Here is a 72,089-nt window from a genome sequence, read left to right as displayed (position 1 = left end):
TAACACTCTGCGAATTAAAATCACGCGCGCTTTTTTCCAGCGAGCCTTAGATAAAAAGTAAACTAAGGTCAACCAGAAAAATAGCTTTGACAGAATGATCAATTTATATTCACAAGTATTATATTTCATATCTTTGTTTGCATTGTGGTTGACAGATAATATAGATTTATTTCTGCAATGCATTAATGCAGATTGAAACGATTTTATTTGGTAACAAAATGTCTACCCTTTTTGTGAATAAAATAATAAGTACATTAAAACTAAAGTAATATATTTTGATGAGCCCCTGTAACTATTTTGACCATTTATACACAACTCCCATTTAAACAAACTTATAGTATATTTTTAATATTAAGAGCCATAGTACACAAGGGAGAGTAAGAAGTTGAAGGAAGAATATTTTAGAAAAGCGTGGAAAGGGTCATATGAGCAAGCTTAGAGTTTACCGGAGACTTAACTCTTTGTCTGCTACCGCAGGAGTCAGGATCTTTTAGCATAAGAAATGCAAATCTCCTGAGTCTACGGCATGCCAGGAAGACCGTAAAGTAACTTGTTACTTCATACTGTCGGTTCCGACATGTAACAAGTTACATTACTATCGTCCGGTGTTAAAATATTTCATTGAATCTTTGCTTAGAGTATCTATGGAGCTAATTTGTAATAAGTTAAAATTCTGATTCAATTTATAAACCGTGAGTTGTCATTTATGTGGATCTATCCAATTAAAAAAATTAATTTTCTTCCGTTGTTCACTTTCTTTGATGTGAGATACGACAGATATAAGGGCAAAAATTCGAGATAATATGTTATTGATTTATATTAAAGAATTAAATGGTCCCACTTATTCTCATAGCGATATGCAAAAGAAAATAACCAAAACAATTCTTATTGCAGTTTTGTTTCTAATTCGCAATTGTAGGGGAGAGATGCAGCACGACGACATTTTCCTCTGAATTTATAGATGAAATACCTTCTAAAAGATCCAATATGTCCTACAATAAAAAACAACAAGCCGAGAAAAACACTCTTCATGACATACTTTTTTATTGAGCCTTATGAATTAGACAACCTTGTTTTAGAATTTTTCAAAAAAGTAGTTTTAATTGTGTTCCGAAGTGCAAAGGCTTGTCCGTCAGAAACGCGAATGGTACTGTTATATTTAATGGTCAGGTCAGTCCATCCATCTTTAATGAGATATCCATTTCCAATATACTGAGGACTTTTTTGTTTAGCAAGGTTTTAACCATACGGTCATTCGCCTCACTGTAGAACTATTTTCCGCTGCTTTTTCTGTCATTCCACAACAAATTGCTTCAATACTCATAGTTTAAATACTTCTAGAAACGATAGCGTTTTTATATGTTTGCGCAATTGCAATTACACTACTCAACTTGCCAATTATTGATTACTGTTATTTTTCAAAACAGTCAAACTAGTATGCTGATAAAAATCTGCTTTGAATTAGAATCAAATCCCAAAATAAAAGTAAATTTTAGATGAAATATACAGATTGTGCAATAAAAGCTTAAGTAAAGCTTGACCCAAAGTAGCCCTTATTTTAGATAAAATGGGCACCAATTACCAAACAAACAAAAATACGGCTAAAAAGTACAAACACAAATAATTGCATTTCATTGCCAGGCTAATTTCACGTAATCCATATCCTCTTATCTAATAATTTGACTAGTATATCTATAGTACTTTGCCAAGAGAATTTAAGTTACAATGCTTTTTGAGTATATTTTATATTTCAGTTCCATCGCCTACTACGATTACTTGCAAGCATTTTCTTAAACATATATCCATTTTTTATGTTTTTGTTGAACCAGCAAATAATACTATGTCTTGCTTTTTTTTTTAAATATAACGTTAAATTTGCACTAGAAGCTCATGTATCATTCTTTAATTTTGGCGTAAAGTAGCCCCGTGGCGTAAAGTAACCCCAGATAATTCCTTTGGAGTCGGGCATAGCGTAGTTGGTAAATCGATTGCCTTGTACCTAGCTCACCTAGGCTCGACTCCCAACCCCGCACATAGGGTTAGAGATTTTTCCAAAAGAGATTTCTCTAACCCGAAAAGAGTCGAATGACCCTATGTAACCTCTATTATGAAAATAAAAGAAAAAGATGAGTTGAATTTTTGTGTTGGTATACTGACTTAGCGGGTTGTGTCTGGATAAGAACCAGCGTTTCAAGCCGTGAAAATTCCTTTAGATTTAACCGTTTGTATCCAGACAGCTAGAATTCAGCTTTTGTCTGTACTTCGACACCTTTTTGTATGGTTATGTCTCAGTTAATTTGCTGACCTTTTGTACAGTGTGCGCAAAAACATTTTTTCTTATTATTATTTGAGATTCCCGTAAAATAAAAAAAAAACACATTCTGTATTCAATTCAATTAGAATGAGTTTTGTTATTTTATTCTTTGAATGGCTTTCAGTGTTTTTATAAGAGGACGAATTCATAATTTTGTCCGAACTGAACCTGTCTATATGTAGGGTTTCGCATTTGAAGCCCGCATTTTAGGATTCAAAAAATCGCAGTTTTTAACTCACCAACTTAATACCATGGGTTCCTAAGTAGACTTGTTACACTGTCTCGATTTCCAACCATGTGGTGTATTGCCGGAGAATGTTCTCTTTCGGTGTCCAAACTATGGACAGTATCTAAGTACAGTAGTTTCCAGAAACAACCGAACATGTGGTAAACACGGCTCTCATTACTCAGTCATCGTACAGGAGTGAATAATTCTCTAGTCTTAATATGACCATCCTTACAATTGTCCTGGATGCTTTGAATCGTTTGCAAAGTCAAACGAAACGGAAAATCAAAATAGCGCAAAAGGACAACAGGGTAGAAAATCCCTTACTCGGAAGACTAGCAAAACTAGCGTTAACAATTCAAAAACTTAAACGATGCGAAAATTCAAATCGAACGCTGCTCTTACCATTTGAGCTAATGCGATTAAACGAGTATGAATTCATCGTAGTGGCTGAGATGGAAAAAGGAACGTCTACGCTAGTACCACAGCATTGCTATTTGTATTGCCAGGGCTATTTCACTTTAAATTGCACTCCCCTGGATGGTTCGTAAATGCAGTCTGAAATTACCGCGTAGCTAATTAGCAAAAGCATAGCATTGGAGAGTCGGTCTGCAACCGGGAAACGACCGTTGACAGTACAGGAATCGGGTTGTGTCTCGTGGCAAAAGTTTTCATCACGCTATCTGCATATTGCCTCATCAGAAAAAGCGAACAATAGATGAGTCCTCTCTGTGAGATTAATTAGTAGAGTGGCTTCCAATGGCACAAACATAACAAATTAGTTGCTCCCTATAACCGACATCACAAGCGCAAGGATATTAAGTTTATTTCAATATTTTGTTTTTAATACCAGACTCTCCGGCTCAAAAATAAAACAAGATTCACGAAAAATGAGAAGTAACTTATATACCAACAACAACATATTGCGAAATGGATTTTCATCATTCAGATGTGGTTGCGTGAAGATTAAAACTTAAAAATTCAAAAATGAGTCTATTGGTTTATGTTATATGCACTGAAAAAATTCACATTAATCAAAGTTTGGAATTTGAAAATTTTAACTTGAGTCGCGTTTTTCCTTGAATTTGAAACGAAAATAATTTTGCAAATATAAGGCGACAATCAAACATGAATGTTTCTTCAAAAGTAGTAGTAATTCATTTTAAAACAGAAAATAAAAAGCACTCTTTAGCCACAACCACAACGAAGCTTGAAGCTTATAGGACTAACAGTACAAAAATCATCACTTTTCCAAAAAAAAAAAACAATCAGGAATCCTCTCACAGACCACCCTCTCTGTCATTCCCATCACCTTCACCCTCCAGGCGGCATACCAAAATAAGCACTGAGGTACCAAAATAAGTTTCCTCAAGTGAATTAGAATCGTGTTTGAATTTAACCCTTTCATGCCCAACTTTTTTCTAGTGAAAACTATTCAAAACTATTTTCCCTTGGAAATGGTGGATCAAGAAACACGAAAAGCCTTGTTTCATAAAGATAGGTTCTTACCTCGCAGTGCTAGAAGCTTCCCAATTTTTACCTTCCAATGCTCAATATAATTCTCCTATAATATTTACAATAGTCCACTTGCACCAGTCTATTCTCAACCCCCAAAGGCATCTGTCGCAATACCAGTGTGCTCTCTGCTGCTACCCAAGCCAGCCCACAGTGGCTGGAGGCTGGCCAAAACCTCAAAAATTTATTTTTGAAATATTGATATTTTATATTTTTCCTAAATTTCTCATATATTGAATAATGTATATTCAAAATTTTATGATCATTGGATAAGAGGACGATTTTTAACATGAGTTTGAACGTAGCAAAGTCCGGACTTTTTAATGATTTTCATTTCTGAAACCATCATTGCTCTGTACACTTCAAAGGCATGTTGCTCTTTCGATTTTGGTCTGATTTTAACACAACTAGTTTCATTGTGTAGAGAAACGAAAGAATTTGGTTAGTGAATAAAATACATTTGGTAAATTTACTTGGAACTATGACTTTTTAGTTTAAATATGTTTGAGGTGGTCAGATCAAAAATACTTTTTTCACTAATGTATTCTGTACAAATTTCGGAATCATTTCGGAACGGTCACATAGTATACATTCTATGGGAAATAACCTCTACTTTTCGAATATGATGGTCTCGTTCTGCGCCTAGGTGCGCAAAAAAATTTAAGAAGATTTTGAAGCTTTGTTGCTGATATGGAGGCGCATGGTGTTTTGTTTAAAATAGTTAGATAATCTACAGTAAACCAACACGTTATACAATGGATTTAAAGTAGTGATCTTCATTTTTTTATGATATTACTGACATTGGTGAACAGTAACGATAAATCTATCATGAAAACGGGATCATAGTTATTAGAAAGGTTCAATGATACTGTATGGAAAAATGCATTTAATATTTTACAACTTTTGACATCAAAAATGAGCTGAGCACCTCAAAATTAGCGAAAATTGTGATTTTCAGCCAAATTAGGTAACATTTGAGGTTTTGTCCGACTTTTGTTTGAAGACCCGCCACTGTGCAGCGCAAGCAGTTGCTTTTTTCTTGTGTGCTTTGTCTGAAGAACAAAGGGAACCGTTACTATTATTCTATCAAGATGACTGAGTCTCGACAACAAAATGTGATTCTTCGGGTTAACACGGTGGCCATTGACTTCCGGTCATTTCGCATAAGACCGAGTATTGGTGATGTGGAACATTTGCTGAAGGAGAAAATGCAGCTTCGGTTTTCAGACGTCAGTTTCATTCAGTTGGAGCACGTCAGACACGCGGTGCTTATAACGTTCAACAAATTCGCCCAGGCAAAAAGATTCATTTCGCAAAACAACTTGAAACACGTTCTGGATTGTGACACCGCAAAAATCAAGATCCCTGTGTATATGGATAACGGAAACGTGGAAGTTAAATTACATGATTTAGCAGCACGTACTTGCAAAGTGGCCATTAAAAGATTCATGTCGTATTTCGGAGAAGTGGAATCAATCACGGGGAACACGTGGAGGAACTACTTTCCAAGTATTTCAAATGGTGTTTTTGTGATGAGAATGCGGGTAGATCAACCCATTCCCTCCTACCTTACCCTGCAGTACACAACAGAAGGGGGTGATACCATTATACAGCGAACTCTACAACCCTGCCCAGAAACTGCTAAGAAAAGCTCATCTATAGAAAGAAATACCAACACTCAGTCTCCAATATCATTCCCTGAGCCACAAACGGTTGCCAAATTTGTGGCTGCTGTTCAAGCAATAATGACAACTGCGAAAGCCGCGTCAAGTACCACAAACTCAACAGATAATTCTAGCAATGACGGAGAGTTCACGGTCGTGACCCGAAAGGGAATGAAGATAGGAACAACACCTGATCGCGAACATCAAGGCAGTCACCCCGATGATGACCCGGACATGTGCGAAGACGACAAAGATACAAATGACCCCCTTGATATAGTTGACGTGAATGCAAGGATTTCCCCGACACGAAGACGGATCTCCGCGCGCAATGGCAAGTCGCGCGTACGGGATCGATATTAGCATTAATTGTTTGTTATTTTTATTGTTTACATCATGTAAATATATAAAAGACTCACGGCTCCGTGAAGCTAACGCCTTGAGCCGTGCCAAATAAACTAATTAAAAAAAATAGTCCACTTGCGTAGAAAACGTAGCCAAAGACAGTCTAAATTGATAAGTTTTGTCATTTTTCAATAATATTGCCACATAACGCAGATATATGAAAAATTCATTATCTGTCATCAGCGTACACTGTTCCAGACAGCACTACAGCGCAAATTCGTTAGTTGGGTCACGACTGCGCCCCAACTAGCGAATCGTATCCGTTAATTGGGGCAACTGACAGCTGACAAAAATTACCCAAGGGAAACGCTGATTTTTTGTTTTCTTTCATAAAAAACAAGCAAAAATATTTTACAATTCACAAAAGTTGGCTGTTTCATTCCAGTTTAAAGTTGTTTTTTTGTGACAAAGTATGTCATTAGTGTTCTTTTTGCCATCAATTATTTTTTGATAAATTCCTTCACATAAAACAGGAAATGGATACACCGTCGGGAAAAAGCCGATAAAGCACAAACATTCTACGTTGCCACTAGCTAAAAAAGATTGGATAATGTGATTGAATACATCAGAGATGACCCTCAAAAGTTACTAAACTAACGTCTCTGCGACACAAACTGCTGAATGGACGAAGCGAAATATTTAACGCATTTATTTCACTAAAATCATTCCGATATATGAATTCAAAAAATAAAATTCCATTGAATTTAAAAGTATGATTTTTTCTGGATCGCCACAGAAATCAACCAATGAACCCCTTGAAATCAATCACATTCAAACGTCAATCAGTTTTTGACTTTCAGTTTTGACATAAGAGTGTCTTTTAGTTGGGGCATGCCCCATTTAGTCTCTGAAAACATAATCTCTGAAAACATAACGAAAAACCTGATGCCATCACTCCCGCCATCAGTAATATTAAGCTTAGCTAGATTGAATCGTGGTTATGAAACCACAAATTCCAATCTAGAAAAAAATATAAGCAATTTGTTTGTTAATTCCTATGCCTATGTTGTCAACGACAAGCCGATCAACCGCGTAATTTATCCGAAGTCAGCGAAATGAATTAAATTCAAATTAATTACATCGCAATGAATGGGTGTGTATAGATTCGATTAGAAAATCTTTAAAATATTCATCAAACGCTTGATCGCTATTTTAGCACTTATACTTTTGTACGGTTTTATGAATGCAACAGCCATATCGCAAACGTGTAATTTGAAATAATTGATCATATATTGTTGTGTTACATATGTAATTTTTCCAACAGCACATAGCCAATTAATACTGCACCTGCTACTCTTCTAAATTAAAGCGACCTGTCAAGTGGCTCAGTGATTTTTGGTCTTCACAAAACTTTCAAAAGCTTCCTCGTTTGCGATGTGGTACTGAAGCAAAAGTATCGTATGCATAATAGAATATACTACAACCACTAGACCACGTCGGTATGATCTCCCTAGCGATAAACCTTCCAAACTATCACAATGGGAGCAATTAACTAACCCAAACCACTTCACCATGGTGAAACATTTTCCCGCTGGAAATGTATCGAACATGATACCCCGTAGCTTTTCTTTAGTGTAGAGAAGCCGACCAAAACGGCCAGGATTAATTTTCATACAAATGGGGCCCTGTCAGCTGCAGTTTTCCCAGTATGCAATAAGTGGCACTAATCTAAAATCTGTTCGCCGATGGATGCCTAGAGAGCAACGTAGAAAATTTGTGGTGAATTCAGAAATTTAATCTTTTTTTATGATGAGAAAAATTAGGCAACGTGATTAATGATAGAACACGGCAGTCTCATTGATAAGGTGAATTTATGGTGACTCAGTAACGGCCTTGATAATCCATTTTGCAAAAACAAATTTCAATCGGTGAACAAGAATATTAATTAGCAGACGCGGCAAAGGTGGAGGTGAAAACGGCAAGGACGACTTCACATTTTGCATTTTGCGGGACGGCCTTCCTATGATGAACCCTTGCATATTTTAGCGCTTCATTATGGTTGGGTGCGGTCTTATCGCTGCTCGCTTAAATCACGAGTTATGTTCGTGCATGGAATAATTTTTGGACGAGAAACGTTCGTCGTACATTCCAGCTGGTCAGTTTATAGGCACTGGTAGCGATATGCGATTGTGAAGCTAACGATCCCATGTGAAAATTTTTATGATATTTTTAATGAAATTTCCGTACTGCTCTTGTCATTATTGCATGCGCCCATAACTTAGTTTTATTGGGTTTCATTCTGTACAGAAAAAAACTAATTAAAAGTAGAGTATCATCAAGCCAGCCTTAACATTCGGAACCATTAGAAACATGAAAATGTGTTTGTCAGTTGTTAGTGTAGTGACTGATATCACAAAAAAACTACAAACAAGCAAGTACTCAATAAGTAACTACACACCAAAAAAATCTTAATTTTATCGTTGACGTAATTGTAAACATGACACGAATCAACAAACCGTAATTTACGAAATGACGGAACATTACCGTGTTCCATTTAATTTTACATGAAACTTATACTTTACATGCGCAATGACATAAAATTACACTTCCTACCATTCAGAACAAACGCTGTATGTGGAGTAAAATTACATGATTTACGAAATTAAGCGTCATGTAAAATTAAAATCAAACGTAAAACTAAGTTATTTTTGATGCTCGTATATGTCAGGGTCAGGAGACGTAAATTTACATTATTATTTCTAGGTGTGTACAGCACTCATAACTAACCATACGTCTCCCAACCTTTGAACGGAACGGATCGTTATATTTCACAGTGGTGCTCGGTGTGTAAATTTTAGTGAGTCAAGGTCATCCTTTGTTCGTTCGTTAGCAGCCGTTCTGCTGGTGCCGACAGTAAATCCAGTACATTGTTTTCGCTGGTGCGGAACAATCGACGTTGTTTGCAGATAAGTTTTGCTTTATTTTTTTTCCTCGTTTGCTTTCTTTCCTTTTCCCTACTTTTACTCTACCTTGTAATCAAATAATAAGACACATTCCCGTTTATATAACGCTCTGCCCTCGTGCTTAAATGGCCGAGGGCGAAATACCATCTGATGCAATCATGGAAGTCCCTGATCCCCCTAATACTCGCATTGCTCCCCGTATAAAGCAGTACCCAGAAGGTTCCTCTGGGCCATGGGTGGTATATTTTCGGACCGGAGAGAAACCGGTTAATATATTAAAACTTTCTCGAGATCTGACTGCTAATTACCCGGCCGTAACTCAGATAACACGTGTTCGGGCAAACAAGATACGTGTTCTAGTGAGTGATCTCGGCCAGGCAAACGCGATTGCTTGCTGTGAGCGCTTTACGCGGGAATTTAAAGCGTACGTGCCTTGTGTGGCCTGTGAAATCGATGGGGTAGTGTCCGAACCGGGCCTGAAATGCGAAGAACTGTTGGAGCACGGGGTTGGCTGCTTTAAGGACCCCTCTCTTGAACAGATTAAGATCTTAGAATGCAAACAATTGTATACCGCAAACACCGAGGGAGGTAAGACTACCTACTCTCTATCAGGCTCGCTTCGGGTGACATTCGCCGGGTCCTCTCTTCCCAACTACATCCTCCTTGACAGGGTTCGCCTACCAGTTCGCCTGTTTGTACCGCGGGTCATGAGCTGCAGCAATTGCAAGCAGTTGGGCCACACAGCCACATATTGTGGAAATAAGAAACGATGCGGCAAATGCGAAGGAGAGCATGAGGATGACTCTTGCGACAAAGAAACTGAAAAGTGTATTTGCTGCGGGGGCCCTTCACATGCTCTTAAATCATGCCCTGCGTACAAGCAGCGCGGGGATAAAATTAAGCGCTCCCTTAAGGAACGCTCAAGGCGTTCTTATGCAGAAATGCTAAAGAATGCTTCGCCATCTGTCCTGTCCGAAAATCCCTATGCTGGTTTGGCTAACGTTGAGCAAGAATCTGACGACCCACGAGAGGGAACATCTTTGGTTAACCCAGGGGAATCCAGGAAGAGGAGAAATCCAGCCTCCCCTACATTGCCTCGTAAGGGTGCCAAGGTGTCGTCCACTCAGAGTGCGCCATCTACAACCAATAAATCCAACGGAAGTGATGCACAAAAGCCGAAGCAATTTGCTCCAGGACTTGGAAATATTAATTCTAACAAGGAGTACCCACCACTTCCAGGGACATCCAAAACCCCAAGTGTCCCCTTTTTTCAAACAGATACTCAGTCCAGTAGCGGACTAATGAAATTTTCTGACATAGTGGACTTAATTTTCACAGCTTTCAATGTTACTGATCCTCTTAAAAGCCTTCTGATACGTTTTCTCCCTATAGTGCAAACATTTTTGAAGCAGTTGACTACTAAGTGGCCCCTCCTTGCAGCGATCGTATCCTTCGATGGCTAAGTCATCGAACGAGGTCACCGATTCGATCACTGTTCTACAGTGGAACAGCAGAAGTATCCTCCCGAAAATCGATTCCTTTAAATTTTTACTAAATAGTTTAAAATGTGATGCTTTCGCATTATGTGAAACTTGGTTAACTTCCGATATAAATCTCAACTTCCACGACTTTAATATAATTCGTCTGGATCGAGAAAACCCCTATGGAGGAGTACTTTTGGGGATCAAAAAGTGCTATTCTTTCAACCGAATTAACCTCCCTTCGACACCAGGCATTGAAATTGTCGCTTGTCAAGTTTTAATCAAAGGTAAAGACCTTTGCATTGCTTCCATCTACATTCCTCCTAGAGCCTCGGTAGGGGACCGAACGCTTTGTAATATCACGGAATCCTTACCGGCACCGCGGCTAGTTCTGGGAGACTTTAACTCGCACGGTACGGTATGGGGCTGTCTTCATGATGATAATAGATCAACATTAATCCAAGATCTTTGCGATAATTTCAACATGACCATCTTAAACACGGGAGAAATGACGCGGATTCCTACACCACCAGCACGCGCAAGCGCGTTGGATTTATCGCTTTGCTCGACATCGCTACAGTTAGATTGCATGTGGAAGGTGATCCCTGATCCCCACGGTAGCGATCATTTGCCTATCGTGATTTCAATTGCTAACGGTTCAAGACCATCGGAAACAATCAATGTATCGTATGACCTCACACGGAACATTGATTGGAAGAGTTACGCGACCGCGATATCCGTTAAAATCGAATCCACTCAAGAACTTCCTCCGGAGGAAGAGTACAGGTTTTTGGCTGGCTTGATTCTCGACAGTGCGAATGAAGCTCAGACTAAACCAGTACCCAGCGCGAATACCCATAGACGGTCTCCCACCCTGTGGTGGGATAAAGAGTGCTCAGAGCTGTACGCGGAAAAGTCCACTGCATATAAGGCCTTCCGGGAAGACGGGTTACCCGCTAGCTATCAACAGTACGCGTCGTTAGAAAGGCGAATGAAGAGTCTAATGAAAGCCAAAAAACGCAGTTATTGGCGCCGGTTCGTCGACGGGTTAACGAGAGAAACAGCGATGAGCACTCTTTGGGGTACGGCTCGACGTATGCGTAATCATAATAGTACCAACGAGAACGTGGAATATTCAAACCGTTGGATATTCGCTTTCGCCAAGAAGATCTGTCCGGACTCTGTCCCGGTACAGAAAACGTACCGCGCCGCGTCTTCTCACGATACCGCGAACGAAACACCGTTTTCGATGGTGGAGTTCTCACTTGCTCTCTTATCGTGCAACAATAACGCCCCAGGGTTAGACAGAATCAAATTCAACTTGCTGAAGAATCTGCCTGACACTGCAAAAAGGCGCCTGTTGAATTTATTTAACAAGTTTCTTGAGGGTAACATTGTCCCTTATGAATGGAGGCAAGTGAAGGTCATCGCCATCCAAAAACCAGGAAAACCAGCCTCCGACCACAACTCGTATCGGCCGATTGCAATGCTGTCCTGTATTCGGAAGTTGTTCGAGAAAATGATCATGTTTCGCCTCGACAATTGGGTTGAAGCAAATGGCTTACTGTCAGATACACAATTTGGCTTCCGCAAAGGCAAAGGGACGAACGATTGCCTTGCGTTGCTTTCTACAGAAATCCAAATGGCCTATGCTAACAAAGAGCAGATGGCATCAGTCTTCTTGGATATTAAGGGGGCTTTTGACTCAGTTTCTATCAACACTCTGTCAGAGAAGCTGCACCAGCATGGTCTTTCGCCAATTTTAAATAACTTTTTGCTAAACCTGTTGTCTGAAAAGCACATGCACTTTTCGCATGGCGATTTAACAACATCGCGATTTAGCTACATGGGTCTTCCCCAGGGCTCATGTCTAAGTCCCCTGCTCTACAATTTCTACGTGAATGACATTGACGATTGTCTTGCCAATTCATGCACGCTAAGGCAACTTGCAGACGACGGGGTGGTCTCTGTTACAGGGCCCAAAGCTGCCGACTTGCAAGGACCATTACAAAATACCTTGGACAATTTGTCTGCTTGGGCTCTTCAGCTGGGTATTGAGTTCTCCACGGAGAAAACGGAGTTGGTTGTTTTTTCTAGGAAACGTGAGCCGGCGCAACTCCAGCTTTTAATAATGGGTGCAACGATCAACCAGGTTTTCACATTTAAATATCTCGGGGTCTGGTTCGACTCTAAAGGTACCTGGGGATGTCACATTAGGTATCTGAAACAGAAATGCCAACAAAGGATCAATTTTCTCCGAACAATAACTGGAACATGGTGGGGTGCTCACCCAGGAGACCTGATCAGGTTGTACCAAACAACGATATTGTCGGTGATGGAGTACGGGTGTTTCTGTTTCCGCTCCGCTGCGAACATACACTTCATCAAACTAGAGAGAATCCAGTATCGTTGCTTGCGCATTGCCTTGGGTTGCATGCACTCGACCCATACGATGAGTCTCGAAGTGCTGGCGGGCGTTCTTCCGCTAAAAAATCGATTTTGGGAACTCTCATATCGATTGCTCATCCGATGCGACATTCTGAACCCGTTGGTAATTGAAAACTTCGAGAGGCTCGTCGAGCTTAATTCTCAAACCCGATTTATGGCCTTGTACTTCGACTACATGGCACAGAGCATTAATCCTTCTGCATATACTCCCAACCGTGTTCGTTTGCTAGATACTTCTGATTCTATTGTATTCTTCGACACATCCATGAAGGAAGAGATTCGTGGAATCCCGGACCATATACGCCCGCAGGTGATCCCCAATATATTTTATAATAAATTCCGAGAAGTCGACTGTGACAAAATGTTTTACACTGACGGATCAAATCTCGATGGGTCCACTGGCTTCGGTATCTTCAACAATACTATCACCGCTTCATTCAAGCTCAATGATCCCGCTTCAGTTTACGTCGCAGAGTTAGCTGCAATTCAGTACACCCTTGGGATCATCGACACTCTGCCCACAGATCACTACTTCATCGTTTCGGACAGCCTCAGCTCTATCGAGGCTCTTCGTGCGGTGAAGCCTAAAAAGCAATTACCGTATTTTCTGGGGAAGATACAGGAGTCCTTGTGTACGTTATCTGAAAAATCTTATAAGATTACCTTTGTTTGGGTCCCCTCTCATTGTTCTATCCCGGGCAATGAAAAGGCCGACTCATTAGCAAAGGTGGGCGCATTAAATGGTGACATATACGAAAGACCAATCTGCTTCAATGAATTTTTTAGTATTTGTCGTCAGAGGACGCTCAACAGTTGGCAAACCTCGTGGAGCAATGGGGAACTTGGACGATGGCTACATTCGATTATCCCAAAGGTATCAACGAAGCCTTGGTTCGGGGGATGGATGTGGGTCGGGATTTTATTCGTGTAATGTCCCGACTTATGTCCAATCACTACACCATGGATGCGCATTTGCGGCGTATTGGGCTTGCGGAGAGTAGTCTGTGCGCTTGTGACGAGGGCTATCACGACATCGAACACGTTGTCTGGGTGTGCGCCGGGTATTGTGACGCCAGGTCTCAGTTAAAGGAATCCCTTCGGGCCCGAGGTAGACCACCCAATGTACCAGTCCGAGATATGCTGGCAACTCGTGATTTCCCCTATATGTCCCTTATTTATACCTTCATAAAAACGATAAATATCCCAATTTAGCCCCTCTCTTTTATTTCTCGTTTTTAGAGTTTCCTCCTGCCTTGTGGAACCGATCAGCTCCAGAGTGCCACTATGTAACCGCCGTCGCCCTTACCACTACGCCTGCATAGAAGGAAACTGAAGCGAGAGCGACTCGAGGTCCGATGACTTTTGAAGGATTCCCCGCGGGTCCGAAGAATACCATCCGCCAATCCGGTACTCGACGACTTACTAGACTGAGGCGCAAATTTGATACGCTGATCTCCCTCCCCCCCCCCCCCGCCGTTCGAGCGAAAGTTGCAAGTTTTGCTCTTCTTTCCCTGTCTCTCCCCTGTCTTTGATACAACTGCTGCTACACTGATGCGGAAATAAGCCACCCTTTGAATATCTTGACCAAGCATAAGTTTTAGTTAAAAAATTCAAATTAGTATTCTGTATTCCTAGTTTTAAGATAGCTATAATTTTTACTCTTTATTGAAACTCTTGTCCTCCATCTTGTAAATAGAATTGAATCCCTAGTTTTAAGATTTCTGTGAAATTTCTCATAAATATTTGTTCCCCCTTTTGTGTACTAAACTATATTGTTAGTTTTAAGATAACCGTAAAATATTTCGTAAAATACTATTACTCCCCCTCTTGTATATCAAAGTGAATCCCTTGTTTTAATTTTTTTCATAAAAAAATCTTTTGGCCCTCTTTTGTATATTGAATCGTATTTCTAGTCTTAAGATAGCTGTAAACTTTCTTTTCCTTTGTAAAAAAAAATATTTCAACATTGTAACCTCCTAGTTTTAAGATATCCAAAATGTAAAAACAAAAGCATTTGGCACCGCCAAGCTAACGCATTTGTGCCTATCAAATAAACGAAATGAATAAAAAAAAAAAGCACTCATAACTACTCTATTCACATCTAAACAAACATGAAAACAAATATATTAATACAATTTGCAGGTTGAAATAACTAAACACGGTAACCGACCGCAAACTGTAAAACACCAGTGAAGATGACATTATGGATGAACACAACACCTCCGGATCAGATGCCCCATAGGTTCTTATATCCCTGAGTGACCAAGAATAAAATATTTGTTGGGATGGTAGAATCGATTAGTAAATATTCAATTCACATTTCCTACTTGAACCTACTCTGAAACTGGAAAACCTCTACATAAAACATGTCGCTTCATAAAACATTTCGATTGTATCATATGCTTTTTAACTGGAAGCACTTTGAACAATCCTGCAGAAACAAAAAATTAAAAGGTGCCTTCGCTTTAATCATTTCGAAAGCTATTTTTTATCTATTAGCTCCATTAGCCATTATTTTCGCTCTCATTCCGGTTCAAGCGAAACATTATTTCCGAAAGTACCTGAAAAGTGCAAATAAACAGCCCGTCCCGAACAAATGGCTAGTGGTGAAATGTTTTGCAATATGACTCTCCAGCTGTCGTATTAAATTTAACGAATGAAAAACGAAACCATTCAACTAGAAGCGGAAAGTTTTGAGATTTTTCATTGAAAAGTTTGAGTTTACATCACTCAGATTGTCAGTACAACAGCTACGGGCTCCCCTCTTGGAAAGGTCTGTTCACGCTAATGGATACAATAACATCTTTCATCCGAAGGTGTCGATGACACATTCATTGGTGAAATTCAGCCGTACTGCCACAAAGAAAACTTCAACATTGTTTAGATATCGAATCCCGATTGCGTTGCTAATACCATAACAGGTGGAATATCTCGTACATGAATTCTTGACTTGCCATATTTGGGGAGTCTACTTTCTACTTCTGCCGCAGTCAGACATACAATCGAGCCAAGTGAACAACAGGACTCTCGATCTAGTGTGCATTGTCTCGAGAACAAAGGAAATATCGGATTATTCTTGTCATCATGAGTAAAGTTGACGAAAAAGCTCTACTCCGACCCAACGCTGCGGTCGTTGACTTTAAATTTTGTTTAAAACGACCGAGTTTTAGTGAAGTGGAATACCTTCTGAAGCTAAACATGCAACTTAGGCTTGCGGAAGTCTTGCACCTTCAATATCATCATCTTCGCAATGTAGTGTTAATATCGTTCAACACGTTAGCACAAGCCGAGCGTTTCGTTTTGAAGAACAACTTAAAACACGTGGTTGAAAGTGACAATGTTGGAATTAAGATTCCCGTATATATTGAGAATGATTATATAGATGTAAGGATATAAATCCTATCACCTCGTACCCCTCCTGAGACAATTGCAAAATGCATGTCGCAATACGGAGAAGTAGAATCCGTTACACCTGATACTTGGAGAAACTTCTTCCCGGGTACTCCTAACGGCGTTTTTGTAGTGAGGATGCGGGTTGAAAGGCCTATTCCCTCCTACTTGGCAATTGAGCTTGAGCTTGAGCTTGTGCGACCACCCCTGGCTGCTACTCCGTTATCGATCGGGACTAGCTGAAGTTGCACAGGGAATCTTTAGAGATAATTATGCTTGGGATTAGCGAAACATCTTTCAATGTTCAACTCCTGGTAATCCTAAAGTGTTTCTGATCAATACCGGCGCCGGCCAGGCCCGAACGTAGATCGCGGAAGGAAAGGGAAGGAATTGTTAGCCCGATACTTGCTTTTACTAGAGGCCGTTATTACAACTGCGCACTCCACAAGTATCACGGGAGGAGGATATTTTTGTTGTAGAGTATAGAAGTTGGATATACTTCTTCTTTACCGACACCAGAGAGGTTATTCCACTACCTGGACTAGATATCGATCCACCAATTTCATGGACCGGGGACCAACGGCTTTACTTCCCTTCCGAAGGAAGACGTGACCACAGATTTTTTCACCTCAGAAAAATCTCAACGACTTCGGCTGGAATTGAACCCAGGCCAACTGGAATGAGTGACGGTCACGCTTACCACTCAACCACCGGCGCTGTCTATTCCCTCCTACTTGGCAATAAAACTCAAAACTCACGCAACTACAATTATGCAAACTACGCAATGCACCCATGAGGGGCAAACTTCTACGTGCAAGTATTGTAATCAGACAGCTCATCATGGACAACCTTGCGCGGAAGATGCAGAGGAAAATGCATCTCAATCGATTGCCAACTCATCTACGGCAAACCAACCTAAAACAGAGTTTTCAATACCAATGCCTGAAACAAACGGTGGCCAAATTTGTGGCAGCTGTTCAGACCATAATGACAACCGTAAAAGAATCATCCAGCACCCCAAAAGCAACTGTAAGCAACAACGGCAACGAATGCAGTAACAATGACGACGGATTTACACTGATCAGCAATTAGTGCAAGAAGCAAGGAAGAACATCTGATCCCGGACACCAAGCCAGCTTCGACCGGGACGTGAAAAACAAGATAGAATTAAATGACCCCCCTGACGCTGTTTGCCAACAGACCTCGCGAAAGAACGTCTCCGCTCGCAATAAAAAGTTGCGCGCACGGGATCCAAATAATTAATTCTAGTTTGCATTTTTATTTTTACATGTATTGTAAACGTATAAAAGATCCACGGCTCCGTTAAGCTACCGCTATGAGCCGTGTAAAATAAACGAATTAAAAAAACTTGCCATATTTGTGATGTCACAGCACAGTTGATGTTACTGTTGAAAACATAAATTAAAATTGCATTTATTGTTCGCTAAATTTGCATAATTCATCACCTTCTGATGATTTCAATCGCGTTGTATCATACTCAATTAGCAATTTTTGATGCCGCAACTAATTCATATCCAGTTTGCAACAAAAAATCCACACATTTCTTGTTACAAAGAGGCTATGAAGTGGTTGCCGAAACAAGAATTGCTACAACAGTGGGCTTCCACTACTGGTCTGCGGTGTTCTTCGAATCAAGTTGGAAAAGTTTTAACTGTCAAGTGGAAGGCACATTTGCGTTTTTTTACATTTGAAAGTTACAACAATAAAATTACAATAAGAAATTATTTCGACGCCATCTACCTCCACATCACGAACTGCGACTTGGACTATATAATCCGCCGTAAATCGACTGTCGCAGAGAATCGCGTTCGTTTGCTTTAGGCTAGCAACAACAACTTGCAAACAACTAGGCCATACCTTGCAGATATAGGTCATGAACGAATAATAAGCCATCAGATATCGAGCAATGCGAAGTATACTAAGAAACTTGTCGGTCTTGGATTGAAAAAAAACACCATCTATGGCCTACTTCAGTTCTCATGATATACCTTAGGACGTAGTAGACAAGTTTGAATCGCAGGAGAAGGCTCGAATCGGGACATTGGGTGATCTTCCTCGGGCCCAAAGGGGATCCAATAGTTAAGATCTGGCAGAACGGTACTCCGCGCATGCCCAGACAATATGTTCGATATTGTGATAACCGACGACATTCGTCGTCGTAATCTTCAAACCAATACTTTCTTTCGCTTTCCGGTAGTCAGTCAGTATTTGTCGTTATCTCAATCGCTTCTATTTGTCCCGTAATGCTGTCAAGAAGTCGTTTCTGTGCTCATTATCTTGTTAGCTGTAGTCTAGTGCTAGTTCCTAGTTATTAAAATTATGCTGTTAGTTTTGATTGTAAATTTGTTAGTTAGAAGTTTATTATCTGTTGATATAAAAGATGAGGAGGTTTTATGCCTGCTGGAGAGAGTTGAAACAAAACTCAGCTTCAGCGGGTTTTCCCCTGCTCCCAAATAAACAATAAGCAATGAATCAATCCATCCTGAAGTGATATTTCACTTTTCTCATTGTAGAACTCATATTTTAAGATATAATTATTAATTATATGGACGGCCGTGAAATGATATCCACCTGAAAGATATATGGTACTTTTCGTATTAATTGCAAGATAGATTAGCTTCTACAAAAATATCAAGGTTGCAAAGGAGTAAGTTTTCGACATGTTATGGTGTTAATTAAATTTCTTTTCGGATTTTTAGTACGCCAGATGGAACTTTTGGGACTTTCTTGATAAAACACGAAGCCGCAGCATTCCCACAAGTCCGTCATCGGTGTAAGCTCTTTTGAGTAGCAAAATTTAACTAATCAATAGCATTTCGAATTTCAATCAGAATATTTAAATCTCTGAGAAGGTTGACCAATTTTCTAGAGTGCTACCCATTTCTTCATGAAATTGGCTACCCATTTCTTCATGAAATCATTTACCAATGCATATGCTCTTGTTTCAATAGTCCCTTCTGGTCTGCAGGGCAACACAAAATGACCTTAAGTTTTTAATCTATTTATTTCAATTCAACCTCAATGCACCTCTCAAAACATTCCTCCATTAAGTCACAAAGATGCTTTCTAGTAACTATGGTATCAGTTCCGCCATAATCTAACAAATATGCAATTGGATAAAAATTGCATAAATATTTTGAAAATGATATGAAATGCGAAATCAGAAACATTCGGTAGTGCTTTTTAACTAGTATGATAAAAAAACAAATGGTCTTTCATTATGTATATTTCATTTAATTGGAAACTACTAGAAAATGTACTTTTTCAATGTTAAACGAATATGAAAATTTTCTTTCTCATATTCAATTCGTATGTTCCAATGATGCTCGGTAAATATTAGGGTAATTCATATGAATTAGAAATACACGATTCTTTTATAACCTAAATGGCTGATTTGAATAAAAATCACTCCAGATCATCTTGAACTTTCGAATTTAACTCACACTATTTGTGGATGAAATTCAATGAAACAAGTAGCTAAAATTGTTCGATTTATACGTCTTGTAACGTGGGTTAACACAACATGTAAAAGCCAGTAGTCCGTCTAACGATGCGGTAATAATCCAACTCAGTGATGTATCGCTAGGAAAAAAAAATTCTTCCCAGGTTTATATTTTTCGGGTTTTAGCTGAATGTCTTCCCTAATCTTTTTCACCCGGCCGAAACATGGGTTTTTAGTTTAATTGAATTTATGATGTTCATTTGACGTTTTTTTAAGAAATTTGAGAGATCGAAAATAAAAGTCGCAAGGATAGAGCATGCTTTGTGAAATCCATTCCAAACATCTTAGAATGTAACAATCGAATATATCAAGCGTAAAACTTCGGTAAGAATAAACACCTATAGGATAATTCGCTTACAGGAAAATCCAGATAATTTCAGGATTAAAGTTCGAATAAAGAAAAGTCTTTTGTACGAATCCATTTTTTACGGTATTTATACTGAAGGTTTTTTTTAATCGACTCTTACATCGAAGATCTCCTGTCTGATTTTTACGCTTGAAATTGATTTAAAACGAGTTTCACGAGGCTCTGTTTATTTTCAGTCACTCTTTTAGTACGTAGCCATATATTTCAGCTCGTTTTACATGATACAACGAACAATAGTCATAGGTACTCTAGCCAGTGAAAACCAGAATAATAGTGTGATGCCCAAGCTACTTTTATCCAGATTGTTACTAACTTTAGGGGTTGTTATACTTTTAACGAAATTAAGTATTCACTCAAACTTTAATAAATTTATTTTTATTTTTCACCGCATTAAGTAGTTAATGCGGTGAAAAATAAAAGTGAGTAATATGCAGAAGGAGAGTAGTGTTATTCGTTTGCAGCGCAATCAGAGCTCTCACAAATAGCAATCCGAATTCATTCGGCATCAACCTTATCAGCAACAGTAGAAAGATTTTTAGTACGTTTAGGTGAATCAGGACAGTAAGAAACGCAATCGACTTAGCTCAGAACCTGTTGGAAAGCTATCACATCACTTATTTAACTATACAAAACTAGCTAATACCCATCGCGCGTTGCTGCGACTTTCAACGAAATAGGAGGAAAATACAATTTGTTCAAAAACGCCTTCTGCACGCAGAAGAATCAGGCCTTTTTGAATCAACAAAACGTTCAGTTGAATTAAAAACGTGGAGAATGTTTCAAACTGAAATGGGCGTTTTTCGAAAGCATGTATTTGGTTTAGCTCAACAAATACTTCTGTTTACATATTAAATGGAAACATTGTTAAATCAAAATAAAATTTGTTAGATCTAACTGAACACTTTGTTAAAAACCAACAGAATCTTTGTTTAATTTCAACTAAATTTGAGTTGTTCTCTCCTTTGGTTAATACAAACGATTTGTTTTTGTTTCTTCAAACTTGTTTGTTCGGTTAAACTTATCATGATTTTGTTGTTTCAAACGAAATATTTGTTGAAACTACTGAAAAGCCAACCAATAAATTAGTTCGTAATTTCAACCAACAGTATTGATTGAAACAAACCCGAATCTTGTTTGTCACTATATCAAACGGGAAAATTGTTATTTAAAATCAAAATTTGTTTATTTTTACTATTTTTTTCTGCGTGTGGCGGGCAGATAATCCCCGATCAATAGCACACAAACACGCTCCATAACAAATGCCTACTGTGTATAATTTTTTACGGAAATCGGTTAAGTCTATAAATCATATACATACAAACTTTTCAGCTTCAAGCAAAACGTAATGATAATAATTCACAAAAATCAAAAAATGCGAAAGAACATCCCACAAAAAAACCGTTTAACAGAGAAAAGAATTTTTGTTTTTTCTTAAAAGTATTAAACCACTAGGGTGGGTGCTCCTATAGTTGAGGTGTACCAATAGTTGCAGTAGTGGGTTATACGCCTAACTAAGGTACCAACCATCAACAAATATTTTTTTATCGATTCATCGCACTAAAATTATGCGACAATAAAACTGTTATCCTTGAAATTTGCTCAAATAACTATTGAAAAAAATGATTTTCTTAGAATTTTGAACTCCCTTGCACCTATAGTTGATGTAGCGTACCTATAGTTGCATGTCCCATAAGAAAGCAATGGGATTTGCAACAATAGGAACCGAAATTAGCGATTGCACCACTATTGGTACATGTGTTCCTATAGTGGTACATGCGGTTTTGAATACATAAATTGGTTATTAAGCCATCTTTATATTTTTCCTATGAAGTAGGGACTGAAAGCTTTCGTTTAATGTATTAACATTGCCCATAGGTCTATTAATCGATTTTTTATCAAAAGTTTTCCTTAAGCATGCGACTATTGGTACATCCACCCTACACAATAAAACAGCCCATAACAATATAACATTAAGAAAACTCGAATACTATAACACCAGGAACCAAGCCCCTGTATATGAACAGTAGGCTACCCAGAAAAATAACGAATTTGTGAAAACTCAATCAGCCCACCCCTGAGTCGATTAAAAGTCTCACCAAGAGTATTTGCTCCAAATTTGAAACAAATGAGACAAGTGAGATTTGAGATTTTTCGACAATTTACATGGAGAAAACCCACTAGCTCGAATTTTAACCGCTAGATGGCACTATATGCATAGTATTATCAGAGATAATTTAGTTGCCTACACCTTTGTCGAAGAATGTTTGATGATCCTGTTTTGATAAAAAAAATATTAAACTTTTAACGAAGTGATGTCTGAGTCAATTTTGCATGGGGTTTAGCCGTGCATGGTTGTGTATCAGTACTCGATTCCCGCGCACTTTACATTTTTGTGAAATAATGATTAGATTTAGCTGAATAGAATGTTTAGAAGAATTGTAGTACATAGAACGAGTTATGTTTTGGTTGGAAAATTTTAGTTTTACCTGTGATCGCATAGAGGACGCCAACACTAACTTTTTATAGAAGAGAGATAAAATGTATTTGAAAGAAATACTACAAAATGCCTGTTCTACAACTTTGTAGAAGACACCTAATTTCTATCTCTCTCCGTTGAAAAGTTAGTATTGGCGCCTTCTATAACATGTGGAACTAAAATGTTCTAACCAAAACATGACTCTTATTATTTACTACAATTCTTTTAAACAATATCAGCTAAATCTAACCGTTAATTCACAAAAAATTTTAGTTGGTGAGAATCGAGTACTGAAACACAACCATGCACTGCTAGAACCCATGCAAAACTTTAAACTTCGTTTAAAGTATAATAAATCGCTTCCCCAACGGCATCTGTGTTGAGAGCATGCGAGTGACTGAACCTATTCCTTTTTATTTGATTAACGATGCACGTCACCGAAGGAAAGCAAAACCTTTCAGCAAACAATGCTGATCACATACCTCCGACAATTTTTCGGTGTACGAGTTTTGTTTTTATAGACAATTACGTATTCAAACTCAGCTTCCCATTCGAAAAATTGTACCTAATTCATAGTAATTCAGGCAGTTATATTATTTGATATGGTGTAATTTAACCCTCCGGCACTCGCGCGATTGGCTCCCCGAATGAGCAGCCGCTGATGCTGAAAAAAGATTTCGCTAGAGTTTCTGAAGGTGTTACACTAAATACAACGACGCGAGTGCCGAAGGGTTATCAACTGTGGGATCTCGGCTAAGAGATCGGTTATAAGATCCCACTTCCACAAAATTCCAAATTTCTTTGATGACAGCTCTAATGATTATGTAAATAAGTCAGAGTGACAATGAAAGTCCTACCACTACATGAATCCATTCACATCAACCCAATTTCAGATCTAAGACATGTTACGCATGTTTTCATCTTGACTGAGTTGAGCTTTTTCAAGCCCATAAATTGGATCTACAGCAGACGCATGAAATTACTTTGTTGAGTGTAATTGTAAATGTATATTGTTGAAAATACGAAGATCCAACATTGATTCACAGGAAATGGAGAAGATATACCTCCATAGGAAACCTTAAACACACACGTATCACTCCCGTTGACGCTAATGCGCTTCGAGTGCTTCATAAGGTTCTTCAAAACTCTTGACAGTTGAGGACGCCTTCGGTTTATTCCTAAGGGGATTTTTCTTCTCACGCCATGATATGTATGTTCCTAGCCTTACTTGTGTGTTACAACTCTACAGGGGGCAACTTCAACCAGTCACTATTTGTTCAATCTGAACTTCCGTCTGACATTTTCTAGAGTTGAGAAAAACATAACAAACATTTCTCAAACGTATTTTTCAGCTTGGAACAAATTCAGCAGGGATTTAATATCTTCTGGGGGAGTATTGAATCACCCGCTGCACCACTGGAGCACTTTAGCAATCAATATCGGTGGCTGTCACTCACACGCTGCTAGCAGAATCGACCGGAACAGCTCTAGTTAAATATTCATGAGAATTTATGTCACTAAGAAGGAGGCAGGAAAATGAAAAATAAAAATTGCTACCCTTGGGCAGCCTTTACAACAGGATAAAATGAATAAGCGAAGAAATCAATTGCGATGCAGACGTGATTCCGGTACGGTCGGGTAGATGAAAATTTTTTCTACATAAACCCCTCGAGGACACAATCTTGGTGCGGAAAACGAGCAAAGAAGATGCGACGATTGTACCACTGCTGGGACCAATATTATATGCCACCGTATGGTAAAAGGCGACAAAAACTTTGACTGTGGTAAAAACATGCGTTGACCGAGACAATACGTTGGAATTCCACAAGGGTTTTCCACATAATTTCTGACAGTGATAAACAAGAGAAATGGACGATATATGTCACCCTGTACAAAATAAAAGACCTTTCGGGTGATAGTTTAGAATGTCATCTTCACCATCCAAGTGATAACATCTTACGAAATGGTGTTCTTATGTCTACTGTACGACTCTTTACGAAAGATTTTGCTTAAATCGCCTGTATAAAAGGCAAAGCCTTGGTAGTACATTTCTTAACGGAGCTTGACCTGTTCGACAGACTTCGCAGCCGCTTCTTAATGTAGGGCTACTGCACCGGTCCTACTGACCAGTAAGAATCTTTCCTGGCTCGGGCTCAAACATACGACGATGATGTAAATTACAATTTCCTCTTATTTCTAGCTGGTCAAGGTCGAATGTTATGATCATTTGAAATATTATATGTTTATCGACACAAAAAAAGACCGAGTGAGTAAGTGAATCCCAGAATTTAGTGCACACTCGTGATGACAATTTTTAGTCGCTTATTTTGGGTGAAAATCGTTTGCATATAATACAATTTTTCATGTAAATTCACAGTAAAATTCTAACTTACAACAATGCTACAAAATAGTAACTCCACGTTCTCAATTAAATTTTATTCTTTCATACCGTGTATAATTGAGATACATATCAAAACTTTGTGCTCTATTATATGGGTTCGCTTCTATAAGCTGTTGAGAGCACTTTTCTTTTAATGCCTTCCATTAGTCTTTGCACAGTACCCTTTCCAACTTTCTTCGAAGCACTGAGGCACTAGAAACGTAATTCTAGGAACTTCTTCACCAAGCTTATTCTGGTTTTAAAATCGACCAGTATGTTTAGATGGGACGTAAACTAGGAAATCGTTTTCTTAGAAAATATTATAGAAAAGGTAATACTTGCTTTTTGAGAACCTTCTGCCCATAAGCTTCACCATTTGTGGTACCTGTTGTTACGCATGTCAGAGATTTCAACACACTAGAACAAATTGCTTACTGTAGATACTTTTCAGATTTTTTTTGTTTTTGCGTTTTAGTTGTTCAGGAGCATCTTTTCGACAATGTCCAGTGTTAAATTCAGGTTCACAAAGATACATGATTTTTTCGAAGCAAAATATTTCGTCGAAAAATTGCGATTTTTAATTGATCAACACAAGCATACTATCTATTATCACCGTTCACTTCTTCGTACCGGTGGAGGCAGCTGCATGCATGAGGTCGTTTTGTCACACGACAATGCTTTGTCTCTACTGCTACACTGACCTGTTGAAATGTTGCAGACAAAACCTTAAAAGTTGCATGAATTTGATGAAAACTTTACTCCAACTCAATATTTTGGCACTTGGGTTGCTCAAAAATTCAACATTTCTATATCAACATTTCCAAATCCGAATTTTTTTTACAGAAACGTAGTAATGTGATTTTTTAACAGAATACATCATTTTTCAATTGTTGAAAACTCTATGAGAGATCCATAAATTGCATTACGAACCTCAGAGTAATCAAACGTAATCTCCGTCGTCCTTACCATGAAAAATCTTATGCTTCAAACCTCGGGGCAAAAAGGAGCAGAACAACAATGTTCAAATCGACATGTATTAAACTAATACACTCAAAAGTGACGAATGTTCCCATTTTTTCCCTTCATCTTGGTTTTCGAGTGCTTGAGGTAACGAAGTGACGCAATATTAGGGTGGGACAAAAATTACATTCCAGCTCCGAGCAAACTTTTTGGGTGCCATTTGGGTCCTAAAACAACAGTGCAAATTCTTAGCTCGATCCCTGAAACTATATTTCTGCGCCCACTGTTTAAAGTGTACATGGGATTTTGTATGGGAAAATGAACTTTCACAAAACAATTCCTCCAGGAGTCGCCCACTGCTTCCTAAAAATAAACCGTTATATGGCTTTTATAGGAAAATTAAGAAATAAACAAAATCTCGAAAACCACGAAACAATCTGACTTTTGAGAAAAAATTTATTAAGCTGAAACTGATTGATGTTCTGACGATTGATAAAACATTCATTTTTTCTAGCACCACTGCTGTTATATATAAAATTTTGTTTTGATCTTCTCCAAATGTGTCTAAATCAAGAAAGTTAAAAATTTTGCATATAATTTGATCGTCAGTAGCAGTGATGCTATGCAAAGAGTAATTTTGATCGATCTTCAGGACATCAATCGGTTTTTGCTTAATAACTTTTTCCACAAGCATCAGATCGTTTCGCAGTCTTCTAGACTTTGTTTCCCTAACAAATTTCCTATAAAAATCAGACATCTATTTATTTTTAGGAGGTTTGCAAAAGACGATTTCTTCATGCGAAATCCCATGTAAACTTTAAACAGTGGGCGCAAAAATAAAGTTCCACCGATCGAGCTTAAAATTTGCAGAGTTGTTCTGGGAGCTAAATGGGACCCAAAAAGTTACTTGGAGCAAAATTTTATTTTTTTTTTTTCATGCAGCCGTGTCCCACTCTAATGGCTATGTTTCAAAATCGCTTCACAAGCACGCTCGGTGAGGTAGCGCATTTTTTATAATTTAAATCGACCGTTTTTTTCTGTGGGCGATGAAAATTCATCTCGTGTTACGTCTGTTTATCTGTGCTTCATGTTTTCTTTCCGAACTGTATAAAAAAGTACAACCTATTTGAACATTATGACAGTTTAATGCACGCTTTGACCAAATTGACCGGAAAGAATAAGTCCAAAAAATAACCTTTCAAATTAAATTGGTTGGACCATAATCGGAATCATAACTAAAAAGATATATCGATTTTAATTACGGTGGTTTCTTTCTATACAGTTTTGTATAGATTTTATCATTTCTTTCACCATCAAAGTACTGCGAAAAATCGAATTTTTGTCCACAATATTTAATATTGAGCACGGGCATGAGCATGATGATCGTACAACTCGTAGTTGCCACTCCGTTGTTGACCAGAACTAGCGAAAATGTTCAAAGAATCAATTGCGAACCGTGAATCTAATATTATATTTTTGGTGTACGAGTTAAATGCTAGAGGAATGTGAGTTCTTCCATCATTAAAGCTCCCGGTCATGTCGCCATGAAACGTGTTGTCTAAAGAATGAGCTTTATTTTTAGATTGGTCCAACTGAATGTATGGATCTAAGTTGCAAGGACGGAGGGTAAAGATTTCCGGACGGGACCGATTTATGATCGTGCGAACACGAACGTTTGTGAGTTCGCGTTTGAGACCGCGTTTGTAACTTCGTAAGCATTAAAACGTTCACCATTTTATCGAGGTGTTATCAAGCATGCGCGATCGCGGGCGTAGGTGTGCGGGGGTGATCGCGAAAGGATTAAACGTTCGTATGTTAACGTGTTTGTCGTATATGTTCGCATGTATGTGACTTCGCGTGCATAAATTCGATTTTGAAACCCTGTGGCCGTTCACATATTCGCGTGTGTTAGGATAGGTCATTCGGATGTTTAGTTTTCGGTGCACGGTTCAGATTTTGACGGGGAGTGAGTTACCCTAAGTCTCTAAAATTCCCGGTAATGTTGCCATGGAACGCGTTGTCTAGTGGATATGAGAACTTTCTTTTTAACCTTCCGGCAGTCGCGCTAGTGCACTAAGTGTACGCTGCTTTGAAAATCTAGCGAAATCGTCTTAGGGCACCAGCAGGTGCCCGTTCAGTGAGCCATTTGCGCGACTTCCAGAGGGTTAATCGGTCCAATTAAAGGCATGGACCTAAACTGCTGTAATCGTGGGTAAAATTTATAAGTGCTGGGACGTTCACCTTATCACCGGGATGTTATTTTAAGAAACCGCGGGTGCAGGTTGCGTGGATAATCGCGAAAAGTTCAAGCATTTGTATGTTAACGTGTTTGTCGCGTGTATAAATTCGTTTTTTGTCGCCATAGAACGTGTTGTTAATTTAGCTGATCCATCTAGTAAAAACCTGTTTTAATCCACCTAGCGGTGCAATTGTGCCTTTCTCAATCATGTACACGAGAATGTTTGCGTTGTTTATATTCATTAAAAGCTTTCAAATGCATATATTATATTTTATTATTATATATTAAATGACGAATATACAAGAAAAGAAATGATTATTCGAGTTCTAAAATTTTGCAAAAAAAACAGCGACGGTAATATTGAACTGAAAAAAGATGCGAAATCTTGCCGAAGTCCCAAACAGTAGATTTAAAAAAAACAATTCGTGATAACATCAAATCTCAACGTTTCATACATTTTAAAGATGTTTGGCATCAAAAATACGAATTCGATTTTTGAAATTTCATGGGGTCCCCCCTCGAAAAAAAAATTTGAGTTCCGGCTTATATGGGAATTTCATATGTGACCATATAAGCGATCCGTACAAAATTTTAAAGACATCTGTGGGGATATTATAGCTATCATTCGGGACTAAGTTTGTAAAAATCGGCCCATTCTTTTCCGAGAGACTGATATGAGTTTGCTAGTTTTGAAAGATGGCCGCTTTTCCCGGGCACTTCCAGAACCGTCTATGGTGGTCAATGTAGTCAACGAAAGTTTGTTTGGCCGTCGGTGACCTAGAACAGCAAATTTAAGTTGTTTGAGAGACATTTTAGCGAAATTTTTACCTTTTTTGCTTTCATCGGAGTATCGATTCGAATCGCAATTTGCAATGTGATCGCACGCCACAACTCGTAACTCCAGAACCGGAAGTCGGATCAGGATGAAATTTAATAGCCATTTAAAGAGGCGCAATTCCTTTCATTTGAGACTAAGTTTGGTTGAATCGGTCTAGCCATCTCCGAGAAACCGATGTGACTGTTATTCTGAATTCAGATACTTCGGCCGGGGCTTCCGGAACCGATGATGGTGGCCAATTTGGCCAAAGTGACTTTGAATGGATGTTAGTGACATAATACTACAAATCGAAGCAGTTGTGGCCATATTTTGGAAAAATTTTCACCTTTATACATTCATTGCAGAATTTATTAAAATCGACATTTTCTGCGTGATCGTGCTCACCACCCTGTAATTGCGGAACCGGAATCAGAAATTCAATAGCAGCCTATGGGAACGTTGTATCTTTCATTTAAGACTAAGTTTGTCAAAATCGGTTCAGCCATCTTTGAGAAAAATGAGTGACATTTTTGGTCACATACACACACAGACGCACATACACACACACATACATACACACACGCACAGACATTTGCCGAGCTCGACGAACTGAATCGAATGGTATATGTCACTCGGCCCTCCGGACCTCCGTTAATAAGTCGGTTTTCAGAGCAATTGCAATACCTTTCTATTGAGAAAGGCAAAATAGACTGGTCTGTTCAGAAAATATATTCAAAACGAATAGCTCCATATTGAGGGCTACGATGAGGAAGTACACAAGCGCCAAAGCAAATATTCAGTTCTTCCACAAAATATGAAATTACATTTTCCAATGAAATTTTCAATAGTGTACTAATGAACTTAGGTAGACAATCTTTAGGTTAAGTATTTATTTATTTCATAAATTACGTAACGCGAAAATTGCCCAAAATTGTTTTCCCCCTCCCTCCACGTAACAAATTGTCACAAATTTCTCTATCCCCCTCCCCTATTACGTAAAAAATTCTTTAAAAAAATTGTTTCCTTCAGTAAAAATATGTTACGTAACGTTGTAGCTTACTACCCCTCCCCTATATGTCACAACTTGTCACAATTTGTCGCGCCCCTCCCCCCTTAAAAGCGTTACGTAATTTATGAATGATCCCTTTCTTAATCGATTAAGGGCCAAACAAATAAAATTGTTTAATGAATTACAGTTTTACTAAACCGGTTCCAGTTTGAAACTAAAACAATGAACTAAATGCATTTTCTGTAGGTGTTTCAATGTTTTATAATTTAAATAAGTTTTGTTTCAAAATTAAAATTGGTACTCATCATCGTTCTATTTGTTGCCTTATTTAAAACACGTTTAAAACTGTGATTTAAATACATAGATCAGGACAGATTCTCAGACTAGATAAACTGGAGAAACATAATTTTAAATCCAGGGACGCTTTAGACATTGCATGAATTTTAAACATAAATATTACACTAAAAAGAACACCCACTCAAACCGCTACTGAGAGAGTAAGGCCGAGTTTTAAAATTTTCAACATTATATTATATACCTGTCAAAATTATGAAGCAAAGATCATTACTTGACTTCCAATCTATCGAACCTGAGTGTATGTGCTAAATATTCTTTATATATTCAATACAGTTTCTAGCGTATTTCAAATAAACCGAGAACGAAAGCGTACACCAGTATTAAATTCGAAGCATAACGGTGCGAAAAAGTAAATCAACAGGCTCTGCTGGTAATGTGATTGTTTCCATTCCAATTCCACTTTGAAACTCCCATATAGAATACTACGCTGCTGAACTTGCCCGAATGAATTCGATCGATATTAAATAATAATGCGATGTGATAAAAATTAATTCTTTCTCTTGCTCTCATGGGTTGACTACTAAGAATCTCTATTTTTTTTCATTTTCTTGGTTCATCGAGTAACTACAAGTGTAAGCTTTACAAATCTTATTGAATTTCCCATATCAGACAATTTTATCAAGAGTTATTGTGATCGCCGGGGCGCTCCTCGACGTGGAAATGGTTGGACGTCTACTCTTGGAACGTTTGTATGTTTGGCTCTGCGTGACTAAAAATATTTTTATTTCGTACACAATGAATGTATAAATTGATCTTAACATAACACAAAAGATCCATTGTTGCCTTGCCTTCAAAATCACAAAAACAAAATATATTTCGGTTTGAGCACTTTACACCAGACGCCCCCTGTAATATACTTCACCCGTAAGATGAAGGTGCGCATTTCATGGCATAGACCATATTTGTATCCTCAGTTATCACAGTATGAGGGATTGAAAAATGTACTATTTTCAAACGTGGAAATCCCACACAAAAAACCTTGAAAATTCCGCCTACTATATTGAAATACATAATACGTGCCGAGTATTTTTGACTGCTGAACCGAAAAAAATCCACCTGTGAAAAAATTGGTGGTAAATTTTACGGGGAACTTACAAGTTGTTTGTATCATAAGAATACACAAATTTTCTAAAAACAATTCTGATTGGTCTCATTGTATCAATTCTACTCTGCAAAATCAGAAATAAGATTCAATTTTAATTTCAATTTGAACGGTACTTTTCCACAATTTGTCAAAAATTACACAAAAGGATGCATGTCCAAAACAGACTCAGCAATTAAAATGTTTCGAAAATGTCAATTATGGCAACAGACCTGTGCCTATAATTCAAAATTCAATACAAATGTATGTAATCAGGCCAATCTCCTGGTTATCAGTTTCATTTATACGATGATAAGTACAATGAATCATTCAGAAGCTTGAATTCTATGTAAAACTAATAGGATAGGATACATAGTACCTAGTGCTTGGATTTATTAAGTTTGATTCATCAAAAGCCTCTCAAAAACCCCTCGACTGATATGGTTTCTGTTCCTGGTATTGAACAATTTTCTCTTCTGTCAAGATTTCCCATTCACTTCAAAGATGAGAAGAAATCTTCAATGGCTCACATCATTCCATTTCGATGGACGAAGAATCATTGCATTTCAAAAGCATTCAATTGCTCTATCTCTGGGAGTGTGCTGCAAACTCATTTTCAAACATCATTCACCAAAGGTTGACCGAAGTAGGTTCCTTTCAATGGACTAACTAAAGAGGCTAAACAGATTAGAGGCGAATTCGACTTCTAGTAAATCGATAAAATAAATTTGAGCCACGTTGCAGAGTTTATCGATATGTGTCGGCAGGGATGTCCTTCTATATAGCACTAGCCATAGCCGAACCATTCACACTAATAGAATGTACCACTCGCTCTGTCTCTCTCTCTCTTTCTGTTGTGCAGTTTACCGGGTGTTTTATTACCACACCAGAGCTGTAAAACAAATTGGATTGCAAATTCATGCTGACTTGGCCACGCTACGGTGGGTTGGAATAGGATACATGGAACCAGAAACTAATTGCATTGATCGAACCGAGCAGTAAAAGCGCAGCAACCATAGCGGTACTGCATATGGTATATCCTGAACCCGCGACATGACATGCTTAGAAAAGAGCACGAGAAACTATTGCACTAGGAGGCAGGGTTCACCGTACATAGAATGCATTTCAAACTGCCAATACACTGACAGTGTCAGATATGCCGGTTTGCTATCCGCAAAGTATCTTGCGTCCAACTAACAGCATGAATCCTGGCTGCAGCTCACTATATACACTGTACATTCAAGTGTTGTTGGCGGGGATGCAATCAAAAGTGGAAATTTGTGTAACTTGGTAACTACAGACATGAACCCGACGCTGACATCAATACAATAGGTTTCGAGTGCATCAGAGATGCAGTGAGATAGATACACCACATCAGCCTAATGGTAATCCCCGCAACCGTGTGGCTAGACGATGCAACAATAGAGACTACCAACAGAGCAAATTGATTCAGTAAGCAGCTGAATTTATCCCTGAGTATTGCGGGCGACATTCAGGGACTGCATTTATGGAATTAAATTCTGATTCGGATGATGGAACGTGGTGCGGTACAAATCTGACAAGTCTTTTCATCAATATCACATGAAATATTCGTCTCTTGACTTGAACTTCCAGTTGATCTGTTATTGTTTTGTTCAAGCTTTAACGGAATCAATTGCAAATTTTCAGCTTCTGCTACTTTCTAATTTCATACAAGTTACCCGACAACATACATCCGCCAATTTGCGAAGTCAACTTCGGTTTCCAGGCGATGATGATAGTTTACTTTAAACTGGTATGGCATGTAGTATGAACATGTGTGCAACCGCAAAAACAACTTGATGGGTTTGCTTCCCATGAACTTATACGGAAAATCAGTGATAATTTACTGAAATAATTAATTTGAAAGGAATATGACATTCTGGGGCAGCCCCTTTCCATCAGGAAAGTGATGAGACGACATATGGCAAGGCACAAACCTCCGAATGACATGGGGAACGTGCCAATCAAGCCAATGTATTCTGATTCCTGATGTTAGTCCTACTACCGGGTGAATCCAGGCTATTGTGGGGACTTGTGGCACCTAACGTATGCGGAATAAAATTTGGACAAAATTCAAAAGGCAATTTCTTTGTAGAAAACCATTTATTAAATGTTCTCTCTGTATGAAAACATTTGTCAGCTTATTAACTTAATGTAGAAAAAAATTGAGCCCATTCGAGAAGCTTTATGGTAGTTTACAGGAACTTTTTACAAATGAGTCAAAAAAATTGATGTTGGCATATTCTTAATTTCTTTCTTAATTTTGATTATCACGTTTGTTTGTTTTAGGTCAAAAATTATTAGCATATACTCTCTGCTTCAAATTATTCCAGAAATCCTCATTTGGGCGAAATTTTGGTACATTTGGAGGTTTATCAGCATTTGGTACAAAAAGTATGTCGTAATCCTCCAATGCGCCAAAACTTTTTTTTGGCATAATAGCTAGGTGCCAGATTGGGCGCTCGCTGCCATTTCGTTCACATGGTATCTCCTAGCGGGTCGAAATTAACACTGGATGTTTAAAATAAGTGTGCCTAGAGTATGAAGTTTAGTATGATGCCTTGCAACCGGTTGCATTTTTGTCTTAATGCTGGAAACGTTGTCCAAATTTCATTCCGCATACGTTATGTGTATGTCCCAGTTTTGTGCTCCCTTGGTGTTTACTGTGGCTTTCTTCTACAGTTTAACTATCAAACATTTATATTGGCTCATATTATAATTTATCCTTTCTTTTTGCCTTTCTCATACGTTTCCGCACCTAGCGACCCACCTCTCATCATGTTTCCGCACCTAGCGACCTGATTTGGGCGCCCTCACCAAGGACCTCTTGGGCCAAGGCCTTGTATACTGCACTTGATTGTGCTCCTCGCTTCAGCACCAGGAGCATCTCTCCCGTGTTGGTGCGTCTTACGCTACGCACATCCTGCCCAAGGGCCGAGAGGCTTTCGGTCGCCTTCATCGATTTAAGGACATCGGCGTATTTGTCCTTGTCGGTTTTTAACCACAAGGCTTCGCCTCTGTCCTTGGCCTTCCTCGCAGGCCGCGGTACCTCCGGTTTCGGTGCCGGGTTTTTCTTGGTGACCAGCGTCCAGGGGTTTGAGCCCCCCTGCCCCGGTCGTTCCGGGTTGCTGGTACCATCGCTTTCCACAGCGAGGTCACTCTCGCCCTCGCTTACCTCGCCCAGACGGCGTTTGACCTTGACGGTTGCACGCCGAGTGGTGTCGGTTTTGGCACCCTCGCCTGGCGACTTCCTAGGGCGCTTCGCATTCGATGCCGTCTTGCGATCGCCCTTTCCTTTTCCCTTCGAGGGGAACTCGGTCGCCGCTCCGATCGACGTGGCTGCTCCGTAGAAGGTAAAGGCCACTGTCTGTGAACCTCTATCGACCTTCTCTCTTTCCTCCCTATTGGAGGCCACTGTCTGGGTTTCTCTGTCGGGCCTCTCCCGACATTCCACCCTCTTAACATAGGCCTGCTGTTCCTGCCTTGCGACACGAACAGCTTTCCGGAGCTCCAGGAGGCTCAACTTCAACTCCTTGGCTATATTCTGCTTTGCGCTAGCGAAGTCGATTATTGAATCGAGTTGCTTCGCTACTTTGCGCATCGCAGATATTGGCCCCTCCGCTGCATTGGTAGGGCTATTGCCTACCGCTGCTGGGGAGTCACTAGTGCTTTCAGATACAGCACTCATCGCTCCACTACTCTCCTCGTCAAACCACCTCTAGCGAAGGGGTTTGGCACCTCCGTCTGTTTGTTTTTATTTTTAGTTATCTCCATGTAAAGTCCCACGAGTCGCGCGAGAAATAAATGTCCGCCACGCCAGAGCTCCGCATTAGCGTGGTAAGGGACGCTTACTGTGGGGGTTGCCCAGGTACCCCACAGGCTCCGTTAACGATCGAGCATCTTTTTCACCCCCTCGATCGGGCACGGGTCGCTTCACGCCTTGGAATTGGGGTTATGCCCTACCTTGCTTTACGTGGTGATCTCGGCCCGGATCATCACAACCATCCTCCTTTACCAGGGCTTTGGACCTTAGCTCTGGTTCTCAATAGTTCCATGTACGTATGTTATTACAGACATGCTACTATTGAGATCCGTCATTCGCTAGCGGAGTTGTGTGTGTATGTATGTGTGTGTGTATGTATGTGTGTGTGTATGTGTGTGTGTGTCATTTAAACTCACACAATTTTCTCAGAGATGGCTAAACCGATTTTCGCAAACTTAGTTTCATCTGAAAGGTATAACGCTCCCATAAGCTGCTATTGAATTTTTAGTTGATCCGACTTCCGGTTCCGGAGTTACGGGTTGAAGAGTGCGGTCACACAGCAAATTCCCATATAAACTGGTACCACCATGATGTTCAAATGATGTAAAACATATTAAAATTGATGTAACATTACTCTAGTTTTCGGGTCTGGATCACTAATGATCAATCAAAGCAACTTGGCCACATTGGCCACCTATGACGGTTCATGACCCCCCCCAGGGAACCCGCCAAGTTCCTAAGCTAATATCACACCCATTCCCAAACGAATTCTCTACCGATTTTTACAAACTTGATTTCAAATGAAAGATATAGTAATACCATTGACTGCAGCTGAATTTCATTCGGTTCTGACTCTTGCTTCCGGAGTTACAGGGGTGTTAGTAAGTATACACTCGAATTTCCCATATAAATCGGTACAATCGTAATACCTCAGATTCTAAAAACTATTGAAATGGTCACCAAATTACTTCTAATCGCAGATCGAGATCACTAATCGCCAAACATTCTTTGAATATATTGTCCACTATCGACGATTCCGGAAGTCCGGAATTCCGGGCATATTCCACATAGTCACATCGGTTCTTCGGTGATGACTGAATCGATTTTCTCAAACCAAGTCTCAAATGGAAGGCAAAATATGCAGTTGAGTATTGCGTCGCCGCCCCTCCCCCCCCACGTGTCTTGCCCTTACACCTCCCTCCTTCATCACTCCCCTCCCCTTGGACCACCCTCATGCCCGCATTTCTTTCATCCACCCCGTATACCGAAATAAGATGAAGGTTTTCTGACGCATCCTCCACTCCCACTTTACTAACTTCCCATTCCCTCCACTTTCAAACCCATTCCACCAACATTTCAAATTATAATCACATGAAGATAACATTGGACTCATGCTAATTAAGCTAATTAAATATTATTCTTTTGCCTTTCTCATATAGAAAACTTATGCAATTGCTCCAAAAACCCACTTTCTAACCGAGGCCCGGAGGGCCGAGTCTCATATAACATTCGACTCAGTTCGCCGAGATCGCAAAATATCTGTGTGTATGTATGTGTGTATGTATGTGTGTATGTATGTATGTATGTATGTATGTATGTATGTATGTATGTATGTATGTATGTATGTATGTATGTATGTATGTATGTATGTATGTATGTATGTATGTATGTATGTATGTATGTATGTATGTATGTATGTATGTATGTATGTATGTATGTATGTATGTATGTATGTATGTATGTATGTATGTATGTATGTATGTATGTATGTATGTATGTATGCATGTATGTATGTATGTATGTATGTATGTATGTATGTATGTATGTATGTATGTATGTATGTATGTATGTATGTATGTATGTATGTATGTATGTATGTATGTATGTATGTATGTATGTATGTATGTATGTATGTATGTATGTATGTATGTATGTATGTATGTATGTATGTATGTATGTATGTATGTATGTATGTATGTATGTATGTATGTATGTATGTATGTATGTATGTATGTATGTATGTATGTATGTATGTATGTATGTATGTATGTATGTATGTATGTATGTATGTATGTATGTATGTATGTATGTATGTATGTATGTATGTATGTATGTATGTATGTATGTATGTATGTATGTATGTATGTATGTATGTATGTATGTATGTATGTATGTATGTATGTATGTATGTATGTATGTATGTATGTATGTATGTATGTATGTATGTATGTATGTATGTATGTATGTATGTATGTATGTATGTATGTATGTATGTATGTATGTATGTATGTATGTATGTATGTATGTATGTATGTATGTATGTATGTATGTATGTATGTATGTATGTATGTATGTATGTATGTATGTATGTATGTATGTATGTGTATGTGCGGATTTGTTAACAAAATGTCCACATCGGTTTCTCGGAGATGGCTGAACCGATTTTCACAAACTAAGATTCAAATGAAAGGTATAATATACCCATAGGTTGCTATTGAATTTCGTTTTCAACCGACATCTTGTTCCGGATTACGAGTTGAAGAGTATGGTTACAAAACAAAATTTGTTGATTTGTCCACATCGGTTTCTCGGAATTTTCTGAACCGAATTTAACAAACTTGATTTTAAATGAAAGGTCCATCAGCTGCTGTTGAATTTTGTGTGGATCCGAGTTCTGGTTCCTGAATTACAGGGTGATAGTACGATCACGCAGAAAATCCCGATTCTAACGAATTCTGCGATGAATGTAAAAAGGTGAAATTTTTTCCAAAATGTAAACACAACTGTTGAATTTGTAGATCTAGGTCACCGACAGTCATTTAAAGTCTCTTTGGCCACACTGGCCACCATCGACGGATCCGAAAGCATCCAAATTCAGAATAACGGTTATATTGGTTTCTCGAAAATGGCTAGACCGATTTGATCAACTTAGTCTCAAATGAAAGGTGTTGCGTCCCCGGAAACTGATATTAAATTCTATCTTCATCCGACTTCCGGCTCCGGAGTTATGGGTTGTGGAGTGTGATCATATAGAAAACTCCGATTCAAACCGATACCGCGATGAATGCAAAAAGGTGCTCTTATATATACTTACCAAGTGTAATAAGAATGAAAGACATTTCCATAATGTTATATTGTACGAATTAGCTATTAAATCATAGTTTGGAGAAATGAGAAAGGCACAATTGCACCTCTAGGTGGACTAAAACAGGTTTTTATAAAGCAGATCAAGATATCCGTGCCTCTTAAAGCATCACCAGTGTCCTTAGTGGAAGCCAACTCGACCAATCGCACGCTACGGGTGGGTCCATTCCGAACGCATGGCGATATGTATTCCAAAATTTGCAATGGATAGTCGAACATCCCAACAGAAACATGAGCTTAGTAGAGCTTCCGGTTCATAGAATGCAACATGCAAAGCAGTACGGAAGATCCACAAAAATTTAGCTCTCGTCTCAGTGAGCCATTTAGCTACTGATTCTATGAGCCATTTGGCTCCTATTTCCGTGAATCTTTCAGCTGCCAACCATATAACGAACTACTCGGATAGTACCAGGCGGTGAACTCACCCCGCTCCAACTGAGTTCCTCCTCGGATGCATTTCTCCCGACATCGGTACACCCTTTCTTCCGCTATTTAGCCCTCAGCTTTATCGCGATCTACTACAATATTATCCGGCGGTAGAACTCCAGCTGAGAGTTCCCCGGTGGCGGAATTTATCTTGGTACCGATGTCTGATTCATAATACAATTAACTCCCAGCTAACTAGAGACTACCGTAGTGTAAATTCCTCGGCGGTGATTTGTCCCGATACCGATGCTTGTTTTCGTGTGCCATTTAGCTCTCCACTTTGTCCCGATCTACTCGGTCTAGTCCCCGGCGGTGGACCTGGCTTACCCATGAGCTACCCGGTAGGGTGTCGAGATCAGTCTGGGAAATCCAGTGGAGATTGGCGTCCGGTTCGCGGGTGCCCCGATGAACCGAACCTGGTGCTACGTCGCGTACTACTCAACTAGTCCAGGCGGTGGATCTAGTGGACTCCGGCGGAGAGTTCCCCGGCTTCAAAATTTGTCACGAACCCAATTTGTTGTTTCAAGCCGGCTTTCCAGTTGGCGGCGCTGCTTTGTTAATTCCTTCGCTACTTCCTCCGCAGTTCGGAGAGTATACTCGTCACTAAACTGTTGACTACATTCCAGCTATGCTCATCGTGGCACATCTCTTTGAAAATATTGTCAACTATCACGCCGGGCATACATTTTCAAAATTCTTCAAACATAGGGAATTCGAACGTCACACACTCCAGGAAAAGAGATGACGTAGCATGTCCAATTCAATTCAGGTACTTACAGAAGAATCCGTGCGTGGACAAAAACAGCGTGTATTTCTCCACTGGTAGCCAGAGTGATGCAGATGGGAATCATGCCGGCAATGACCCATACCGCCTCCGAAGAAATATTTCTGTACGGAATCGCGACACGAACAGCCATTAGGCGCAACATTCTAGTCAACTTCGTCTGGTTCTGCTTTGAATTTAGCGCTGTGGTCCAGACCGGTACCTCAGTATTGAGGATGAGACACACGACATCAGACGTCTAATGCTGCATCATGCTCCTACGATGTTTGGCATGATCCTTGTCAATACGTTAGTTGTCCTCGCTGCCTTCTCACATACACAGTCGACATGGCTGTTGTAATTTAACCGATCGTCAACCACCCCACCCAGGTGCTTCGGCGTACGCATCGATGGCATTGAGTGTCTGCCGACGCTGATCACGACACACTGGATTGTTTTTCGATTGCTGACCAGCACTGCCTCCGTCTTGTGGTGAACCAGGCCCAACCTGACATCAGCGATCCAGGATTCTACGATGTCTATTATCGCTGCCGTCAACATATCGACTTCCTCGAAGATCTTTCCGGTTATCGTCAAAATAACGTCACCTGCAAAGGCGACGATCTCGACTTTTCTTGGCAGTTCCAGTGTTAACAATTTGTTGTATATTATGTTCCAAAGCATTGGGTCGAGTATGGAGCCCTGAGGTACTACCGCCATGACCCTAATCGACATTTGCCCCATGTTCGTCTCGTAGGCCAGTACCTGATTCTGAAAGTAACTTTTCAGAACCTTACACAAATAGTACAAGATCTGCATTCTGTGCAGCACTACGGCGACCGAGAGTACCCAGCTGGCGCTGTTGAACGCGTTCTCCAAGTTGATCGTCACTGCCGTAGTTGCGATTTCCCTTTCTCCTTTGCTTCGTTGTTCTCTGTGCACTTATGATGACTGTGCAGATGGCATCTGCCGTCGTGATCCTTTCTGGAATCCGAACTGCCTCTGCGATAATCCGTTCTCACTTTCAGCATAGTTCGTCAGCCTGTTAAAGATGGCCCTTTGTCAGCAACACCAGCTTCTGAATCGTCTATCTATCCGGGAAGTACCTTCGTCCAAGTATTTCTGTAGAACTACCCTGATCATGTCCGGAAACACCAAATTCGCGATCCTTAGTACCACGTTGGAGATACCATCCATACCGGGAGCTTTTGTCGCTTTCAGCCCTTTTGCTTCTATAAGTAGCTCGTCGTTGAAAACTCGATCCTCACTAGTTTTTTGCCATCTGCACAAGCGTACGGTATTAGTGGTCATGCGGTTTAATCGCGAAAAGATTCTTCGCGATAATTTTCAGTTAGTCAGCGCACATTTTAGCTAGCGTCGTTGGACCCTTGATGTTGGCCTACACGACACGGAAAGCGTTGTCCCAGGGGTTAGCATCCATTTATCTGCACAACTCCTAGTAGCAGTTGGGCTTACTAAGCGCTATCTCGCGTTTGAAAGCGACCCTAGCAGCCTGGCTCGCTGAACGCGTCTTCTGGATTTTAGGCAGACAACATGGTGGATAATGAACCTTTCGTTCCACCGGAATTGGAGAGAGGCTGTTAGCTCGAGGTGCTTCCACAAAAAGGTTGTTGTTGAAGTTCTTTATTTTTCACTTTTGCTCGCTAGTCCTCACTCTGCCTGCTCTAGTGGATCGCCTTGTATGTACTGCTCACCAATTCGCCACTTCATGTTATCCATTAGCGACGGACTGCAGAATGTTACGTTGATGATGGATTCCCGATCATCTTAACGGAGAGTACTAGCGGAACCTTCGTTGCACAGCCTTACATCCAGCTTCGCCAAGGTTTTCCAACAAGTTTCAAGCACTTGCATTGGCCAGCGTTTACCCCACTCCAAGGCTCAAGCGTTAAAATCACTTTCTATAACAACCGGCGTTTGTACCACTAACGAGTCGGTTTGTGTGTCCAGCATACGATTCTACTGCGATCACGAAGCTTTCGTATGTGTTATCCACCACCTCTTTGACAGGGAAACAGCCCTTCACTTGGATTGCCGCCATCCCTGCACTATCCACCACCCAGTTACCGTTATCAGAAGAATGTATGTGTGTTTGTATGCGCGTGTGTAAGTTGGGGGTGACTTATATGATGTCACCCAACTCAGAGATGGCTGAACCGATTTGCACGAACTTTGTTTTAAAAAGACGGTTCCGGAGTTGCAGTCCACAGCAAATTCGCATATAAACTGGTAATACCATGTTGCCCAATGATGTAGTACATATTAAAATGGGTGCAACATAACTTGGATGTGCGGATATAGATTACTGATTATATCAATCAAGGTAGCTTTGACCACCTTGGGTACCAGTGTCAGTTCTTGATGCCCCCCGGAAACTAAATTAATGTCATGTCTATTTCTCAACGAAACTAGACAAATTTTTAATTTACCTTAATTTCAAATGATAGCAACAATACCCTCATTACCTGCTAATGAATTTCATTCAGATCTCACTTTTGGTTTTGGTACAATCATAATACTTCAGAGGTTCAAATCTATTGCTATAACCACCGATTTACTTCGATTGGCAGGTTTAGATAATTGATGGCCGATTCAAGATTCTTTGAATAATAGTTGTACACTACCGATATTCCCGAAAATTCCGGGTTTTAGGCTAATTCCAGAACTGAAGTCACATCGGTTCGTCGATGACGACTGAACCAATTTTCTTTAATCTAGTCTTAAATGAAAGGTATAATAAACAGTTGGGTGTTCTTTTACTTGAATATTTAATAATTAGCGTATTCAATTAAATACAGGGTTCTGTAAAAATTGCTGCCTGTTGAGAAATCCAAATTATAGTCGCACATGAAAATATAATCATCGGTTACTGGCAGAAAACCACCAAAAGCTATTTTGTCCCCGCTGAAGCTTGCCAAACATTGGAACATTAGTAATCCTATTATCGGAGCTCCACTTTATTCAACGGATTAGAAAGAAACCTTGCTGACAGTTCGGTTCCAAAGGTTAAGCGCAATGATCCTGTGCTGACGAGTGCTGGAAAATTTTATATTCGCCTTGTTGCTGACTTGCTAATTCCGTTTCCGAGCATCGTGCATTTCAAATTGGTTAGTGCCAACTGTGAATCTAACCATCGTCATCGTTTCTCGTGGATGGTTCACTTCCCGTTCCGCTTTGTTTCAAGTACCTTTTCCCACATCTTATAAGGAGAAAAGGACACCGTTCGGCATCGAAGTGTTTGCGGAAACGGTGGTTCAGAGGAAGATAAAAGTTTTATCGAAGCACAATCGATTCTAGGGAAAATGATGGCATGAAACGGAAATGTGTGTGAAGATTTTATGTTGACAGAGACATAAGATGCAAACCTCCTCGGCACTTATTGCCTCATACTACTTTTTCTGTATTTTCTTTCAACGGGGCATATGGAATCGACTTTTCTAACTGGAGCAGAGATAAATGCGTCGTGGAATCATTTCCGGGGACACCCTTATCAATAGTCACCCAATATATAGCGCTAGAAACAAACCAACATTCCAAGAAAATCAATCCACTTTGATCATCATAGCTTGACGGGCGAGAAAGCGATGAAATTGTGTTTGAAGTGGGACCTTCTAATGAATCATTTATTTTTTGTGGTGTAGGTGTATTTTGGACGGCCGACATCGATTACGGCCCATCCCAACAATTAATGGAGCTGTTTGGGAATGAATTTTTCGTGCTTATTTGACGCAAAAATATCGAAGAACGTGTTGTTTGGTCAGTGAGGAAATGAAATGCCTCAACTCGATAACCACTCGTTGTTATTGAAAAAAGTGCAAGAAATTGAATGAAAAATATTTTCTCCACTGATTCTGCAAAAAAAGGCTGGAGAGCTATTTCGATAATAAGATTTTGTACGAATTCAAAAAATTCTGCATATAGTTCTTTTGCTGAATTTCAATAAAAATGTCTCGCGTATGCGTTATACTTCTACAAATCACTCGAATTTGGGGAAAAATAAATACCAGCAATTTCAAAAGCCTTGAAGTTTTATATTTCATTGCTGAAAAAAATTAATGGACGCGCATTTTTGGGTTTAACAGCAAAAGATTTCTCATAAATTGAACTTCATCCCGCAGTTTCATAGCATGTTCGACAGAGTCTGCCCCAGATAGGAAGACGTCCATGTAAAAATCCTCCGAGACAGCTCGTGTGTATACCTTAAAAATCTATAGCGAGCTGCTTCAGCACCCTGGTGCGATGGCGAGAAAGGACGATGGAGCCGTCTGAAGTTCGTAGATTTTGACCGGCTCCGAAGGGTTAAAGCGCCACAGAATCCGCTGTAGAGGCGTGTCTTCGTGATGTATGCGAATCTATCGGTACATTTTCTCATCATATGTGACCAACGCAACAGCAGACTTACGGAAACGAAGCATGAGATCGAAGAGTTCGTCTTGAATCACTAATTACCAATGAAATGTATAGGATTCGTTTAAACTTTGTAGCCATTTTCCAAGACCCAGAGGGCCGAGTTTCAGTTATAACAATCGACTTAGCTCGACAATTAGGGATAATGTCTGTCTGTATGTGTTTGTATGTATGTACACTAATGTCATGTAATTATCTCAGCAATAGCTGAACCGATCTTAACAAAACTAGTTTTAAACGAAAGACCTAGCGTGACCATTTGACGCTATTATTTTTGTTTTCGGATAGGTTTTTTTTTGCTTTCTGAGATATGGGTGATTTTGTCTAGCATGACATGTTTTGGGCATGTAACTTTCAAACAAAGCACGTCCCGTTATCTACGTAAATTGAAACATACCCCGCCGAGAGCACTAAAAGCGGTATAATTCCGATCATCCTTTGCCAGGGGTATCTGGAAAAAATCCAATAGTAGACAGGCACTTTGCCACACTCCTCGAAAATTCCCATAGATCACTATCATTCAATTTCTTGCCAGACCTTAGATAGCTAGTTTCTTTGGCCTCATGTGATAAGGATATCGGCAAGCGGATGCTGCACCTTGGAATCCATTTTTGATGACAATCCTGTGCTCGAAACGGTCAGATGCTCTGTTACAGGAGTGCATAGGATCTTTGTCGAATGATGAAAATAGTACAGGAGATTCGCTTGTTCAATGATTGGTGAGGGTTACAGGGTCTTTTCAAACTTTTCAAGGGACTTTTCGAAAACTTTCGGTATAGCCTTTAGGTTATAATCATGGTGTTATAATCGCTGTCTAGCAAGGTTTTGACGGTTATCAAAAGAGTCGTCAAGGACGATGATTTCGACAGACAACGAATTATCATAGTCCTTATCACGAGCTAGGGTTGCCACCTCTTGAGAGGCTTTGACCCGAAGATTTGCACTGACCTGGGGGGTGATGAATTTTCAGTGGAATTAGACAGAAATTGAAATCAAAACGATTGCTCGGCATTTTAGAGCACTTTTATCGTTTTTTATTACTACATTAAAGTAAAGCTATAACTTAATCTGATGTAGTATTTAACTTCCCCGACTAAGTGCCACAAATACAAAAGCATCTGCTACTCTCGCTGTGGCGGACAAGTCGAACGAGAATTGCTCTCCCCCACAACTAACAGGAAAAGACGAGCAAAGCAGGTAGGACAGCAGCATCACATAGGAAGCACTATGTTGTGTCGATTATTCATCACCAGAGGTCGCAACAAAGGGGAAAACTCACCTCCCTAGCCAACAATTACGGATCGCTGCAGGAGTAACAACAACACCGGAATAACTCGTTTGATGTTGACCAAGCCAGTTGGATCAGAACAAATCTACAATACCTTGAAGCAGCTATCACCAGCTCCACTAACAGTGAATTGATTTGGTAAAATTGCAGCAAAATAACTTTTTACACCATTTTGAGCGACTTTAGTGGGATGCAACATTTCAATTGTAGCATATAGTGAAATATTACTTTCCTTAATTTGTAGTAAATTTAATTTGCTTTTCATTTTCATTTCTTTGTGAAAGAAATCAGATATATTTTGTAAACCTATCTTCGCCCTCTCGAAACGAAGGGTTAGTCGGGCAAAATAAATCTGAACCAGAGTAATAGTTAACGTAGACTTTTTAAATATTTGGTAAAGAAAAAAATTGAAATTATGCGTCTTCCCACTAAACCCGGAGAAACTGATATAAAACTCGGAAGCCCGGAGATCGTTCCCGAAAACCGGAGTCTCCGGGACAAACCCGGAGGGGTGGCAACCCTATCACGAGCCGATCGAAAACTGTCGTAAATTTGGGGATCATTTGCTAGTTGTTCTTCAGAGCGCTGCTTTACTGCCAACTGCGACTTCAGTTGGCCCTGATCCCGTTTACTTGGCAGTAAGGGCAACATCGAAATCTTTGAACCCGCACACGTTGCAGAAGACCCGCTTCAGTTTCAGGCATTTATCATGTTCGTGTTTCTTGTCTCCAAAATTGTCCGTTCGGTGTTTAATTCCGATTGTTTCCCTCGAAATTCTTGCCATCTTGATTTCCATGCTGTTTCCTTTTCTGGTTGTCAGGAGGCTGACTTGAATCAAGAACTGTCGGTTCGGCGTTCTTGTTCTAAAACATTTTGGATTTTGCGCTGACGTTATTCTGTCAACCTCCCTCTTCGTTTTGTTGATTCTATTTTTGTTTCTTTGGTGATGGATTATCAGAATAAGCAGTAACTTCCCGAGAGGAACCGAAAACTTTCTGGTAAATTGGCGTCAATTGATTTACCAAGACTCATCAACTCTGAGAGCGTGTTCACTGACCTGAGAATCAGCATTTGTTTGGAGTTGGCTTTCGGGTTCTGTTTGATCACGTCGAGTTTTTCGCTCGGTGTCATTGGAACCGATTCGTTACGCATCTGCCAGCGCTAGAGCCTTCATCTTGAACGTAGCATCAAGTTCAGGATATATAAAGTTTTCTTTGAGCTCGCAAACAAGATGCTTCCAGTTAAACAACCGGTTTTACCCACACATAGCCTGACACCAGATCAAAGTATTATCACTGAACAAATGCACCGCAGGAGTCTTTCAGGCCGCCTTTTTCGGCAAGTATTATACAAATTGTAACGATACAACGGTTTAACGGATACACGCTTTTAGCCCATCGTTTGTCTCTCGCCGTAAGCTTCTACCGTCCCGTTCCTGCTCTCCACACCACTCCATCGGGGCTCAACGCATACTGGGAAACACCGCAGCTGGCACTATGGAAGCCCTCGATCCCCCGCCACGGCCGAGGAATTGCAGTCAGTGTATGTCTATTTTTTGTGTGTGGGTGAAAGGGTCTACCAACCCGCCTTTAATGGCTGATATATTCTAAGCTTCCTGCGATTTGCTCTGCAATTCTGCTCCGACATCTTGTGATGAGTTGTCCGTTATTTCTCTCGCCGACGACGATTGTTGTATTTTGGGGCTCGACGAAGTTGATTCGGGATGCCTCGAATCCCTCATCACCCGTGAGTCGATCCGATAATGTTCATGGGATTGACGAAAAGGTCTTCCTGCACGCTCGAAACGGTTACACTTGATCCTTCATCCAGCAATATCGTGGTTTACTATCAAAATATTGGTGGATTAAATTCATAAACGGACAGCTATTTGCTCGCGACGGGCTACTGTTATGGCGTCATCGCCTTGACCGAGACAAGGCTCGACAACCGTACTCTGTCTCGCCAGGTGTTTGGTTCATCATTTGATTCTATTGCCCTCAACAGCCATAAGACAACAGGTGGTGGTGTGCTTGTCGTCGTTCGCCATGGTATAAAATCCCGAGAGATCAATGATGACCGGTGGGCGAGCTCCGGACAAGTGTCGATCGCAATCTGTTCCTATGTCTCGTGTATTTTCCACCTGACAGAATTCGTGATTTCAGCCTGATTGAAGTATATCTTTCCTCTGATTCTTTCATCACCTAGATCGCCCCCCCCCCCCCCCCCCCCCCGCCTGACGAAATTGTTATACTGGGTGACTTCAACTTACCTGGCTTGACGTGGTTCCAGGTAAGTAATAGATTTCTACGTTAGGATATCGAAAAGTCTGTGCTTATCAACAATGCCAGTTGTATTTTGGACAGTTACCGCAGCGCAACTTTGCGGCAAATTAATAATGTCATCAACAAGAATACACGTACATTAGACCTCTGCTTTGTAAGCACGCGGGACTACGCCCCGTATTGCTGCACTGCTCCGACTCCTTTAGTCTAGCATTTGCGTCATCATCCCCCACTACATCTTGTTCTCGCTAGTAACTTGGGAGTGAGCTTTGTAGACGTGTCAGATTTCTATACGTCTATCGTTTCCAATTTTAAAAACGCTGACTACGACATCATCGTTAGCGCGCTGTTGAATATAAACTGGGATGAAAATCTTAACCATGACAACGTGAACGAAGCAGCGATGACGTTTTCTAATATTCTTAACTACCTAATCGACCGAACGATTAGCATTTAAAAACGCTTACATTACGAAACCACTACTTTCAACTCAACCACGAATACAAACAGCAAACCAGTCGCGACTTTTCGAGACACCAGCAAAAAGCCGAGCCTCAACTGAAATCTAAGCTAAGTCGTTTTAGAAATATGTGAACGAGCAGCGAAAAGAATCCGGATTACCATCTTGTATGTCATTTAATGGATATTTAACTCCGACACTAAAGAAATTTGCCAACTGTTCTCCCATAAATTGGAATAGGTTACAGATTTTTTCCAACGAGAGCCTTTCACCAAAACAAGTCGCTGGCGCTGCCAATCTAACTCCTTCTCTAGGACGAATCATTAACCGAATTTGCGTAGTAATGCTACCGTTCTTGCAGCAAATTCCAAAATGAAATCATCTAGTTCCCCGAACCCAGATGGCATTTCCTCAATTATTATTAAAAAGTGCATCAGCGGGCTTCTTGAACAACTTCGGCGAGTCTTCGAGCTATCTCTCACTACTGGAACATTCCCTTCCTGCTGGAAAGCTGCGCACAAGTTTCATGTTCATAAGAAAGGAATAAAATCGATAATTATGGGTGAATCTAGTGTTTAAGTGCCGTATCAAAACTATTCGAGTTGGTTGTTTTGGACCCTATTTTCTTTCACTGTAAACACTTAATTGTAGATGTCCAACACGATTTCATGCCTAAACGATTGACAACGACCAACCTGCTAACGTTCACATCATATATGCTCGTGGGATTCGCTGGCGGATTGCAAACCGATGCTATTTACATGGATCTATCTGCGGCCTTCGACAAAATCAGCCATGACAGCAAAGCTGGACAAACTCGGTATTCAAGTACAACTTCTGCGCTGATTTCGTTCCTATCTCGATGAAAGGCAACTCAATATCAGCATTAAGGACTGTCTATCTACACCATTCTTCGCTGCATCCGGCATCCCACAAGGAAGCCATCTCGGTCCAGTAATTCTTTAATGACTTCAACATCGAATTACAAGGACCCCGCCTTTCTTTCGACGACGACATGAAATTTTTTCGACAAACACGAGATAAAACCGATGCCGAGTTTCTACATAATGAACTGGAGAGTTTTAGTACGTGGTGTGATCCAAACAGAATGGTTTTAAACCCAAGTAAATGCTCAATCGTTACGTTCATGTGGAAACGGCATCCGACTCAGCTTAACTAACATTAATTCCGACCATTCCAAGACACTCACGCCAAGGATCTGGGAGTCACCATGAATTTGGCACGCACGTTCGGACCACATATTTCACACATCGTGGATAAGGCACCAAGACAGCTTGGGTTCATTTTCCGAATAGTGAAAAACTACAGGGACGTACACTGTCTTAAATCGCTTAATTGTGCGTTGGTCCGCTCAACGTTATTTGTATTTGTATTAAAAATTTGTTTTCATTTGACACTAAGTCTTGAACTAAACTAAAAATAATTAACCTAATGTAACAGCAAACGGTGATGAATTATAATTGAGGTCAAAGTGCTCGGCAAGCTCGCTGAAGCGACGAACCATCGCTAAAATCGGACTATTAGCAGCGTAGTTGGTGTCTCGCATTTCGATGTGTAGTAATGTCCGAGGGCGAAGAACACGGGTTGGGGCGTAGAGGTTGATTTGTCCAAGGAGATCGGGAACATCATACTCAGCCAACAGAAGCTTTGATATGAAAATCGCCTGCGAAGTATGTCTACGTTCTTGCAAAGTATGTAGTCCTAATAGTCTGCAACGGTTCTCATATGGTGGCAGGTTCAACGGTCCATTCCAAGGCAATTGACGTAAAGCATATCGTATAAATTTGCGCTGGACAGCTTCAATCCTTTCACTCCACGTTGCATGATAAGGGCACCAGAAGAAGAATAGAATTACTCGTTAGAATAGTTTTCTGCGGTTTGGAATCCCTACTACCAGAACGGGATTGACAGAATCGAGGCTGACCAACGCTGGTTCATACATTTCCCATGGCGAAACAGACTCCAACTGCCGAGCTACGAAAACCGTTGCCAGTTAATACACCTCGATTCACTCAGCATCCGAAGGGACTGCTCTCGAGCCCTATTCGTCTCGGACTTACTCTCTGCCAGAGTGAATTGTTCTACAATTCTAGAGCACCTGAATCTTCAAGCCCGCATTCGAACACTACGTACTAACTCTCTTCTAAGATAACCTTTTAGGAGAATCAACTACGGTCGCCGCAGCGCTATTACTGGACTTCAGCGAGTTTTTAATAGAGTTGTCACAGGATTCGACTGCTGGACTAGACATACGATTAAAAAAAGTTTATGTCTATCCATAAATTTGACCAGGCTAAGAATCACCATTGGGGCCAAGGAGCCTGTTGGTGTTGATACAATAAATAAACAAATAGCAATGATGCTTTTTTCGCTCGTTGGCTAGTAAAATAATTTTTGTTCATAAACATAGTGAGAACACCTTTAGTAGTTCATGCCCTTCGTGCATTCACACTCGCCTGTGCTCTTCAATGCATTACTCGCTTGTGAGGTAACACAGTAGACGAGCATTCGCGTGCAAAGCTTCCCAGAATTGCGCTGCTTACTAGTTGAAACCTTATAACAAAGCTTAGGTTTCTCGCGAGTATTACCACTCGCGATTTTTCTTCACCCGGGTGCGAACGAACGAACGGGCTTGATGTGCTTCTCGCTCGTATCGCAACGCTGAAAAATAGTGAAGTTTTCCTTTACTAAAAAGGCTTTGATTGCAATTTTCTAACAACGAGATTCAAAGTTACAGATTTTAATAAATTTTGTCATTTTTTCCGATTGTTCAACAGCTTTAAATAATAGAAACAGAGCGGAAATATGATCATTTCCCTACTATCCATACAAGTTTTACCAAAAGGCGCCCGAAGCAACATGTGCCCGTAGCAAACGCGAACCTAAACTAAGAAATTTTAAATTTGATGTATCAAATATTACAGATCTACATGACAGCCATGAACATGATATATGTGCTTTTCGAAGAATGACCGCGGTTGCGAAACAGACGCGGTCCGCATTGGCTCATGTCTCTATGTTTTTCTGAAATTTTTCGGTGAGGAGGTTGAGAGCGAGTGAAGGCGCTATAACCTAGTCTCATTAGCCAAGGCAAGGAGTAAATACCTCCGTCGCATCCCAAAGGACCAAAGGAGTGACATTATCCTTTTTAGCCTAGTCACTCCCAACGATTTATCATATCACCTTTACACTGAAATGGTCGGTACGGTTGTCCTCGTCTCTTCCTCCTTCAAGATTCAAAATGATTCGTTAGTTAGATTATTCATTAAATTGCCGTATAATTTTGAATCATCTTTAACCCAAACTCTACACAGTAGGCCTGGCCGTTTTAATATTTGTGACATATTAAACATAATATGCTTCAAATATTAATGTTGACAAGAAAAACACTAAAGAATATCTGCAGTGTTTTCCAGGATGCTTTTCAATACTGGCTGTGTGAGGGTTAGAATAGAATAGAATAGAATTTTTCGGTGAGGAGGTCGCTTCAGCCTTCCAACACCCCATCCTTCTGGCTACGTGCCTGCGTTTTCACGCGAATTTTAGACGTGATTTTTTCTTGGTATATCTCTTTCTCCGCCCAGTTCGATACATCTCTCTTTTTTGATATATTTTTTACGTGAATATTTATTTTAGTATAACGAAACGCATCACAGCTCTACTACTAGTAAATATGAAACACATTGATTGTACTCCACCCACTCTCTTATACAGATTATATTGACTCAAAACGCTATCCAATCACTATGAGTTGTGTATGTTGGCAAAGGCTATTTCCGTTTTCCTGCACCAATTGCAAGGCCAAAAACGCATCTGCTTTGTTCGCTGCTGACAGCACCGGGGAGACGATAAATCTCAAATTAGTTTAGCACCTGTCTGTCAATCAGCAATTCGAACGCGAAGTTCATTGGAACGATTGCAACAGATTTCACCGGTTACACACAAATCACTTGACAAATGGTTACGAATCACACTGTGTCAGCTGTCATTGGTGCGGATCACTGGGAAACCTAAAGCGAATCTAGCCGTGAATTGCAATACAGGGTGTTTATTTTGCATGGAAGACATGAAAAGAAATAATTCACATGCAGAACGAAGAAAATTTGCTTCCAAATTTATTTGAAGTTACATTTTCCTAAGGCGGAAAATTTTTATAAAATAAAAAATTAGGCTGCCTGTCCACAGCACCAACAGTGCACCCTGTACAGAAATTCGTGGTTAGATTCTCTTGGCGCCGTATTTACTCGCCCGGTTTCACCATATTTCAATCAAAAGTTTCACGGATGTAAATCGTTGTGCTGATCTTGTCGAGATATGTTATATAGATTATATTGACGAGTCATGCATGGCGCTAGACTACGTTTTGCTGTCAGTACTTTACTCGTACGATCATTCGATTTACAACAAATCGAATTAAGTCTTATGGAAGCATGCTCTGTTTCCCGTTTTATTGGGTAAAATATTGATTTGTGTTCACCCAAGCTTGAAAATGTGTTTTGAAAACCACCAGGGATAAGGAGTAAAATGAAGAATGGGTTATAAAACAGGGCTGTGAATCAATTCGATATCCATTAAATTGATGAAAAATGTTGGGAGATCCCTCAAGTAGAGAAATAGAAAAAGTTTCCACCGAAATGAAAAGCAGTATAATTTTTCTTGATTAAAATAAAACCGACAGATTCGAAGTAGTATTACTGTCCCCAGGAGCTCATTATGAACCGAAAAAGCAAAATTAAATTCAACAATGAATCATCGCCTAACCACCATTCACTGTGCCGATAACATCGTTGGAAGCAATATGCGGAAGACAGAACAAAAAGGATTCAACACGTTCCGCGGATAGCGTCAGGAATAAATCATTTAAATTTTGTCTCTCGGGAAATACAATTAATGAGTGCCTTCATTTACAAGCTACTGCACATTTTTGCTATTGTTCTTTGTTTGGAATATTTTTACTCGTCGCTTCGGTTCAGCACGGAAACCATTGGAAACATTGCGAATCAACCTTTGGTTGTATCAATGTTAAACAGGTTCGGTTAAAAATCCAGTTAAATTTTCTTCGGATTTATGTTTTGCCCCAACTTCGACTGAAAGCTAAATTATACATTTTTAAAAACGATTTTTGTGAGAGCCGAACAAGCATCCAGGATAGTTAAAAAAAATACTTCCCGAAAAGATCATCGACCAAACAAAATTCGAATACATATGCCACATCGAGCAAGGTTCATATACATATATGCCAACAAAAGTAACAACGGGACATGGTATGTAAATGAAAATTTAACAATGTTCGAAGTTTCTCGCTCGAAACTGATTTATTTTATGTTTACCTGAAAGCAGCCAAAAAGTTGATTCATGTCATTCCGGATATGTGATTTTCCGTGGACAGAGCTACAAACTGAACAATAGAAATGTCATACCAAATTCTCGTTTGTGCCACCACCGTGTCGGAAGGCAACAGCACTCCGGAAGAGAGAAGGCGTGATTGACGTGGAATTAAAATTAATATTGGTTGCACCACATGCAAGCGGGTGCGGGCTCTTTAGGTTGCTTTTATTACTGATGTTGGCCCACGGGTAACAGGGAGATGAACGTGCATTTTAAAATTGCTCCCGCTTGCAGTGAAGCGCATATCCGTCTGTACATCAGCGTTAGCTCGTACACGATAATGCTGCTATCCCAGTTTAGTAACAATGAATGCAATTTAGTAAACTTTTCTAAAATAATTACGTAAAAAACACGCTTTATGGGGGCGTGATTGAATTGCATGGTTGTCAACAAATAAGTTTGACTTTATTTTATACGATATTTGAGTGCAGAGAAACTTAAATCGAGACGCATTTCTGGGTGAACAAACGAAAAAACAATTGTTTAATAACTTCTATCCCATAACCCAGAATTCCATTTCAACGTATTCCATTATCTCGAGTCTCATTTCCCCTAATACCATCATTCCCAATGGCAACGAACATTTTATTACCCAAACCAACTAGGACCAATTACCCCGAAAATCATTACACCGAAATTGTTCTACCATGGAATTTTACCTCTTTAATAAGGTAGTACAACGTATAACGTTATTTGAATTTTATAAATATTAACGTAAAACTTAATCTAATACAATTTTCTATTCAAATTGACATAAATAAATAATCACATCACTCATAACACAAAGCTACAGCATATCTCAGTCAATATTACTGCAGAAGATTAAATCTTATCCATGCGACATAGGAATTGCCACTACTCAACGATTTTTTTCAATTACCTGTCATTTAATAATGCATTTTAAATTATGTTTTATTTGAATGGAAATCGTGAAAATTTCAAATCACGTGTAAAGTTAAGTTACAGGTTATGTAGCACATTTGTTACACTCAAGTAAATGTAAATTTACTGATTTTATTCTAAATGTGTATCAGCTTTCTGCCGCTAGCAGAATGAGAGGGTGCGAATGGATCTAGGCGGGAAAATGCTACCATAAAATGAAAACACACACCAAAAAACCATTATCATTCGCGTGCCAGCAACTGAGCAGTAAGAACCAAGTTCGAGTTAGCAGAAAGTTTAAACGCAGTGAAACCGACCGCATCGCCCCAATGGGAAAAAGCGTAACAGAAGATCGGGCAACAGCCCTCAGCAAGGAAACCAAAAAAAGGAAAAAGGGCCGGTATCCATCCTCCCAGAGAACACGCACCAAACTCTGTGCGAGCAGGACCAGACAGTGACGAATAACAGCGACATGCAAAGCTTCGGTGAAGATAACGGCGAACCCTGCAAAAGCAGAGCCGAAACAGGAGAAGTCATCCAAAACCCCCTGATGATGAAATCTGTCCCACTTGAGCAACTGGTCCAGGATCTGAAAGCGGCAAGAAACACAGCAGAGTACAAACTATGTAGAGTCGGCATAAAGGCCATCACAAAAACCAGAAACGATTACAATCGTTCGAATGCATATCTGAAAGATTCCCAGGATGAGTTTTACACCCACGACGTGCAGGCAGAAAAACCGTTCAAAGCGGCGATTCGTGGCCTACCTACCATGGACAAGGAGGGAATTGAAGCAGACCTCAAAAACCACTACAAACTGGAACCGATTGCAGTGTTTCCAATGACACGACGCGAAGACGGAAACAGACCACGAAGAGCCTGCCTGTACTTAGTACACTTTAAAAAAGGAACAATAACGCTTGGTGCCCTTCAAGCAGTGCGGAATATCAGCTCAACCATCGTACGTTGCGAAGCATATCGCGGTGTCCATCGTGATGGTCAGTGTCAAAAATGTCTACACTTCGGTCACGGTACCAAAAATTGTAATCTGAAACCTCGTTGCCGCATTTGTGGAGGGACCCATGCATCTGAAGGCTGTACAACATGGCACATTTCGTTATGCAAATTGCGCTGGAGCACACCAAGGCAGTGACAGGAAACAGATCAGAAAGCAAGCATCGTCATAAAACCAACCGGGAAGGAAACAAGATAAAGCCATAGGGTTTACCCTCGACGATTTCCCACCTCTTCAACCAACACTGTTTCCAAGAAATCAGCCAGTTCCGAGAGAGCCACCTAGAGACCCGAACCAACCTATAGCCCCGCTGGAAGAAAACCCTTAAATCCCACCGGGTTTTGCCTGGGCAAGAGCCAATGCCTCGCCGAGAAAACATCGATATAGTGGCATTGTGCAAATCTCACCTCAAACCAGAAAAGAACTTTCATCTTCCTGAATACACAACAGTTCGCTTAGATCGAACGGGAACCGCAGGCGGCGGTGTGTCACTTGCCGTCAAAAACGACATCAAATTTCACTGCTTGCCACACTACCATAATTGAAGCCGTCGGTATGCAAGTTGAACTAGCGAACGGAAAAATCGTCATCGTCTCCGCCTACTGTCATCGACAATGCATAGTGGAGCTGAGGAAAAAGTTCCATGGCGACCTCATCAAACTGACCAGAACAAACAGTAATTACATCATTGCCGGAAACCTTAACGCAAAGCACCAAAGCTAGGGAAACCAACGCAAATGCGACGTACAAGCGGGTCACTACATCATCAGTACAACTGATGAACCTACCTATCTGTCGAGAAGAGGAGTGCACTCAACATTAGACTTCCAACTATAGAAATATCTCTGACCCAGTGACCATCAGCGAGCTCAGCTCCGACCACTACCCTGATTCTGATTTCTGACCACTACTTGGTGGTACTAGAAGCAGGCTGTACGACTTTGAAACGAAAGAAGCAGGCAAGGAAGAATTTCACCAGAGTCAACTGAATGAAATTCCAGCGCATCGTAGACCGGCATATAAACGACGGCGCATAGTTAGCAACAACAGCAGATGTGGACCGATAAATCGACTTGCTCAACCGAGCAATCAGAGCTGCAGAAGAAAAGTGCATCAGAACAATAGAATGCGCGAGTAAAGCAAACCAAATAAATACCAGAATATTGCAAATTATTAGACTCAGGAACATATATCGCAGACAGTACCAACGAACAGGTAACCCCCATAAAAACAAATTAACCATCTATGCAAAATCATTGCGTTACGGATAGAAAACGTTAGGAACGATAGATTCAGTGAAGGCATAATCCAAATGGACCAATATTCTGGCCCCTTCTGGAAAGTTGCCAAAATCCTTATAAACAAACGCCGCCGCATTCCTCCCCTCAAAAGTGGTGACGAGATTCTTATAACCACAGCTCAAAAAGCAAATGCCATCGGTAGACACTTAGTATCATCCCACAACATAGGAGCCAGTCTGCCCAGCCCTAATGGGCTAATTGCACTCACCTTTACCATCAAAACAATACAAGATATCCACCGTTATGACCCCGATAACCAACGAATAACACTGCCACAGGTTCGTGCCGCAATTAAAAACACAAATAATATGAAAGCCCCAGGATTAGATTGCCTATTCAATATTGAATTAAAGAATTTGAGTGACCGCACTCTGACTCATATCGGAAACATATTTAACCGTTCCCTTGATCTCCATTACTTCCCAACCGCGTGTAAATTAGCAAAGGTAGTCCCGATTCTTAAACCAGGCAAAGACCCAACAGTCCCAAACAGTTATCGACCCATCAGCCTCTTGTCGTCACTGAGTAAGATGTTTGAAATTCAGATTCCGACAACTAGAAAAATCTACAGCAATGGCGTTCCTTGATGTAGAAAAAGGCTTTGATAACGTGTGGCATGAAGGACAGCTACACAAACTGTATCGATATAACTTCCCGAACTACCTGATTGAAGTACTGCAGAGCTACTTAACTGACCGTTTCGTCAGGATAACAGTGAGCAACATCCTTTCGGAACCCTTCTCGTTAACAGCAGGTGTTCCTCAAGGCAGCATACTTGGCCCTATCATGTACAGCATCTACATGGCGAATTTTCCATTGTTCCCTGAAGACAGCTCGCTCTCCTTCTTCGCGGTTGATACCTCAGTAATGGCGAAAGGCAGAAACATGAGCGCTGTAATCAAAAAGCTTGAAAATCACCTTGACATTATAGTGAAGTACTAAAGCGATTAGAAGAGTAAAATAAATCCCACCGAAACCCAAGCCAACCTATTCCCATACTCCAAATCCCCCCGCCTATTCCACCCGAACAGCCGCAAAGTTAAGACCCCATCGTACATCCCATTCCAAAGTGTTGGACCTAGAATGGAACCCTGAGGAACGCTAGCTGTGACTCGCATTGACTTCTGCCCTTCGCTCGTCTCGTACAGCAGCACTCTGCTCTGGAAGTAGGTATTCAGGATCTGGCATGGATAGTCGGGTACCCTCATTCTGTGTAGCGCTGCAGCGATAGCTTCCTAGCTGGCGCTTAGAGTGGGACACGGTTATATGAAAAAAAATAAAATTTTGCTCCGAGTAACTTTTTGGGTCCCATTTAGCTCCCAGAACAACTCTGCAAATTTTAAGCTCGATCGGTGAAACTATATTTTTGATAAATCGGCGATCTAAACTAAACACAAAAAATAAGTTAGCAGTCTATAAAAGTCCAGTATTGTCCTACGCATCGCCGGTCTGGGAAAATTGCGCCCGTACCCACAGAAAAAGTCACCCCATTACACTTCAAATGATCTTCAACCTTTCCCCACCACACAAGAACTACCGAAGTCCATAGAGTGGCAGGGATTCAACTATTAGAGGACAGATTCAGCAAGATAAATAATAAATTCAAAGAAAAATGGATCGACTCAGAATTTGAGTTAGTAAGATATTTAACATAAATGAAATAAGTAGGTTAAGGAAAACAAAAAATAACAAGGAAGAGTGAAAGTTTAAAAATCGAGTTTTGGAAAATACCACGAAACGGGGTGGAAATTGAAATGAAAAACTACAAGGGGCAGCCCTATGGGGTTGCACGAACTGTAGACGTAGGACTATACTAATTAATGTAAAATATTTATTTTCTTAGTACATTTAGAGTAATAATAAATCCAATATACTTCTTACGTATCGTTAAAGCACAACCAATCAACATCGAATGTTACATATTGAACCAAACCTTCTTGGTTATCAGGTCTTTTCATTTGTAGTAGGTGATCGAATCCGATTAATCTTATTTGAGAGGATCTGAAGAAAGAAGACAGAAAACCGTGACCGAACTAATATTTGGAACTATATCCACTTTTGGATTGTGTGTAGAAAAAAACCCGGACCGGTGAAGAAAAATCAAGTTTTAGACAATATAATCACATGTCATGTATAGACCAAGCTTTCTTGTTATATTTTGCATTATTGTAACTTTCCTAAAGTATGCATACAAATGTAGCGAATGCAGTGGTCTTAATCATATATCGAAACAATAAATATACAAGATTCGAAAACAATTTTTTATATGGATTTAGATGCGTTTTTTCAACGGTTTTTCGAGTGGCAGTGTATTCATTCATAAATAGGCTCTGTAGTATGTACCTATTACCAGAATCAAAATAGGATAGGCAGATAGGCTGTGTGGAAATGAATCACGTGTTGTGCGAAAATATACAACAAACTGGACAGAAAAGCGTAATATTACAGAATATCAGAAACGTGTTATATTATAGAAAATCGGCGATTTTGGGAACCCTATCACCTCCGAAAGAGACACCAAAAAGAACACGCAAAATGTTTTCGTTAGTTCACAAATAGGACGGTTTTTTCATCAGCAGCGTAGAAGTGATAAAAGGGATGCAGTGACTCAAACGGTCAGCATTTCAAACAAGTCATCGAATTTGAAGGTTGTTGCTGATTTATACCATGCGTTGCAGTCATGACGACAAGGAGCGGATCGTTCGTTTCTCAACCCAAATAAAGTCAACGGAAGCTATTTCACCAAACCGTCCTTTTTAGGACGAATATATAATGGAAAAAGAAATGTATTAGAATTCCCTTAACTGAATTATTTTTGTGCTAGCTAATCGGTTATACATCATTTTGTGGCCATTATTAGTTTAAAATTGTTTTTCTCAATTTGTACCGTGCACTTACCGATTTTGCAAAATCGAAATCTGTATCACAGGTCAAACAATTGCTCATCTGATGTGATGATAAAAGTAGATTACTTAACATTCGTCTCGAACATTGTTCCCAAGCGAACGGTGAACAGCTGTACAATGCTCGAATCAAACAGCTATGTGAATAAATTGTATCCGTATACGAATGGAAGATACACGCACGTCAACATGATTCAATGCTAGTGATAATGGGTGGGGCGAAAGGGACAACTAGTACTGTACAAGCAGTTTTGTGCACGTATTTTATACGGACTAGTGCAATCGAGATTAGGTACACATAAAATGCGTTCTTGAAACGAGCACAGCGTAAGGGAAAGCTCAATCGCCTATTGAACAGCACTGCGTAGCGTTCCTCCAAAGCCAGTGTAGCGGATATATCAGCCCGCTACACTATCTATAGAAGCACGCTGTGCAGTGTTCTACTTTGCTTTCCATTCAACAGGCAACTGAGCTTGTCCTTTTACTTTACTTTTACTTTATTTTTATTAACGTGACTTTAAATTAATTCATTCGTCACGACTGAGCTTGTCCGACCAAATCCGTTAATTAAATAGTCGATGATGACGTCATTCATAGAAGCGTAGCGTGCTAGGTACACAAATCGGTCGTACCGGACTTGGGAAGCGCTATCTTCTGTGTGTCAATGCGCGATATTTTGACTAGGTTGTACATTATTTAAATTTTGAATGCCATAATATCAAATATCTTTGGGTTTATCTATTGAAATCTATTCTTAGAAGTATTTCGGGGCGATATGTTCAAAAAATTTGAAAACTTATCGTGAGATGGCTGATTTATATGTGTTTAAAATTAGACATCTTTTCGTTACATACTATTTTTGAAGAATTTGCAAAGTGCACCCCATATTGAAAACAAAGACGTAGTCAAAAAGAAATACGTGGTTCCAACGAAAAATTTCTTGACGAAAATCGATCGGTTCGAAGTTATCAATAGATAATGCCTTCCCACAATGTTTTTCATTTTGGTACCAGAGCGGGTGGAATTCTGAATCAGCATGAAATAAATCCGCTGGAGTAATTTTCAGAATGGGCTGCGGGGGGAAGTTGAATGCGGACAACGACATCTGGTAGAATGCCAACAGTGCTATCTGAAAAGTTTATTATCAATGAATGCGTTGGTAGTAAACGAAATGTTGGTGTACTTTTTTATATCCAAGCATCAATTAGTGTTTAAAGATAATTTTGTGTTTGTCAATCAAAAAATTATGTTTCTATTTAAGAATTCTTATTTGTAACAACAAGCAATACAACTAATACCCAATGTATTTGTATACATACGCAGCAACACAGATTTTCTCAAACATCCTCATAAGTGGTGATTCAGTAAAAATTCTGCTGATTGATCTTGTCTCGGATGAATTAACACATTACATATTTGACTACTCGAAAATCTGCCATCCCCATTGTGCAGGAAAGCTATTTTTCATTTTCTGGTCTGTTTTGCTTCGACCCACTTTCGCTGGCTGTTTCGAAGGGAAATGAAAACCATCAGGGATGAAAATTGAGCTCTAAAAAGTACAAAAAAAAATCTGAGAGGGATACTAACTGCCAGCGGGTATAAGAAGCTTGCTGTGCGACTTTTCAAAGTGGGTTTATCTGGACCAATCTGAGGATGAGAGCCTTCCCGGCTGCTGGCGATTAATCGATTCACAATCTCGAGAAACCGGGTGAAATATATTGAATTTTTGTCCGTGACAGTTTAATGTTTCTTTCACGTTTGACTAATGTCTTTTAGCGTTTGCTTTGCCTAAGCCAGTATTCAGCGCCGTTCAAGCCGGCTGGGCGTAACGAAAGTCGTTTTCCCCGCTCTGGACACTAAACGGATTGGCAAATATTTAATTTACATGATTGCTGCCCCAGCTGAGATACACCTACCCACCTAAATACTTCTTCTGAAGTGAGCTGGGAACGATCCGGAGAGATTTTATGGGCCACGGCACTTCACACAGCTTTGCTCCTATGAATATTCATGAAGCGCAATTCCACCTATTTGACCTGGAGTCGTCCAGTTTTTTAGCGTTTGTGCCCATTATTACGGCACATGGTGTTCCAGTTTTTATAGTGTGGAAAAGAGGAAATTTAGGCGAAAAAAATATGTGCTGAAGATCGTGACCGAATCAAGTGTAGATCTTATTGAAACAGAATCCTGGTCCCCACTATCATCGCCATACACATTTCTTTAAACAAAGAACCAGCGTGTAGCAGCACTGTTGATGCCCTTTTTCTAGCTTCCTGAACCCAACCACTTCCGAAATTCAAGAATCAGGATTATTGATGAACCCGCGCCATATTATTTTTTTAGTGTTGCAATCAATTTAACACCCACCATGCACTGGTTATGAGGGTTATGTCGTTTTTCATTTACAACATCGGAGCAGTGGACCGCACTGGTGTTGCATTTTCTAGCAGAAGTTGGAATGAAACAGGTCCAGTGGCCTTCTATTCTGCTAAAAATGCCACACTAATGCAATCCACTGCCTCAGGGTTTAGTTTCTTGCAGTTTTATTCCCGCGTTCACTCATTTTACACACATCTACAAAATACCGTTAGTGTCGTGCATTTTAGCGTGCTTGCTTCAACTTGTCAAAGAGAAGTAGAGAGATGATCCCAGCGAAAAAGTGGAAAACACAAAGAGGAGGAGAATTAAAGTGGCGAAACCATCACCATAAAATGACGCATTCATCCGCTTTTCACCCCCGTAAAAGATATCGCCAAGCCAGGAATGAAATTGAAAAGCAGGGATAAGCCATATTGCAAGCTAAGCGTCGGCACGAAAGTTTTGTATTCCGGGTTGGACGAGTCGTGGAGCATACCTCAGGGCAATTTGTACAAAATTTTAGTTGGGCGTTTCACCCAAGTCTACCGCATGGTCTATGGTAGAACATAACTCATCATCATGTTTTACCGCCGACGCCTACTCTGCAGAAGGCAAAGAATTCTTCACATTTCCTTTCGATCATGCCCATATGAGCCTGCCTAGTTCTAGTTTTCCGTTCTAAGTTTATAACTGATTCGCTCTAGAATACCTATCCGTCTTTCAATTTCATTGCTTTCGTTTCTCTTAGTCTCAAATTTGCCGAAAATAGCCAACAAAATCGATACAGTAGAACCTTGCGGCAATTAAAACATAGTAACAAGTATAGAAGTTGGATTCTTACTTCTTCTTTACCGACGCTAGAGAGGTGACTCCATTAGCTAGACTAGATATAGATCCATCAACTTCAGCTCGGCTGGAATTGAACCCAGATCAACTGGAATAAGTGGCGGTCACGCTTACCACTCAACCACCGGCGCCGTTCTTGTCCGATTTTCTTCAAATTTGGAGCAAATACTCCTGGTGGGAATAAAAATCGACACAGGGGTGGGCCGATTGAGCTTTCAAAAATTCATTATTTTTCTGGGCAGTCTAGGTGTGCTGGGAGTAAGGGATTTTATGGAGAGTGAGTGGGGGGAGTGTGGGTAAAAAATAGGTTGGCGATAGTCACAGTGATAACCTATCGATAGTGAGTGAGGATCGACGACAGAAACATCCTGATTACGGCATACTGCTCATGACGAACGTCAACAGACAACACACGGATCACGTCCTACTCTCTGAGTATAGCAAAATTATACTGACCTGAAATGGCGAGTGGGTTAACAGTACGGCTGCCTCCGTCTCGCCAAAATCGTTGCAGGTGTTCGAGTACGTACAAAACTCATCACCAATAACTGGTGGTGCTAAATTCAGATTGACCATTCCGGATTAATAACTGGTTCTGAACACTACTCCTCATGAAGGACAGTGTCAACCCTAGCATGATCTCCCTGCATAGACAACCATGGGATCAAAAGAAGCGACTATGTACAACGAGTGGAGATAGCGGCCAGGAGTGGGAACCCAATAAAATACAGAACACATAAAAAAACTCACACATACTGAGTAGTTGCGGTAAATCCGTTCGTCATAGGTGGTTTGGTAAGGTCACCATCACCAACAGCAGCTTAACCTATGCACCAAGAGCAGGAGGGAGAGAAGCAGCAACAGCACGAGCAAGAACAACAACCAGAGCAGAGCGCGGTGAGTAAAACTCGACAGAAGTCGAAAGTAGTGACAGCGAAGTTTTGATTGAGGAGCTCCACATGTTTGTGGATGTGAGAAAATTGTTCATGAGGTCATTAAGAAGATAGTTCTCACAGTCCGAAAGGCACTAGTGTCTCCTGTGAAGGAGTACGAAACGGCAACATAGAGAGCTGAGGTAGATTGGCGAGCATTGACGTCGGCAAAGGCTAAGTTTTCTGAGCTCCTCCGAAGCAGGGAAAAAGGATCTTAGAATGGAGAACACGCCAGTTTCCATGGCTCCAAAGAGTGCAAGATCATCGCCAGAAGATGGAAGACCAGGCGAGCCCGAGAAGCAGACGCACGAAGACGCTTTCACTGCCGAGAGGAAGGACGTCGCTCAACAAGGAGAAAGCTCGAGCTGTTGGTCGAGAGGAGAAGCAAAGCCAACGACAAAAGCGGAAAGAGGAGAGAAAACTGGAACAAAAGAGGAGATAAAAACCTCCGGTTCGTCAAAAGGCGCCAAAGGGATAGGCCGTGGTTGTCAAAGCTAATGACGTGACGACGTGTGCAGCGCTCCTCAAGAAGGTTGGCGAATACGCGGAGCTGAAGGCGTTGGATGAAAAGGTGGTGAAAATCTTGGTGATGCTCTTCGAGTTGAAGGAGGATGCTACAATTAACAGCTCGATTATGTAGGTGATTAAGACCAAATCACTGGGCGAAGAGGCCAAAGTTAACGCCTTAAGCCCGGAGACAGTGATTTTTTGCGAGGACCTGGAGCAGATCACGTCGGTAGACAAGCTGGGAGGTGCACTGAAGCAACAATACAACCTGGGCGAGATGCACACGACGATCCGCATAAAGAAGGGTACGAAAGAACTCAGCCACCGATGATTGGTCTATCGCTGCTGACAAAGCGCCGGAGGTAGATAAAGTGACGGTTTGATGGTCGAGATGATCATTGAGTACCGCCCCACGAGTGAATAAACAAGTAGAGTAATGCTTGAAGTGTCTTCAATTACCCTGCCTACAAGAGGCAGACCAACGGTAATGGAGATAATCCAGATAAATCTGAATCACTGTTACATCGCACAGCGATTGTTGTTCCCCCTGATAACCGTGACTAGGTGACGGATAGAACTGGAACGACTGTGACACAAGTTAGGGATATATTCCCCATTCAAGAAGCGGTAGAATGCTCACACGAAGGCTTCGTGAGTTAACCAGCAGTTGATCGGCCGAAAACTGGTAGTCATTGGTAGTGACGTCAGTGCTAGGCTATGGAGTGGGGCAGTAGAGCAGCCAACAAAAGGGGATGTATCCTGCAGGAAGCTCTAGCGAAGTTAGATGTACGATTGTGCAATGAAGGTTTCGTTGGCAGAGTATGGAGAGGTATACCCATAGGCGATTCCCTACCATATCAGACAACGGAACTCTGCTGCAGCACAAAAAAGGATGACCGACGGCGTTCCGGGAAGCTAGGGCCGCTTTAAACGGGAGATCAAGCTTAGCAAATCAGATTGCCACAAATAGCCGAGAGGTACGCGTCAATCCCTGGGGGAGAGTACGTACCGAGTCGTGCTGGCGAAATCAAGGGCCCGTTGACGTAAGTCGAAATATGTCCAGCTAAGCTGAGTATAATCGTTGAAGGACTCTTCCCGAAACACGATACAACTACCTGGCAATCGACACCGTACGACGAAGAAGAAGAAAGAAACACGAACGATCGGAAGTGGCTAACGATGAGCTTGCAGAAGCATAAAAGCGACTGAAATCAAAGAAAGCTCCCGGTCTGCGCATGTTCAGAATGATGCTACTGACGTGTCTAGATGAATGCAACTTTCCCAAAATGTGCAAGGTATAGAAGCTGGTGTTGCTGCCAATGCCAAGGAATGCACCGGCGATCCGACCTCGTATAAGCTTATATTTTTGCTTAATAACTCGAAAAACTCCTGGAAAGGTTTGTCCTAAACAGGCTGACGAAATGTACGCATTGTACAGCGCCAGCTAGGGAGCCATCGCTGCACAGAATGAGGGTCCTCGACTATCTATGTCAGATTTTGAAAAGCTACTTCCAGAGAAGAGTGCTGCTATAGGTGATGAATGGAGGGCAGAAGTTAATGGTCACAGCTTCAGGGCTTCATTTTTTGTCCAGCTCTTTCGAACAGGAGGTACAATTGAGTTTTAACACTGTGACTGCCCATGAAAATGAAAATCGTGGATTTCGCGAACGACGTGTCACTAATGGTGATGGGTGCGACACTTGAAGAAGTGGAGTTGTCAATTGCGATGTCAATAGAAGTGATCGAGAACTGGATGAAGTCTGCAGATAACTCACCACAAGACGAAGATGTTGTTGGTCAGCATCTGGAAAGCAGTTCAGCGGATGTAGATCGACATCGGAGGGTACGTGATTGCATCGAGACGTACAGGCTGATGAAGCATCAGTCATCGATACTGCGATTTGGGGTTCCTGCATGGAGCGCTGCACTGAAAACCAACCGGAACCGTGAAAAGCTGAACAGGACATTCCGACTGATGGCCGTATGAATCACGAGCGCGTACAGCACAATTCCGTTAGATACAGTATGAATTATCACTGGGATGATCCCCATCTGCATCACTCTGGCGAAGGACATCGAGTGCTACATTCGGAAAAGAACCAGAAACGGAGGAAGATGCTGAGAATCAATTCGATGGCTAGGTGGCAGCAGGAATGGGATAATATGGGAAAAAGAGGGTAAACCCAAACCTGTCGACGTGGGTCAATAGAAAGCACAGAGACGTTAACTTCCACTTGACACAGCTCCTGTTGGGCCACAGCTGCTTCAGGAAGAATCTTCATCGAATCGGACACGCAACGTCATCCATATGCCCTAAGTGTGAGAACGTCGAGGAAACGCTGGAACACATGGCCTTCGAATATCCGAAGTTCGGAACGACACGTAGAGAGATGCTTAAAATTGATGGGCCGGGTCGTCCCCAAAGTGGTAAGCTTTGTAAACACGTGGAATTCGGTTAACAGAGTGATGACGCAGATTATGATTACCTTACAGCGGAAATAGCGTGATGAACAGCGAGCAACGGTTTCAGGAGAGCAATCACCGCCGGGAAACACTACGCCCAGGGAGGCAAGAACCACTGCCGGGGACTAGTCGAGTACACCATAGCAAAACACCGGGTGTAGGTCGCTGGGGAATTTTCTGTCGACGTAGGCCAGGTCCATCGTCTGGAACTAAACCGAGTAGTTCACGAACAAGTCGGGACCTGAATGGCTCAACGAGGGAGTGGTGCTGAATAGCACAAGAAAATAGGCAGAGCGAAAAGGAGTTGCGATGTGGAATGCCACTGGACAGGAAGCCAACGGGATCAAGAAGTTGTTGTACTGAATGGCACAAAGGAGCCAAAAGGTTCAGTACATTGGAGAATCTGTAGTTTGCCGCCCAGACTGTTTTTTAGGGAAAAAGCACTAAGTCTTGACCAACAGCTAGCTTTCATACTGCCCTGCAGAAATGGCTTATTTTATGTGGATGGTCGAAAAGTGGTGGTGTGTCGACGACTGGTGGTCTATGTTTCTAACTATATTGAAGGGACTAACTACTAAGTAATTAGACTAGTGTGAGTTCTACACACATAAAACACCACCTCCCTGAGGTAATCCCGCAAGCTAGCGTAGGGAAAGATTCTGGCACGGTAGCAGGAGTAGTTGTTTTAGTGGGTCGGAGGCGACTCCCCAACACCACTCACTGAGCTATCTCTTCATATGTCGTTTTGAAGAAGCACACACATTAAGACACACGCACACACACTCACACCGGGGGAATTGCGATGACTGCATTTAGCGTAGAGAATATCATACATCGGAATTTCAGTGAAAGTGGTAAAACAAACAGCAATTTGGCAACGCCAACTAGGACGAAAATATGAACGAGTAAGTGCGAACTCCGTGAAAAAAAACCCTGCGAGGATAACTATTAAGGGATGTAAGTCATTTTGTCCGTATCTCCGAATCGGTTGACATCTCAACAGGTTCGAACATCAGCGAAATTACACGGGTCAGACAGTGTGCTAGCAGCAGCAGGGAAAATGGAAATTCAGTGTCTGAAAATCCACTGGGGAAATCTCAGTCGGAGTAGTATAGATTCCTAACCTGGGACTATCCGAGTAGATCGCGACAAAGTGGAAAGTTAAATTGTACAAAGAAACTGGCATCAGTATCAGGAGAAATTCCGCCAACTGAGAACTCTCAGGTGGAGTGGAATAGATTCATCACCGGGAGCTGCTCGAGTACATCGCGACAAGGTACGGATCTAAATGGCTCAGAGAAACGGACCGAGGTGGCAGCTAAATGACTCAAAGGGCGCAAAGGAGCTAACGGGATCAAAGAAAGAAAAGGTTCAAGAACAAAATCTCTCCCGAAGTAATATCCTACGGTAATCCCGGGAGAACTTGAGAAAGAACAGTGTAAATTCGACAGTATCAAGTCGGCGCTGGTCTCTTTTTAATATTCTCCCTCGATAAAAAACACACGCACGCACACATACATACATTTTTCCAATTCGACGAGATGAGCCGAAAGATATACAACGACTCCTCACATTTCATTTATAAGAAATATAAAAATCTTTTTGCTTAAGGTAATGCCCAATCACGATGCCTAACAAATGGAAAAAAATATTTTGCTGTGCGGGAGATTTGGTTTTGTATAGGGTAAAGTGCCTATTTTCACCATATTACGGAAGGGGCCTCACTAATTCATTAATTACTCGGCCCCACAACAGTTTTGCTTCGCTGTCAATAACCAAGATAACACGAATTCCCTGAAAACGGAGAAATACTCGTGTTTGAGCGCAACAAAAACTCGAATCGAGTGCCCCTATTGCTACGCTACCATTTGACTCAATGAGTTGAACAAAGATGGCAGACGTTGCTCTAACCAACGGCTTCAAATGGGTAGGATGATAATAGAAACATGGCGAAAATAGGCTCATCACCCTAAATAATGCTTTTTTGCATTTTTTTTTTTCAAATTAGTTTCGGTGAAAATTACACATGCTTTGATGTTTCGTTCGTGTAAACCCGAGTTGTCTTACTGTTCCGACTACCCTATGTGTATACATATTTATGTGGTTTAATTACCTCGTTTATTTGTCCTATCCAGTCATTTGCACAGATTAACAAAAAATCACAGCAAATGACATATAATTAAATAATGCTTCGTAGAGTGTAATTGTAATTTAATCACCAATTAATGGAAAACCATCATCATTGATTCATATTCGGTTCAAATAATTCCATTATATTTCTCAATCTCCCAAACCTAATCGTTTCAGCAAACATAACTTGTTGGCGAGCTTTTATTGAAAGGAATCTTTTTCCCAGTGCGTACTCGATGAACGCACAAATCCAAAACCCGAAATTTGCACGCATTGAGTAAATAAAATCAATATATTGTTTATAAAATTAGCACAGCGGGAAAGGGCTATATCACAATATCGATAATCAGTTTGCATACTAAATGAGCCAAATCAACACCGGATGGGCGGGTTTTTGGGAGCATTGTTTACGCTTGAATAAATTAAGTGAATGGCATCATCATGTGTGCCGGATAAGCGATTTTGCCATCCTGGATTCATATAATGTACGCCGGTGTAATTGGGAGCCATCGAAGCGACGGTGTTTCCTCGCGGGTGCCACACAGCCGTCGACTGGAAATGTGTATTTATCTATAGTCCAGAAACCCACACATTTTCAGAGCAAAAGGCCGTGAAATGGAAATTGAATGTTTGAAAAGGATTCTTGCGCGCTGCATTTTATTGAATGATCAACTTTTTCACTGTCGGTTAACTTTTTTGCCTTTCTCAATAGAAAGGTATTGCAATTGCTCTGAAAACCGACTTTTTAACGGAGGCCCGGAGGGCCGAGTGACATATACCATTTGATTCAGTTCGTCGAGTTCGGCAAATGTCTGTGTGTGTGTATGTATGTGTGTATGTATGTATGTGTGTGTGTATGTGTGTGTGTATGTGACCAAAAATGTCACTCATTTTTCTCAGAGATGGCTGAACCGATTTTGACAAACTTAGTCTCAAATGAAAGGTGCAACGTTCCCATAGGCTGCTATTGAATTTCTAATGGATCCGACTTCCGGTTCCGGAATTACAGGGTGATAAGTACGAACACGCAGAAAATGTCGATTTTAATAAATTCTGCAATTCTGCAATAAAGGTGAAAAATTTTCCAAAATATGACCACAACTGCTTCGATTTGTAGTATTAGGTCACTAACATCCATTCAAAGTCTATTTGGCCACATTGGCCACCATCCTCGGTTCCGGAAGCCCCGGCGGAAGTATCTAAATTCAGAATAACAGTCACATCGGTTTCTCGGAGATGGCTAGACCGATTCGACTAAACTTGGCCTCAAATGAAAGGTATTGCGTCCCCGTAAATGGATATTTAATTTCATCCCGATCCGACTTCCGGTTCCGGAGTTACAGGTTGTGGCGTGCGATCACATAGCAAATTGTGATTCAAACCGATACTCCGATGAAAGCAAAAAAGGTAAAAATTTCGCTATAATATCTCTCAAACAACTTAAATTTGCTGTTCTAGGTCACCGACGGCCAACCAAACTTTCGTTGACTACATTGACCACCATTGACGGTTCCGGAAGTACCCGGGAAAAGCGGCCATCTTTCAAAATTTACGAACTCGCATCAGTTTCCCGGAAATGGTTAGGCCGATTTTCACAAACTTGGTCACAAATGATAGCTATAATATCCCCACAGATGTTTATAAAATTTCGTACGGATCGCTTATATGGGTCCGGAAATATAGACTAAATCGTCCGGTCACATATGAAATTCCCATATAAGCCGGAACTCAAATTTTTTCTCAAAGGGGGGACCCCATGAAATTTCAGAAATCGAATTCGTATTTTTGATGCCAAACATCTTTAAAATGCATGAAACGTCGAGATTTTATGTTATCTCGAAAATTTTTTTTTATAAAAATCGACTTTTTGGGACTTTGCCGATTTTGCACCTTTTTGCCTTTCTCAATAGAAAGGTATTGCAATTGCTCTGAAAACCGACTTTTTAACGGAGGCCCGGAGGGCCGAGTGACATATACCATTCGATTCAGTTCGTCGAGTTCGGCAAATGTCTGTGTGTGTGTATGTATGTGTGTATGTATGTATGTGTGTGTGTATGTGTGTGTGTATGTGACCAAAAATGTCACTCATTTTTCTCAGAGATGGCTGAACCGATTTTGACAAACTTAGTCTCAAATGAAAGGTGCAACATTCCCATAGGCTGCTATTGAATTTCTAATGGATCCGACTTCCGGTTCCGGAATTACAGGGTGATAAGTACGAACACGCAGAAAATGTCGATTTTAATAAATTCTGCAATGAATGTATAAAGGTGAAAAATTTTCCAAAATATGACCACAACTGCTTCGATTTGTAGTATTAGGTCACTAACATCCATTCAAAGTCTATTTGGCCACATTGGCCACCATCCTCGGTTCCGGAAGCCCCGGCGGACGTATCTAAATTCAGAATAACAGTCACATCGGTTTCTCGGAGATGGCTAGACCGATTCGACTAAACTTGGCCTCAAATGAAAGGTATTGCGTCCCCGTAAATGGCTATTTAATTTCATCCCGATCCGACTTCCGGTTCCGGAGTTACAGGGTGTGGCGTGCGATCACATAGCAAATTGTGATTCAAACCGATACTCCGATGAAAGCAAAAAAGGTAAAAATTTCGCTAAAATGTCTCTCAAACAACTTAAATTTGTTGTTCTAGGTCACCGACGGCCAACCAAACTTTCGTTGACTACATTGACCACCATAGACAGTTCCGGAAGTGCCCGGGAAAAGCGGCCATCTTTCAAAATTTACGAACTCACATCAGTTTCCCTGAAATGGTTGGGCCGATTTTCATAAACTTAGTTCCAAATGATAGCTATAATATCCCATCAGATGTCTATAAAATTTCGTACGGATCGCTTATATGGGTCCGGAAATATAGACTAAATCGTCCGGTCACATATGAAATTCCCATATAAGCCAGAACTCAAATTTTTTTTTCAAAGGGGGGACCCCATGAAATTTCAGAAATCGAATTCGTATTTTTGATGCCAAACATCTTTAAAATGCATGAAACGTCGAGATTTTATGTTATCTCGAAATTTTTTTTTTTTTTTGTAAAAATCGACTTTTTGGGACTTTGCCGATTTCGCACCTTTTTTCAGTTCAATATTACCGTGGCTGTTTTTTTTTCAAAATTTTAGAACTTGAACTCTTTTAATGAATATAAACAACGCACACATTCTCGTGATTCATGATTGAGAAAGGCACAATTGC

Source organism: Topomyia yanbarensis, chromosome 2 (assembly GCF_030247195.1).
Source record: "Topomyia yanbarensis strain Yona2022 chromosome 2, ASM3024719v1, whole genome shotgun sequence".
Lineage (NCBI taxonomy): Eukaryota > Metazoa > Arthropoda > Insecta > Diptera > Culicidae > Topomyia > Topomyia yanbarensis.
Note: the sequence above shows the minus strand (reverse complement) of the source record.